At 38.3% G+C, this 72,089-nt stretch overlaps 2 protein-coding genes across 3 annotated transcripts in view; both read left to right on the top strand.

Annotated features, from left to right (window-relative positions):
- Nucleotides 1–5,343, top strand: part of LOC120532722 (protein JTB-like) — an 18,608-nt gene extending 13,265 nt beyond the window's left edge. The window contains exon 6 of one of the 2 annotated variants that reach the window (XR_005634351.1): nucleotides 2,373–5,343. Coding sequence is in view for 1 of the 2 variants with exons in the window: in XM_039759034.1 (XP_039614968.1) it covers nucleotides 2,392–2,548 (157 nt within the window). In the remaining variant the exon portion in view is untranslated. The remainder of the gene's footprint in view (nucleotides 1–2,372) is intronic. The other variant, XM_039759034.1, reaches the window with a different exon arrangement.
- A 14,770-nt stretch (nucleotides 5,344–20,113) lies between these two features.
- Nucleotides 20,114–60,329, top strand: lmnb1 (lamin B1). The gene is made up of 11 exons (XM_039759033.1): nucleotides 20,114–20,808; nucleotides 36,026–36,182; nucleotides 43,499–43,624; nucleotides 43,731–43,901; nucleotides 45,800–45,925; nucleotides 46,280–46,500; nucleotides 47,016–47,244; nucleotides 52,015–52,119; nucleotides 53,564–53,683; nucleotides 56,190–56,315; nucleotides 59,737–60,329. The coding sequence occupies exons 1-11, from the start codon at nucleotides 20,444–20,446 to the stop codon at nucleotides 59,776–59,778; spliced, it is 1,788 nt and encodes a 595-aa protein (XP_039614967.1). The 5' UTR covers nucleotides 20,114–20,443; the 3' UTR covers nucleotides 59,779–60,329.
- Nucleotides 60,330–72,089: the final 11,760 nt, after the last annotated feature.

Genomic DNA, 72,089 nt, shown 5'->3' with positions numbered 1-72,089 from the left:
ATAAACAAAAATGGCTACATTCGAAATAAAGATAAAATGTATTACATGCAAAAGTAAGTAGTGAGGCTTTCAGCAATTGTCTGTTCTATAATTTGTCTGATAAATGTGTGTTGCATCACAACTGCATTTTTAGGAATATAAAATATATTTGTCTGAAACATTAAGTTGATTCCGAATTCAAGCTGAGTCCTGTAATGTTTTCCAGCATAAAATATCTAAAACATATCCACTATCACTAAGGTAAGTTTCAGTTACAAAATGACAAGGAATAGACTTGGTTTTCAGTGACGTATATACTGATATTAAAGAACAGATGCAACAAAATGGAAATGGTGTAGATAAAAAGGACCATGTCATTCATTGTGCACTCCGTTCAATCTGTTGCATGGAATTTTTGTGATTAACATTCATAGGTGACAGATGAATAGTGCAATATAATAGTCTAGCATTGAAAACAAACTTTTTAGACTAAAATCCCTAACCTGTTATGTTTATTAGAGTTGAAAAACTATTTATAGAGAATCTGTTTAATACAGAACAAAGAATAGATCCAGTGTGAATGATCTGAAGGTGAAGAATAAGAAAACCATTGTTGAGAGACACTGTTAATTGTCAGGGATATTTTTAAACTTTCAGGACAAAGTCAAAAAAGAGAAATTCAACTCGGAGTTTATCTGTGTGATAAAAAGACAAGTATTTAGAAAAAATGCCATTAAAGTTTGGGGTTGGGTGATAACAGAGAAAGGGGAAAGTATGTTTTTTAATTATCCAGTATATTTTTATGTTCCTAAACACTAGACTAATGGTTTAGATTTTAAGGGATAACACATAATCTCTTTGATTTGGGATGCGTTTAAAAAAACAAATAAAACTGCAGTACAACCTTAGCTTATCTTAGATCTAGAAGGAAGACATAAAAAATAAGAACAAAAATGGTGAAGCAGTGTGTAGATGCCCACTTTTTACGCTTAGATGGCACAAAAAGGGACGCCTTTACTCTTGAACAGATACCCCCCACTGTGGCATGTGGTGGCACAAGAAAGTAGAAAGTGATAGACAGTGACGGGGGCATCTGTTCAAGAGTGAAGGTGTCCCTTTTTGTGCCATCTAAGCGTAAAAAGTGGGCATCTACACACTGCTTCACCATCTTTGATGTTGTGTTGATATATTTATTACTAATTTCTAGTTTATTTATTGTAATTGAATCCTTAATATAATGAAGCAGACATATGCTTTTTTTATTCTGTCATGCTCAACGTTGTACAGATTTCTCCTGTGCTGTTCCTTTCTCAAAGGAACAGCATAGCATGGCCACCAAGAGAAGAATAACATGTGATGTGTGTATTTGGCTCCATTCTGAAAATGCTTATTCTTCCCAATCAGGGAGAATGGAGCAAATTTTGCTTTCAGTGTTTTATGACTTGAGTTGTAGTTCATGAAAATATTTTTAAATGGAGAGTGGTGAAATGCCACTGCAAGTTCAGATAGTCAAGGGAAATATATACAGCTCAGCTGCATCAGTTTTTATTTTTTTTCTATATGATAGGTATGTTTGTGAAATTCATTTTATTATAATGGTTAGACTGTTCTCTGAGCAAGGAAAATATTTTTGTTACTATATCATTCGGTGATTCACCAGCTGTTTATATCATAATTTTAAAAAATATATAGAGAGGATTTAAAATTGTGATTCATTTACAGCCAGCTGAAATTAAAGTATTTAAATTAAAAGATTCTAGAATGTTTAAAAAGTTTTGTGTTGTGTATAAGATCATACTGAGTAGAATCAGTTCTTCATGCATTGTGTAATAGGAAATGCATTCTTGTCCTCTACAAAGCAATAGTTTAGAGTTGCAGGAAACTATTATTATTCATTCCTTAAACGTTTCTTTTTTTTTTTTTGCTGATTACCTTAAAGAGAATAATAAAGTTGTTAACATTTATATTATTATATCTCCAGTACATCTCATGTAATTTTTTGGCCTTCGTCAATTTGCCTTAAAGCTTCTACTTACAATTTCTGTGTTTCAGTATCAGCAGATGGCTTTAAACATGTCTGGATGGGTTTGAATGCAGTGTATGTATGCCTCTTAGATAGACAGAACTTTACTTGCCCCCTTTATTGTCCAAATGTCATGACGAACCACTAGCATCATTCTGTACAAAGTGATACTGTATACCGCTGTTTTACTTGTGGTTTAGTGCACTGCTACCTTCTGTATCTCATGTGATACCTGCCTGTTACATGACATATTATAATGTTTATTGTAACAAAAATAAATCTATTACACAGAAAATTTACAGTATAATTTAGAAAATTCAGGTCTGTGTATATTACTATGGAACTTGGCATGCTTATTTGAAGTATAAAGTATTTGTTTTCTTTTGTAGTTGCCGTTCTGTGTCAGCAGAGGAGCTCAAATTTTGGAAATTTGAAGGCTGTGTACTTTCTTTGGGTATGATCTTTGCTTTTATTGTCCTCATCCGACAGCGGGCTTTGGACAGACGAGCAGAAAACAAAGTCAGGCGTCAAATTGAAGGAATCTGAGAATGTCTACTGGTTTGTAGTTTTGCTGTTTTTACTTTCAAATATGGTTTTGTCCTCATATATGTTGATTTAATTGCCATATAACTATGGTATATGAAGAACTTAATATACAGTGTCTATGGAAAACATTTCAGTTCCTGACTACTATTTCAGTTTAGCCCACTAAACAGAAATGTTATTTCATGTGTGCTTTAAAGTTTTATCTGTTATAATATTTTTGTTAATAAAAATATAAATAGTGTAGTTCTTTGCTATTTTTATAATGTAAATGGATACATGGTATGCAGTTTTCCACATATACAGAATATAATTTCAGGGTTAGTTTGGGCACTGTTTGCTTGGCTAAAATGCCTGATGGCTAGAGAAACTAAAGAAACTAAATCAAAAATGTAACTTATTTAGAACTGTTTTTCTTGCTTCTAAAATAATTGTACTGTGACAATGGATAATGGTGAAAGTTTTCATCAAAAATGTAAACCTGATATAATCAGCTCAATCAGTATATTAACACTTTTGTGCTTTACTCCTACATATTCAGGAACAAAATTAGATTTATGAGGAATAAACACCATAAAGAAAATACTTTAAATAATAGATTATTTAAATTCTTTTTTTCTACAATCATGTAGTGTAAGCAAGATAAAGAGAACAATGGAGCTCAGACACCTTTTGCATCCAGTTACAACCATGTCAGTTACTGCTTGTGAAGCAATGTGGTATGCTAATGTCCCTTGGCTTTAGAATGTTACTATGCTATTTGTTAGCTTAATTACTGGGGAAAAAAAGTAACTAATACACATTACAAGTTCATGTAGTAACAAAGACAGAATAAAGAACATTCTAAAAAAGTGACTTGAATGTATGACCCTTATTGTCACTGTGAGAAATACTACAAGGGAAAATTACTGCATTTTTCTTTTTAGACTAAGGAATTCTGCCTGAGGGAGAGGGAAAAAAAAGAAAAATTTCACTAGTTGTATGCATTAGTCAAATTTATTTTATTTTAGCACTTAACTGGAAAATTACATTCAAATTAGCTTTGATTTTGTGGAAGATGAACTGTAGTGTTTCCAATCATTGAAACTGTACATCGTATTTCTTGCTGTGAGGTATCTTTGCTTGCCTGTTTTTTTTTTATATTTTTGAGAGGTTTTTTTTGTTGGATCTAAAATGTTGTAAGCATAAACAATAATGCAAATAAGACAGTTAAGATTATTTAACATGTGAATGTCAATAAGGTATTTAGATAATCATTTCCTTGCCTTAACTCCCATTTGTTTTTTTCAGAATAAACACTGTATTGTCTGATCCTAAATATGGAAAGAAAAAGAAAAATAGTAAAGAGAACTTTACAGTGATTGGCTTTATTTATTTGAAATATATATATTTTTGCAAATAATCAAATTACTTTTGAGCAGTAATCTGACTTTGTATATAACACTAACTAAACAGATAACAGAGATCATTTAAAATAGTTTATGGTGTGATAGCACTAATTCAGGAAAGGATTTTCCTACAAGCAACTTTTGTTTTACCTTAGAAAATATTTATGTTACTATTGCCTTTAATATTTTAATTAAGGATACCCTAACATTTTGAATGTGTTTTCTGGTATGCACAATGTGTTTAAAACTGTGTTTTAATATCCTACAATGTGAAATGAGAGAATTGCTTCATAATGTTTCATTTGATGCTGTGTAGTTGGCTACACACACTTGGCAGATTAATGTTTATATCACCACCCCATTTTGTTAATTTCCTTCTTGACAACATTAAAAATGTGATTTTTTTTTTAACATTAAAAAGCTTTTTTTGGTCACTGATAGCTTTAATGGACTGCTGAACATGTGATATTTATACTGTTGGGCCTCTCAGGATGCTAAGCTTTGGTCTTTTGAGGGTCACAGAACCTATTGTTTGTTTCTCGGCTAATTTCTCCATTAGCACTAAAACTGTAGCATAATTAGACTTAATATTCCTATTTCAATTGGCTTTCAAATTTCTGTTTTTATCATTTTAATGTATCAAAAGCCTGTATTATTTTAAACAACTTTGTCAGAGAATTATAGATGGACAAGGCAATTTATAATGCACTGACTGACATTGATGTTTTTTCATTTGCATTTAGTCTTCTTTACTGGTCACAAAGTTATCCTACTGTAGTAGATTAAAAGGTATTGTCATGCAAGCCAGTGTGTGCACGTGCCTGCATGGTTATGTACGTGTACCTTACAATGGAGTGGAGTCTCATCCCATATTGACTGTAGAATTTCAGCTCTGTATACAGTTTGGTATTGCTTATATTAAAGTTTAGATGTTAGTGTGCATATTGTTAACAGTAGGCCTTAGCTCAGGTGAAATTATATTACCTAGTCAGTAATTTTTTGCACAACAACTTCTGTTGTAGACTCATTATGAAGGAAACTTGCAGGATCATACAGTGAGGCCATAATAAAATATCATCCAGTGACCCTGTGGTTACAAGCAGGAAAGCAAAACTTGCTACACTCTAACCCGTAAGAAAACAAAGCTGCTGATTTCTGCTGTTAAATTGCATGGGTGTTACAGATGATGTTGTAGGCAGTAGGGAAAACCATATAAATGTCTGTGGAATACTGCAGCCTAAATTCTGCATTTAACTTTTATTAAGTTGCTATAATGGGCTCTTCTTCTCAACCAATACCAGTGACTGAAATCTTTTTTCTTTAGTTTCATTCTAATCAGTATCAGATGATTCTATAATATATTATTGTAAATAATTCAGTTAAATATTTGAAAATGTATGTATTATTTGTATAAATAAATCATTCCATCTTTACAGTCTGTTTTTATTGTTCCTTTGAACAGTTATTGCATTTTAAATAATATGAATTTCTAAAATACAGTGTTGGTAGTCTACAGTGTGGTTACATTCCAATGTTAAACATCTAAACAAAGCATTCTGGGATAATTTATTCAGAACTATGCAAACATTTGTTTCTGCATTGTGGGTAAGTTAATTTAGATACATTTTGCAAGATGTTTATTAGAGGATTTTCAGTTGTTGGAGGGACATTAGCGAGTAGGATAAGTCATAACTTTCATCAGCTAACCGCAAGTTGTTTATGCTAGGCAATGATAAATGATTCCACTGCTAATGGATGAAGCTAATTTGGTTAGGTGTAGGTGTCACGAAACGTATTGTGTTCTCAGTAGCTAGTAAAGTTTAGTGTTATCCTTTAAGTACAGTATGTTTTGTGTTTTGCTTTATTTAGATTTTTTATGCCAATTTCAGTTTGTTGCTCTGACCCATTTTTTGCCTTATATTTGTGATAAGGGTAACCACTAGTATTTTAACAATTTTTAAGTGAATTAGTAAGATCTTCTTTATGAAAACTGTCAAATTTCAGACAATGAAACGCTTTGGACAGGCAAGGTAAGGATGTATTCCCCTTTCTAAATGAAAGGCTTATGTAAAATCAAATGATCTGGTAAAAAGAGCTTTGAACAAATGGTCAGCTTAGGTTATTTGATATCTGGGATATACTTTGTGTGCAATATATATTTAATAAGCTTAACCTACTCCCTCCCCCATGGAAGTTGATGCACCATCAAATACTCCTCTTACAAAACGTGCGTCATGTCATGCATTCCATTGGCCACACTAGTCCTTCTAAACTGATTTTTTTGAACTACTTATATTTAAAAATTTTGTGAAAAAGTATTTGCCCCTTTCTGATATCCTTTAATTTTATATTTGTCACAATGAATGGCTCAAAATCTTTAGACAAAATGTAATATTAGATAAGGTAGAAGCAGAGTAAACATATAACACCAGGTCTAAATTGCTACTTAATATATTTTAGTAATAGAGTTGTCAATCACCCATATTGCCAGTCTAAAAAGGTAATTGTCCCCTTAGTTACTCACTCAGACAGCTGACCAAAGTTAATTGATAATTGGACTCTGCTAACTGAACACAGCCAGAGCTGATTGCAGCTACCCCTGTTGGATCTAAACTTCACCCTTATGATATTGACCCTTGCCATAAAAGTGAAGCGATTATCATGAGGGTTGTAGAAAAATGCTGTTCCTTTATTAAGTAAATTTCAGAAGAGATCAGCAAAAAAATTGTTGAAACTCACCAATAAGGAAAGGGCTTCAAGGCCATTTCTCAGGCTTTTGGGATTGCATTGTATCAACGGGAGAGCCATTATCTCCAAATGCAGAACTGCTAGAGCAGTGATAAATCGTCCTAGGAAATGGCTGAATACCAAGATTTCTACCAAAATGACTTACTAGAGTCACAGATTCAAGAAGATCATTCAGACAATTACAGGCATTTCAAGCCTTGGTTTAAGGGTCGGTGTTCATTTCTCTATGGTAATTAAGAGACTGAATAAAAATGGATTTCATGGAAGAGCAGCACAGCAGTAACCTTAGCTGTCCAAGAATAACATCATTGTTTGCCCTAATTTGCAAAGAAATAATCCTCCAACCATTTTGAGTAACATTCTTACAGACAATTCAAAAGTAGAACTCTTTGGATGATGCAAGTTCCACTATGTCTGGTGTTAATACAGAATTTAAAAGTAAGAACATAATTACATTACGGGGGTGCTAGGTTGATGGGTAGGAATGCTTTGCTGTAGGACATAGAAGACTTACCATTATTGAAGGAACCCTGCATTCTGCACCTTACCAGAATATTCTTAGAGCTGAAGTGTAATTTGGTTATGCAACAAAAAAGAGATGCCCAAAACATAAGTTAGTCTACAACTGGTTGTTTTCAAAGAAACAACATTAAAGCTTTGAAGTGTCCTAATCAAAGTCCTGACATGATGTAAGTTCAAATGCTGTGGCAAGATTTGAAACAAGCTCTTTATGCTTGAAAATCTGCCAATCTGTCCAAATTAAAGAAGAGTGAGCCTAATTTCCTCAACAGCAATGTGAAAGAGTGATATTAAAGTGTAGAGAGTGTCATGCTGTGATTATTGCTGCTGGAAGGTTTGCAATCGGGTATTAAAACTATAGGTGCTATTACTTTTTCATGTAGGTGATGTGGTGTTGGATAGCTTTGTTCTATGAACAAAGAAAGTAATGATTTAAAAACTGCTATGTGTTCACTTGGGTTCCCTTTCTCTAATAATGCATCTTCTGCAAAAACAGAAGATATCAAGAAGGGGGTCAAATACTTTTTCACAGCAGTGTGCAATTCTGCCTGGGGCTATCCTGGCAGTAATGTGTGCATGAGAGGAAACAATCCTCGATGGGGTCCTACTCCATTGCAGAGCTCACTAAGTACATATCCATAAGGCTGATCTGTATAGTCCACAATTAATCTAAACTACATGTGTTTGGTAATGTCGAAGAAAACAAATTTGAACCCGGGGAGTGTAACCTGTGAGACAGCAGAAGTAATTGCTCTGCCACACAGCTGCCTACTAGTTAAATAAATTGGGGGGGAAAAGCTGTCATTTTTTTCTATGGTTATATGGAGTGTGCTCAGCCTCTGTTCTGTGTCTATGACCTTAAATTACCCAGTATTAGTAAATATAGGTGTGTGCAGGAGGGGCTCTTTAATAGACTTGATACCTTATCCTAGGTTGATTTATATTTTACAATTGGCACTTTCAGGATAGGCTTCAACTTTAACCCTGTAAATGAATTAGGCAGTTTCACTAATAGAAATGAAGAAATAACAGATCACATCTGACAGTATGAAAGTTTACAGACCTCCCAGACTGAATACAACTAATTTGCTTTTACATCTCCTGTACACCTTTTTCTTTTAACTTGTTGATTTAAAAAAAAAAAAAAAAAGATTTTTAAACTTATGCACTCTGATCCATACAATTTTAAAAGTACAATAAATTATATCATATAAAACAACACAAACACTGATGAATATCATTATATTAGATCCCTTTTTCTTCAGGGTTTCAGAAACTAAAAATTAACGTCTGAATATCACTGAACACTAAAATCCCAGTACATAAATCATTCATATATAAATAGCATACATTCTCAAACCCAGTTCATTCAATGTTGCAGGAGCCTATCCTGACAGCAGTGGATAAATGATTTATAGCTCTGAAACAACCATGGACTGGGCATACCTTCTTAAACTGATAGACAAAATGTACATTGTATCTTATATGTGAATTTATTTTTTCTTATTTTGTAATCTTGGTACTTTTTACCAATGAATTCAAATTTTGTTTTTGTTGTTTGTATAAATATTTCCAAATCATTCATTAGTACTTAATCATTTTCGCCTCAGTGAATAATAACACCCTTGTCAACATCCTTTTATTTATTCAATGAAAGTGTACTGAACCATGTCATGTCAATTTCTAACTTGCTTAACCTAGACCAGGGTCACCTTCTGGGACTTATCCCAGCTAGCATAGAGTGCAGGGTAAGAACAAACCCTAGAGAGAGCCTGCCAGTTGTTCACAGGGCTTTTATATATACAGGGAGTGCAGAATTATTAGGCAAGTTGTATTTTTGAGGATTAATTTTAATATGGAACAAACACAGTGCTATCAGTCAATCCAAAATGTTAATAAACCTGAAACCTGAATGTTTCACAACGGAAATGTGAGTGTGAACATCATCAGGGGAATACATATGTGCGCACAATTATTAGGCAACTATTAGTGTGCAGATTTATTATGCAACTAAAGGAAAAATGAAAATTTTCCCATCTCACTTGTTTATTTTCATCTGTTATAGTGAGAATAATAAACAAACACCTCAAAATTTACAAATAAACATCTCTGACATTTCAAAAAAAATAAATCAATCAATCAATGACCAATATAGCCACCCTTCTTTCCAATAACAGTCATAAGCCTTTCCATTCATGGAGTCTGTCAGTTTCTTGATCTGTTGACGATCAGCTTTTTGTGGAGCAGTGACTACAGCCTCCCAGACACTCTTCAGAGAGGTGTATTGTTTTTCTGCCCCGTAAATCTAGCGTTTAAGAAGTGCCCACAAGTTCTCGATAGGGTTTAGGTCAGATGAGGAAGGGGGGCCATGTCATTATTCCTTCATCTTTAAGGCCTTTACTGGCTGGCCACGCAGTGGAGAACTTCGATGCAAGTGATGGAGCATTGGCCTGCATAAAAATCATGGTCTTTTCCTGTATCACTGTTTGAAGAAAGTGTCTTCGAAAAACTGGCAGTAGGTTTGGGAGTTGATTTTGAGTTCATCTTCAATGCAAAAGGTCCAACTAGCTCATCTTTAAAAATACCAGCTCATACCAGTACCCCACCTCCACGTTGGAGTGGAGCTCTGTGCCCATTACTGATCCACAGGTCCATCCATCTGGTCCATCAAGAGTCACTCTCATCTCATCGGTCCATAAAACCTTTGAAAAAAATCTGTCTTCAGATATTTCTTTGCCCAGTTTTGACGTTTCAACTTATGTTTCTTGTTCAGAGATGGTTGGGTTTCAGCCCTCCTTACCTTGGCCATGTCTTTGAGCACTGAACACCTTGTACTTCTGGGCACTCCAGGTAGGTTGCAGCTCTGGAATATGAAAGTACTGGAGGATAATGGGTTCCTGGTAGCTTCACGTTTGATTCTTCTCAAATCTTTGGCAGCTAATTTGCGTCTTTTGTTCTCAACACGTTTCTTGCGACCCTGTTGACTATTTGCAACAAAATGTTTGATGGTTCTGTGATCACACACCAATATCTTAGCAATTCCAAAAGTGCTGCATCCCTCTGAAAGACTTTTACAATTTTTGACTTTTCAGAGTCAGTTAAATCTCTTTTTTGGCCCATTTTGCCTGAGGAAAACTAGCTGCCTAATAATTCTGCACACCTTGATATAGGGTGTTGATCTCCTTAGGCCACACCCTCCCTCATTACACAAATACACATCACCTGACGTGCTTAAATCCAATAAGCATTCAAGTTAATAAAGCTTGGAGTTGGAATATACGCATTAAAAATGATGATATGGTCAAAATACTCACTTGCCTAATAATTGTGCACACAGTGTATATATATATAAATCCTAAGCCTAAAAGTGCAATGATTTTATGTGGCGTTTTATGTCACGCTTTAAATTGGGCTTATTTAAAAACCTAAATATATTTGTGTTTGGTATCATTCTTTTCAGAATTTATCGAACTTTAATGTGATGTTGTTACGGTTTTCAGATTCTTATTCCGTTTTCAAATTATAAACTAAAATATCAAGAAAGTGGTTTTTATTTTTGATTGAGTAAACTTTTATTATCTATTCATAACACCAATGTTTGTATTTAGGTGTTTTAGTTAGCTGAAGGTCGAGGCGCCTTGCCCCCCTAGTTGAACCATAAAGATGGTAGATTTCAGTCAGTCATTTTCAAACCCACTTAGTCCTGAACAGCGTTGCAGGGTTTGCTGTAACCTATCCCAGCTAGTACAGGGCATAAGGCCAGAACAAACCCTGGACGGGGTGCTGGTACATTGTATATGGACACATACAATACACAGAATTCTGTCCACACACTTGAACCAGTTTAGCATTGCCAGTGTCTTTGGACTGTGGGAGAAAACCAGAGCACCCAGAGGAAACCCATGCAGACATGGGGAGAACATGCAAACTCCCTACAGGGAGGGCTCAGAATGGATGCAAAACCTGGTCTCCTTACTGCTAGGCAGCAGCACTACCACTGCACCACTGTGCCGATGTGATGTGTGTTACTTAATTAGATTACTCTGCTATGCAAGTATAGTAAATTCTAAATCCAGTAGGCAATTTCAGTTTTTTTCCTCATTAACAAAAAGCAAACTGTTCTCTGAATTCTTTAGCATTCTACATTTGCTTCAAGGTGGAATTTAATAATGTTACCATTGACATAATAAGCTGCTTGAAAACAAGTTAAAAATATCCCCTGGTCAATTGCCTTTAGCTTGTATCTCACATACCAGTAAGAATACCATTTCTGCCGAGGATGAACTGACAGTTAAGAATGTGCCAAACATTGTAAGGACATAAAACATGAGTTGCTTTTGGCTTACCTTTTGACCTGTTCATTCAAAAGCGTAAGCACAAATGGCTAGTTTGAGATACCCAGTCATTTTTGATAACCACAATGACCCCTTTTGCTGTGTATAACTCTGCTGTGAACGAAGCCCTCTGGTTACAAAACCTGGTGAGAGACCTGTGGCTCCATCTGCATGGAAATTTAACAACAATAAAATTCATGCATGAGATTCCAAAAATGTATTCTGTATCAAGATACTTCACTCATTCTCAAACCCACTTAATTCCAAATCAAAGCAAAAGGCCAAAGTATATTCTAGGAACACTGATCAAGTTGCCAGTCTGTCTCACACACACACAGGGAAATTTGGTATCACCCAGTATGCATACCTTCTTATGTTGTGATTTTTGGAAGTAAGCACATGCAGGGACAAGGACATTGCTGTCACTGCGTAGTTCATGCAGTGTCTGGAAATGGGATTTGAACCGAAGATGCTAGACTCGGGTACCAACAATACAACCTGCTGCTTCACCATGCCACACATCCAGAAACTTACTTTAATATCAATTTCATACAATTAACAGTCTAACATTTTTAAGCAATACATATTTCAAAATATGTAAAAGCTTGTTTTTCTTCAGATCTTTTGTATTTCTTTATCAGCTATATTTAGAATTCATATTCTTGCTGAATCCATTGTTGTTTTGGGCAGTCTGGTAAGTCACAGCTGTATATTCTTTGAAACACTAATTAAAAAAAAACTTGGAGGATGTACAAACTTGAGTTTACATTAATCACACGGAAATTAATTTTCCAGTGCTAAACATTATGAACGGAAAAAACCCATAAATAATAGGATTAATCGAATTTCCTAGTGAAGTGTAAATATTTTCCAAAAATCAAAATGCAAGTAGATCAACAAGATGCGAACCCCTCCTCCTCCTCATTTTCCTCTCGCTACTACTCTGAACCCTTTCAAAAAATATGAGATCTTAAGAACGTGGAGATGTATTGTGCTGCGATCAAATCTAGTCAAACAAATGGACAGTTTCATTAAGTTCGATAAACTGTGCATCAGATAATTATTGCTCATTAGAAAGATTCTTTATATCTCGCTTATAGATAGGGACGTAAGGAATGGGAATAATGCGAGCAAGGGCACTGTACAAACACATATTGGAATCATCTTAAATCGTAAGCCTTCGTGTTAAGATGTAGTAGTTGTGAAGTCCGTCGTTCTATCCAGTAAAACAAAAATGTTTTGTATTATCGGGCTGTTTCCATGAAATACGCCAATTTTCCCGACTCAGCAGTTGAGTTAATGTGAGGCACTGTGTGATAAATTAGGTTAAAAATACCATCGCTTTACATGTATGTAAAAAAGAGAGCATCAGTGCATTCCTTTAACTTTGCTGATGTCTGCATAGACCCATTTTAATCGTATCTCTTTTGTTTTCCCTACTGGGCAAATCCACCAAGACAAAGGAACATGGGTTTTACGGCTACGCATGCGCTGACCCATGTTTTGCGTCCATATAGGTGGGAATTTCCTTCGCCACTAAACAGCTTTCCGATAAGGAGATAATGTGTATGCATACTTGTTAGCTATTATTCGTCAGTGTTTCAAAAATCCGCTGACCCCATTGCCGGCAGGTTTCCGAATGTTATTATTGGAGCGTTTCTACTGTTGTGCATAGATAGATGTGCATTGCGTATAAACCCGTGGATTATTTAACGTAACCAAAGTGTTAGCTACTGTGGATACCTGTATTTACGAGATCATGTCGTTTGACAGAATTTAGCGGGGATTTATAGAAGCTAAACTGATAATTTCACGTTTTGAGATCATCATCAGAGAATAATTGCAGTACAAGGCTAAACGGAATAGGTATGAGAAGGGGTGGATGAAACTACCTAACCGATCACTGTGTTGCCCAAGCACAGGATACATGCAAGAAATATAATCTGAGGATCAGTAGAGAAGGTATAGAAGAGTCATTTATAAAATAAATACTTGTAAAACACTTGTCTTTAGCCATAATATGAACATTTTGGGTAATCTACAAGTAGCTTCGCAAGGAGACTTGAGAAGTCTGCAGGGATAAGCAATGATAAAGTTGTATGGACATCCATTCATTTTTTAACGTGCTTATCCGGTTACGAGTACAATATTCCGGCCAGCATTAGAAAATGCCATCTTTCAGCTGACATGAATCAAAGTCACGTTTCTATACGCATACAATACAGCAGACAATTTTGGCTTGTTTCTACAGTTTTGACTGAGTGCAATTTTAAAATGTATGTAACCTGCTATATCCAAATTGATCTTGTCAACTTCGCTTGAAAGTCGATCATGCTTGGAAATAAAAAAAGAATAGGGGATTGGAATACAACAGCGAGGTGACGCAGTGTGTAGCCGGGCTGCTTATGGGCGCATGAAATCGAATCGCTTACCAGTATTTCTTTTAAGCATCACGAGTCCTTCATGATAGGTTAACCGACATGCCTAGAGGAACACAAGATCGGAACATTGGATGAAACATAGAAGGTAACTGAATTTAAAACGAGTCTAGGACAAGAGCGAAACGATAGTACCAAGCTACTTTCCAAAAACGTGTATGCGTATTGCGTCCTATTGACGCGAGGGACGTGCGCGCTCCCATCAAACTTACAAGGTGCAAGGGTATTTAATGTAACCAAACGCTCTTAGCTCGTCTGTCAAATGTAATGCCATGGTTGTTATCAATGGTACCGAATTCTACTGTAAGTTGTGACGTCCATAAAACGTCAGTAATTGAATCTTTCTTATCGCTTTAGAAGAGTGGCTGCATTTTAAATTAATATCTTGTGTCATTATTTGCAGCTAACACTTCAAGAAGATTGGTTTCAAAAATTCAGCACAAATACACTATCATTTGATTTAATTTTCATTCAAGACACCCTATGAACTTTTTAGCGACATGAAAGTGCAAATTAGTTGAATTCATTAGCATTATTAGTTACATTTCTTTGAATACATTTTGGGTTGTTCTCTGTTATGACTGCAACTTATTAGTGTGAAAAGAGAACGGCTTCTCGTGGCATATCCAGAAAGCGCGAACCTCTCGCGAATAATGGTCCCTTTCACTCATCCATGTCATCATCTGTAAATAGCCTTCGGGTTGTACTTCTTGTTAACATGAATTCTGAATCGAACATTATCACTGCGGTTTTCCACCCCCCTAAATTTACGAGTTCACATACGAAAACTGGTAATATCTTATTCATCCCACGTTTCTTTAAAAAAATACTGTATTATTAATGATTTACCCTAATTTTTAGTTGTTTAATGATTTACTGAAATGTTGGCTAACTATAATGAGAAATTGCCTTGAAAATATAATAAAACACCTATTTATTCAAGCTGAACTGGTGGTGGCAACTTTTAAAGAGGCAAATTTTAAGCCATTTTACTGTGTTTTGTAGTTATGACTCTCTGCTCTTTAAAACATGCCATTAGTTGATTACACCCTTAATCGATTTTAAGGTCATAGGTGGCCACAGCTGATAAATTAACACCTGGGTACAAGACAGAAACCAGTTATTTGCAAGGCAAAATCACGGACACATACCACACTTACATGGGCAATCTGCATCTGTGATTCGTTTTCATCTACACTACAGTTATACTGAATGGAGCCAATCCGGGCAGCGCCAAGCGCATGTCAGATGCCATCTGTGGACATGGCTTCATAGTAGTGTACACTTTATACACCTCTCAAATTTTTCCTACGGGACAATTTTTATTCTAAGAAAAGAAAGGGACATATGGGCCTTACTGCTAAGACTGTTGATCCCACAACCCGGTGGAAAATGAAGGAATATTCAATTATACACACAGTACTGTACAATATTTAGTGAAATAGTTAATTGCAAATTTCCAAGAGTGCAGCTGAATAATTAAAGACAACAAACAAAATCAACATGTACAATGACGGCATAAACAATAACTTGATTATATGAGAATTAGCAATAGGGCATCGCGTAGCTCTAGGCACTGTCCTCATTTAAAATTCGGATTGACTGGGGGGAAAAAAGCGTTTCCTTGACTGTAGCACGGAGAGGATGCCATTATTGAAATTGTTGGTGACAGTAACATTAATAATTTTGTTTTCCCTGGTCTGTCATCGGGTAACATTCCCCAGTTAATCTAAAATGAACGTCTGCAGAATGTGGATATTGAGGGGAACCCAAATAAAAATGGGAGAAACTGTACAAACCCACACAAACAATGAAAAAGAGATGCAATCTCTAATCCTGGAAATGATGCCTTCGCAGTGCAGGGTACTCAAACATTAGCACTTAAATCAATCATACCAAGAGTCAACCAGCAATCCTAACCAAATATTCAAATATCTGGTTTATGGGAGATAAAATATGATCCATTGACACATATTATTAACATTTTTATTTAATGTTCTGATAATGGAAATTGAAAGGAAAGGATACTATCAAACTACACATCCTGTTATATTAAATCCCCAGCATGGTATCACATCGCTGGCACTGTTATACAAAGTTTGCAGAGGATTATTTTCTGCGAGTACAATGAATGCCTATGGTGCAGTTAGCTCCCCTAGTCCCTCTACACATGAGCCAACAGTCTCCACCAAAGTTGAATGAAATCAAAACTAACATCTAAACATGTGGTAAGCCATATGAGCAACATTTGAGTTTTCTTTCTGGAGATACAGTATGTCTGTTTTGAGACTTAAGATTTGTAAAGGGCAAATATGTAAAAGATAACTGACAGTGCCCGGCTGCAGCTGAGAATTTTCAAAATACGAGTATGACCGGAATTTCAACCTCACTACCTTACATTTACGTCTTCTCTATGGTGCAGCATGAGGTGATTCTAGGGACTCTGGGGGGCCCAGGCACAAAAGTTCATGAGGCCCTGTAACTTTCCCTCCCCCCAAACCCCGAGACGGAAAATGTAATAATACATTTTATTTATATAGCACCTTTCCCATGCTCAAGGCACTTTACAGAGTTTAAGAAAGAACGACAGGGTATAAAGTATATTATTTTAGTGCCAAGTCTAATTTAACAGGATCAACAGGTAGAATTGCATAAACTCACATCCTTTATTTTAATTCTCTAAACCCAATTAGGGGTGGGTTCCCTCATTGTTGATGTACTGTGTCAATGCTATGCTTCAAATTTGGGGTTCTTGCAGATTTGTCCTTGCAAACAGTACCTAAGTAAACGGGTGCTCAGATGGGGCCCAGAACCCCCTTGCCTGTCCCCTGTCGCTACGCTTCTGCTGTGAAGTCGATGTTTTCTCCAAGGTAAGAGTTTCTAAAGATTGGAAAATATGCTAAGAATGATCTGTGGTGCAAAGTGCGATATGTGATATCTTATTATAGTGGCAAAGTTAGCACGAAGCATTGCTCGTCACACTTTGGATTCATTATTTTAAAGGAAAATACAGTTTGCACTTAAATGCAATTACTCGTCTTCCACTGGTCTGGAAGTAGTAAATAATAATTCATATAAAACATTCAGCTATCAATTTTCAGAACGCATTTTCTTTTAAGTTGGCGACGCGATTAGCGCTGATGCCTTTACAGACGGCCAGTGGGTCCCTGAGCTGATCAACGTCTTCTCCAAATTGCCGAGTGTTCTGTGATGGATCGACTGCGTCACAGGAGCCCAAACTATTCCATCTGCCAATTTGGTAACTGGGTGATCAAATTTAAGTACCCTAAACAACTTGTCTCTCTCCGTTTGTAATGTAATTTCTAACAACGTTGTCGGTGGTTTAGTGAAGGAAAACGCTTGTTTAACATCATTAACCCTTCAGTCGCAATGGGTCAAAAATTAGTCTAATCGCTTGCCTCATAAGTACTGGTACAGCGCGTTGCCGCACCCACCACACGACGAAACCGCTCGGGGTCCTTTAGTGGACGTCCCCATGGCCTGGTCCAGCCGCTCGGGTCCTCAACAATGAGGATCATGCGAGCTGGATCACCTTCAGGGAATCGCGCCACATGGCCGTAAGTGCTGTAACTCACGCTCCCTCACAATGCGGGAAATATGCCTCATTCGGGACTCCATTAGCAGCCGCTCATTCGACATAAAGTCAATGCAGCGGTACCCAAAGACAATACCGAAGGAGTCCAGTCTTCATCTATGGTCACTGGATAGTGTCCATATCTTGCAACCATACAGTCCCTGACAAAAGTCTTGTCGCTTCTCTATTTTGTAGAAACTCCTGCCATTAACCTGACTTTAAATTAATCAACTGGTGTTAGAAATAGCTCATATGAAAAGCTAAAGCCCTCCCAAATGATGTTTAATGCACTGAAATAAATTAAGTTTCACTGAAAAAAGATTTATCATTTAATCAAGACAGAAAGGTCAAATCTGGGCAAGACAAACGTTTTGTCGCCTATACAGAATATGAACAACTTTACTGCAAATCCAAAAATATGTCAGCAAATTAAGTAGTGGTGCTGTGAGATCCAAATTTAACATCTTATATGACTTCCATGAGCTTGAAGGACAGCATCCATGCGGTTTGGCAAGGATTCATACAATTTATTGATGAAGTCATAAGGAATAGCAAAGAAAACAGTCTTGCATGCCTCCCAGAGTTCATCAATATTCTTTGGTTTCGTCTTCCATGCTTCCTCCTTCATCCTACCCCACATATGCTCAATGATGTTCATGTCTGGTGACTGGGCTGGCCAATCCTGGAGCATCTTGATCTTCTTCGCTTTAAGGAACTTTGATGTGGAGATGGAAGTATGCAATGGAGCACCATCCTGCTGCAGAATTTGGCCTTTTTGATGGTTGGGAATATAAGAGGTAGCTAAGATTTCTTGGTATTTTAGACTATTGATGTTGCCTTCCACCCTGCAGATCCCTCGCATATCCCCATACTGGATGTAATCCCAGACCATGATTTTGCCTCCACCAAACTTCACTGTTTTCTGGGTAAATCTCGGCTCCATGCGGGTTCCAGTAGGTCTCCTGCAATATTTGCAGTGACTGTGGTGTAATTCAACAGAAGATTCATCTGAAAAATCCACCTTCTGCCACTTTTCCAGCGTCCATCCTTTTAGCAGGCTGTGGGCCTTGGCAAATGCCACACGGTTTTTCAATTGTCTTTTGTTTAGTGCTGGCTTATGGGCACTGATTCGACCATGGAGGCCATTTCGAGACAGAATCCGATAAACTGTTCTGGTTAACACAGGGACTTTAGGTGACCAGGTCTCGTGGAGCTCTGCTGCAGTGGAAAATGGGCTGGCCTTGGATTTTCGAGCCAACAAACGGTCCTCTCGAGCAGTTGTCTTGCAGGGTCTTCCTGACCTGGGCTTGTCAAAAACGTCTCCAGTCTCTTGAAATCTTTTTTTTAATCCTCTGAACTTGACGCTGAGACACATTGAAGGTGTTTGCCACATCAGCAGTGGATTTGGTCTTCAGCCTCTTGATAATCAACACTTTAGTCTCAGGGTGAATCTTAGGCATGTTTGCAGAGGTCTAGTTGCAGTTGATGTGAAGGTCTAGTGTACTGGGGTTCTTTTTATACACACCTGAGACCTAATTGATCTATTATTAGTCACAGGTGAAGCTCATATGACAAGGCGACAACACTTATGTCTTGCCAAAAATTGACTCAATGGGCTTTACCAAGCTGTGAATATTAGAATACTTTTTGTCAGTTTCGTTTTGCACTGAAACATTATTACAAAAGCTGATGGGATTAAAATGACCCATTTCTTGTAACAAAATCTTGATTAGAAATATATTTTAGCGGCACTTAAGGTCAATTTGTGCACAAGCGATAAGACGTTTGTCAGGGACTGTATAGCAAAACTGAAAGCACCGGGACTCTATAAAGACTTTGACCTTCGTCCTTTTGCAAAGATATCGGAAGCGCCACGTACCCCTTTCCAGCCCTAACCCATTTCCCCCTTACTGACTTAACATGAAGTATCTCCAGAGACACTAATGTCGCTGCCGAGTCCTGGATCTTGGGTTTTGTCCAGGACACTCGCACGCCCAGACGCCTCGCTTTCTCTCTCTCTCGACCTATCAGAGAGTTCCATTGACTCCGCAAACATCACAGCATCGTCGGCAAAGATCAGTGAATCTCTATTCACCAACAGACGCTCCACCTTTAAGGATAAGGATTATAAAATTATAAATGTTACGTGACCCAGAAGCATTCGTGTGAAATCACTCGTTCACTAAACACCATATTTGCATCTTCATCGTAGCCTCTCTTGGGGCTTTGCCTTAAAAATAAATAATAAACTTCTTACTAAACTGAATTTATCCACAAGCCAGAACGCTTAATAAAGGACATTAAAATTGACATGTCAGCATGACGCGCTATTGATAACAAGAAACCAAAGAAATAATTTGTAGTGACCACGTCAAAACTGAACCCAACCAGCACGTGCAGTGTGCCTCCGAGCAAAGCAGTCTGTGTTTTGAATTTTGTTTCACAGGCAGGAGTCGTGGAGTTGCTGTTAGGCAAGCTGCTCAATTGGTCGCCGATGCACCACGTGATACCGACGGGTCTACGATCGGCCATATTAGCCGAAACCCTTTCTTTCATTCGGTTGGAAGACAAAGTAGAGGGAGGCGGTGGCCGCGTGGTGTTTACAGCTTTCCGATCTTGCTTTGCTTTTTTGTAGCGTTTATTTCCACCACTTTTGTTCATTTATTTTATTTTAATTGGTACAGTCCTAGCTTTTGCTCTTTTTATTTTCCATTCTCCTGTGCGCAGGTTAAGGTTAAAAAGGCGGTCTTGGTCACAACAGTTGAACGGGACGATAGGAATTCATTCATTAAGCGCCATATCCCGCCGTTTTAATTAAACCGGTATAAATTCATTTCCCGCCTTTGTCACTAGTACGCCTCATATTTGTTTTAATAATGGCAACGGCGACATCCACTCCGCTCGGCCAGAGAACAAGCACCCGTTCCAGTGGCAGTACCACTCCTCTGAGTCCTACTAGGATTACGCGGCTGCAGGAGAAAGAAGAGCTTAGGAACCTGAACGACCGACTGGCGATCTATATAGACAAGGTGCGCAGCCTTGAATCGGAGAACAGCGTCCTGCAGCTGAAGATCTCGGAGAAAGAAGAAGTTAGCAGCCGAGAGCTGACGGGCTTGAAGAGTCTTTACGAAACCGAGCTCGCGGACACCAGGAGGTCACTTGATGACACCGCCAAAGAGCGAGCCCATTTGCAGATAGAGCTGAGCACGATTCGCACCGAGCACGATAAGCTTCAGCAAGAGTAAGTGGCCGACTCGTCTGTTTGGTGTTTCTGCTGTGGGGTATGGAGCGAACTGTTAAGTCCGTCTCGATCACCTTTTGTGACAGGTACTGCTGTGCTGTGTCAGTCGTTTGCACAGTTGAACTACAGTACAATGCGTTATTGTACTCGTAGTTGTCACAGAAACCATTAAATATGTTTGGTTGCATGGTTTAGGACTTATCGAATCGAAGCATCGGAAAGTTAACTTTTTTCCCCATCTCCCACCCTGCTTCAACGTCTTTGCACCAGTGGCTGTTGGAGGGATGGTATATGCCATTTACTGTTCCTTAATAGCACCGGTCTTGTATATCCTTTTAGCGTTTGGTTTTGTACACTTTTGCCGTAGATATATTGAATGAGAAATTGTACATAATGTCAAGTGATTTTTGCCATGTTTATTTACGTGCTATATATGTCAAGCACTCGGTCGGCCTAGGTGCTGTCCTTTGCAAGTGGGCGTGTTCTGTTTGGCAGATGGGCGTGTATTTCAGGGGTAGAATGGGGATCAGCTCTTATTTGGAAGCAGTAGGGGTTGGGATGTTTTAAACAGAATTCTTGGAAACATATGTTTTAAGATTATTTTGTAAATTACGGAATTGATTCATAGTTAAATACACCTTGAATTTTTCCAGATGTAATTGGTTTGGTGTTCAGTCAATTGGCCTTTCTGGTTTTGCTGGGTAGTCTTTAGAGTACTGTACAATTTTTTTTAAATGGACGGGGCGGGGGTTTAGGTTGCTCGTGCTCAGACAAAGAGCGTCTCTCTTGCTGGTTTTAGGGTTTTCCTTTGTGCAAATTCGAGGGATTAGACACACCGGAAGAGATGTGTTTGAGTGCGCTGACTAACCTCTTAAATGTTGGCCACTCAAAACGTTATGAGTGCATTGGAAATTTAATCATACTCTTGTATGAATTAATGGAAAGCTATAGACTCGCAGAGGAGTTAATATGTGAATGTTTAAAGGAATGCAGATTGCATTATAAAAATAGTGCAGCTGAGCTTCTGAGGGCAACTATGTAACCTTACTTACGTATGTTGGAATTGTGAATGTAAAGCTACCAATGTGTTTGACAGATGTCAAGTAAAGTAACAGCTACCCATGTTTTGCTAATAAAAATACTTGTTTTATTTTTACCGGCTTATCATGTATTCCAATGGGGCCTATTGGTACATTAAAAAGGTGCTCTATGTACAAGTCTTAAAGACAAACTATAATACATTTCAGAATACTCCGGGCACCTAATCAGATGAAGTTTTTACATAAACATTTCCGTAGATGTATGGTGGCTTTTAGTGCTGAGAGGTGTGACATTTCATACTTGCAAGCTGTTAGTGTAATTATGTGTTAGTTAACCGTGAGAAAAAAAATTCCTCAAACGCTGGGGAGTTTTATTTTATATTCGTTCAAATGTGTGTATATATACAGTGCATAGTATCCCCCTGCTCATCTGTTATATGTTGTTGTTTTTATGGTTTATCTTGTAATGATGCACAACATCCCAAAAGAGTTGACCGATCTTTCAGTTTCAGAAGTAAAGGAATCATGGTATATTTGTGCAGCATGAATGCTGATAAGAGTAAGAGCTTCCTTGCTAATTAAATGCCCTTCACCTCAGCTCTTTAATGCCATATTAATGTTGTCATAGGTACAGGAGAAATGCAGCCAATTCCAGTTTTAATGTATGACAGCATATCATATTTTGCCATTGTCTCTTTTGAATTAGTTTTGAGCAGTTTAATTTTAACAGCCTAATTTGTACGAATTGCACTCTTGCCTAACATTTGTTGTTGGTATTGCAGTAGTAATTGTATTGTCACCACTTGCATACAGAGTGTAGTGAATTCTTGTATGTCAAAGGAACAGGCAGCCTACCACCACTTCCCAGAGCTTTAAATTATCGGTACTAGTGAGAGGGAGGCATGCAAGTTAGAAATGCATTGTTTCATTGTACCGAAACCCCTGAAGTGAAGGGGTGTCTGTTATAACACTTCCTTAATGGTTGCACCAGTTACTACATTTTACTCTATTCATTGGTATTCTTTCTGTTGCAGTTTGAAGTGTTGTAAAATTTCATACATTTAGTCAGTGCTTTGTAATTTATTTTGTTTTCAAGGTTAATAAAAAAATTCTGATACTTTTTGTAATCTAGTACCTAGTCCACATTTAACTGTACAGTCTGCAGGTGGGTATATTGCTACAGATGCAAAGAGCAATGGGGTGTGTGTTTGATTATAAAGCTTTAAAAGTACAAGGAGAGAGCCATGTAAAGTTCTTTGCCAGCCTGAAAAGTACACCTTTCCTGCTTTAGGCAATTGTGATTTTTAAGATCGGGGGTAGTGTATATGTGGAACACTGAAAGTCATTGTTCACTCTGTTATCTTAGTTGAAATGCATAAAAGTGTAGAGGATAGACTGAGTAGTCAGTCCTAGGTGATCTGTTTCTTGTATACCACGAATGGTATATTGTATGAGGCATATCTGTACACTTTCTTATTGTGGATGGTTAATAGAACTTGCATTTGCCCGGGGATGCAAGTTAACAAGTCATGAAAGTTTGGAAGAAAGCTCCTGCAGAAAGATTTAAAAAAAAAAACCTTGTAAATGCTACAGAGTGACCAAGCTGAAGACTAAACACAGATCCATGGAATTCTGAAGCTGCAATACTAGTCATTGAGAAGAGTCTTATATAGTGTTCAGAGAGTTTTATGATTAGATGCATTTCAACTGGGTGTGCGTGTCTCTGTGTCTGTATATTTTAATTACTTGGCCTGTACTGGAGTTACAAAGCACACACTTAGTCTCGCTTTTAAATATATATCCTCTAGGTCACACCTACTTGCAACATGTCATAACAAAGTCTAATTTCCAAATAAAAGTATGTGTGAATGAATTTTTAAGCCACATATGGCTAAACTGAATGTACTGTACTTCTCTGTGTTCCACCTACAAATAACACACCATTTTAAAACTTAGGTATCAGCTAGGGTAATGCTTCTTTCATAGTTTGTCTTTACACTCGAAGGGTTTGTATGGGGAGATTTTATTTGCCTCTTGGAGTAATATAGACTGGAAACCTGTTAATTTGGTGTTCATTACTAATAATCTGATCGTGCTTTTTTTTTTTTTTTTTTTTTTTTTAATTTGTTTGATTAGAAAATAAATAGCTATTTACTATGGTGCATACTTTGAAGCTGCATTTCTCCAAATTTGAAATTGGGCACCTAGAGGGTGCATTGAACAATCTAATGCATACAGCTTCGCAGTTCTTAAATACACAAGTTGTTTTTAAGTATTTCACTTGTGCTGGTCAGTCCGATTTGCTCCTCTGCATTGTTTTCATATAGTGTGTTCCCTGTTAGCTGCACTTGTAAGTTTCCTTTGCTAAACCTAGTAGCAACTTGGCAGTTTTTATTCATTTATTTTTTTAAAGAAAACAATGGAATGTCCTTGAATAAAAGTGTTATTTGTTTTTGTCTGCTCAGGAAATATTGTTCCTGCAAGTTGACTTTTATAGTGTGCCAAATTGAATAGCAGCAAATCCACAATTGTTGAAGTTAAGGGAAAGCCTTGATGCAATTTTATAAAGGCAAAAGATAGATGTGCATTTGTTTTGGGCCTAGAGAATAAGCCCATCTGCTAGTTTACACTGTCAGTTGTAGAAAGGGATTTTGCAATTTCCAAATCCTTAGAATGCTGTACTTGCTGTGATGTAATTCAGTGTTTTTTGGGTTTATTTCTGCTTGTAAAAGTAATGCTTTTTATACAACAGAAAAGGATAGTTTGATGTCAAGCAGGTGATACAGAAATTTACTGTAGTGACACCTATTTACACTCCTTTGGGTTTTTTAATTTTTTTTTTTTTTTAAATAACATGTTCATGAGTATTGACATCTGTCCAATGCCTTGTTCCCTCCACCCTCCCCAAAACCCCTAAAAGAGAAATCCTTCTAACCTCTGCTGTGTTCAACTCAAAGTCCCCCATCTAAAAAGTGTAGATCTTGCTATAGAGCTAGCTTGTCTTTGAAAACACCTGTTGAGGTACAACAGCTGCTACAATATATGAACAGCTGCACAAAGAAATCTATGTCCAAGTGATGTTTTCAGTCAGATGTACTCTGCTCTCTTGTTTCTTGTGTAAAGACCAGTTCTGTTGCACTGCTCTAATCCTGAACAGAAAGACTGTATTTTGTAAGACAAGTGGTGTGTTGGTCATGGTTATAGCAAATTATGGTCTCGCTGTTTTTACGTGTTACACTGTATCTTGTATAAAACATCTGTTTTACCAAAATAAAAACGCATTTTATATTGGTATAAAGATGATCCTTAATCTGCCACAAGTGTGTGTTGCAACTTGTGGTGAATAGAATCTAAACCATTTTAGATCATTTATTATTGTGTTAGTGCTTCTCCTGCCTTGACAAGCTTGTGCTAGTCTAGTTTTCTTGGAAAGGCACAACTTTTACAATTGTTTATTAAATCTGATTTCAGCCTCATGATTTGTGAACTGAAAAGTGTTTTATATGATTAAACCTGTATGATTATTACCATCTGGTGACAGGAGAATTTAATACTGGGCAGTACCTGGGGGAATATATCCCTGCAACACAGCTTTTTATCTGATTGCAATGAACATTCTTTGAATTCCAGCTTTTGTTTTTTCAGATGTATAACAGTTCCCTAAGTTGCATTTATTTATTGTACATTATTTCAGTGCATGCAGCTTTTTATCTCCTCCCCACTATCTGTATGGTATCTATATTTTAACATTTTCAGACAATTATAAAAATAGTTGCAATAAATAATTCATATATCTTGTGTAGATCACAGACCAAATGGTTAAATTAATACTGAAACTTTAATCTTATTTTTTGATTGTGATTTGCATTTTTTGATGAGAAGAGAGCCTGTTCTTAGGAAATTTAATGTACAAAATATTTGCTTAATTTTGAAAGATTGTAGGAAAGATGAAGCAAGTGTCATACTTGTATTTTGTAAAAGATTTAAGACTGCTGCACGCTGTTTTGTGCTCATTTTGTCTTAGATTTTGTGGAGCATTACATAATAGGGTAGAGGTTTGCGAATATACTTGATTAGGTTTGGTAGCAGCTGTCTGAGTAATGGTTTATTTTGCATTCTTTATCACTAACTTTTGAGCCTACATTACAACTTAAAGTATGGTGGCACTCCTAAATTTACCACCTTACATTCAACTAGGATTGCCAGCACGATTTGTCTGATCAATCCTCAAAATAACGGATGATGTGAAGAATCAATTGTGCATTGCAAATTTTGTAGGTAAATGGAGGGAAAAAAACACATTGGCTTGAACTTCAGTGGACACTTTTTTATTTACGTAGTTTTCATAGATTGAACTGTAGAAATGCTGTAAGAGATTGAACAGGCTATATTAACAGTATAAAATCTTGATTTCTCTGAAGTATTGAATGTAGTTTTTGTTGTTTTTCAATGCTGTTGCACATAGTTACAATGTAAGTTTCACACCTGAAGCATTTTGAATGGTCCATATTTAGAAATGCTTAACCCCACCACATTCTGAATGAGTTTGCCACTTCCAAATTTGTTCTTTACAAGGATTGCCGCAAATTCACATCTTAGATCCACAATGGCAGTATTTCAGTGTCTTTTTTTTTTTTGTTACAGAATTCCATCATTGCACTTGTGAAATATGTGGGAGAATTCCCCCACCCCCATTAAAGGAATACTCCACCCAGAATTTGCATGTAATTTACCCCATGTGGTTTGTAGTGATAGCTAAGAGAAATGTTTCATCAAGAATGGAGATGATAAAGTTTCTGATAGAATAGGTGTTTGTTGATCAGTTTTTGGCAAGTACAAACTAGATCAAAACATGCCTAAAAAATCTTGCATTACTTGTGTTGAATAATTCACATATATGTCAGTTATACAGTCGTATTCGCACAACATCCAAAATGCATGCATTTTTTTAGGGGGTGTGGGAATTATTGTCTAATACTTCTACCAAAAATTGGTGCCTGAACATTAGGCACACTCAACTGGGATTTAGCTTTTGAATTAAGAAGGGTGTCTTGGACAGTGAGTAGGGAGGGCAGAGCTTCAGTTTGTTGCTTAACCAACATGTAGATTATGAATAACTCTCTTTTTAAATATTGTTTGCTGCTGTTTAGTACTGGCTTATTATATGTCCTCATTGATGCTAGTTGTGATCTCTGTTCTCTATGAAAATAAGATTTAAAATGTTTCTCCTCTGCTACAAACATTAGAAGTAATATAAATATATTTATCATTACTGGATGAAGTATGCCTTTAAAGGCAAAATTGGCAATAGCCAGGACACTTAACATTATCCATTAACTGTTGTGAGAGTAAGGGCCCAGATGTAAATTGTTTCACTATGTCACACTTGTTAGTTAGCTTTAGAGTTGTATAATGGAAATGTCTTCATTTACATTTTCATTTAGCTTGTACTAGGAAAAAAAGCATGAGAATGGTGAATATTCTGCTGCATAACCTGACTGTACTTTTTCAACAGATCTATAGCAAATAGCTGAATGAAAACTAAACTGACACTTTATTGATAATGTTTGTTACTGGATTTCACATACCACACTATGTTCTGCTTGGCTGTGTGAACAAGTCCTGCAGTAAACCCAATAGTGTGCTTCTGACCCTACACCCAGTGCTTCTTGGATAATAACGCGGGTATTTTTACTTCAATAAAACAAGTATCGTGTTGGGTTACAAGTTGCAGGTCAAATCCCCTTATAGCGAATACCAAAGTAATGACATTTTCAGAATAATGAATACTTTGTTGGCCTGGACAAACAGATTTTGGTTTAATGAAATTTAAATTTCAGTATAACTTAACATTTCTTTGACGAAAAATGGGCACTGAAAATGATAGTGCTATGCAAAAAAATACTTAATGCTGCACCTATACTTTCACAGAGTCTCTGGAACCCTGCAACAGGCTGTCTCTTTCTTGTTACACCAAAAGAATGTGACAGTCTGTTGCAAAATCTGATTCAGGCAGTAGCGGCGAGCATCAGTATGGGTAGTTTGTGTGGATACTGTACAGTTTGAATTTCGTAGTGCTTCTGAAAAGTTTTCCATGCAATGAGTAAAAAAAAAGTAAAAAGCAGTGTCAGTTTATGCTGACTTGCATCTAACATATACAACTAACTATATAGATAGATAGATATAGATTGATTGGAATACTGCCCTGCGGCCCAGTTTGCAAAGGGAGGGGATCATGCTCTACCTCAGTATGTCACATTACATGTTGGCATTCATGGTTCCCTCAATGAACTGTAGCTCCCCAGTGCCAGTAGCACTCATGCAGCCCCAAACCATGACACTCCCACCACCATGCTTGACTGTAGGCAAGACACACTTGTCTTTTGTACTCCTCACCTGGTTGCTGCCACACATGCTTGAGACCATCTGAACCAAATAAGTTTATCTTGGTCTCATCAGACCGCAGGACATGGTTCCAGTAATCCATGTCTCTAGTCTGCTTGTCTTCAGCAAACTGTTTGCGGGCTTTCTTGTGCATCATCTTTAGAAGAGGCTTTCTTCTGGGGAGACAGCCATGCAGACCAATTTGATGCAGTGTTCGGCGTATGGTCTGAGCAGGCTGACTCCCACCACTTCAACCTCTGCAGCAATGCTGGCAGCACTCGTACACCTATTTTCAAAAGACAACCTCTGGATATGACACTGAGCACGTACACTCAACTTCTTTGGTCGACCATGGTGAGGCCTGTTCTGAGTGGATCCTGTCCTGTTAAACTGCTGTATGGTCTTGGCCACCGTGCTGCAGCTCAGTTTCAGGGTGTTGGCAATCGTATGGCCTAGGCCATCTTTATGTATAGTAACAATTCTTTTTTTCAGATCTTCAGAGTTCTTTGCCATGAAGTTCCATGTTGAACTTCCAGTGACCAGTGTGAGAGCGATAACACCAAATTTAACACACCTGCTCCCCATTCACACCTGAGACCTTGTATCACTAACGAGTCACATGACGCCGGGGAGGGAAAATGGCTAATTGGGCACAATGTGGACATTTTTCACTTGGGGGTGTACTCAGTTTTGTTGCCAGCGGTTTAGACATTAATGGCTGTGTGAGTTATTTTGAGGGGACAGCAAATTTTTCTCTGTTATACAAGCTGTACACTGACTACATTGTATCAAAGTGTCATATCTTCAGTGTTGTCCCATGAAAAGGTATAATAAAATATTTACAAAAATGTGAGGGGTGTACTCACTTTTGTGAGATACTGTAAATAAATATTTAATCAAAACTGGATACCCCTTGTAGAAGTGTAAAACTTTTAATATGCACGTTTTAAGGAATGTATGCCATTAATATCCAGTATTTAAATAGTGGTAATGAGTTTATAATCTTAGAAAAGTAGCAGATTTTAGAGTAAACAATTTTTTTAAGCAGTGTATAGTTAATGAAAATCTTTGAAATGTTGCAAAAGATTTACATTTCTTTGAGATTAAACTTTTAGGTTGCCACATTTTAATACTACAACACCTCCCCTCCCTCACCCTATTGAAATATTTTTAGTTTAACAAATTATTTGTAAAGATCTTGGTACATTTTCCTTCTAGTTGCATTACTAATCTGACTTATTACTTTCCTTGTAGGCTACTCACAAAATGTTTAAAATTGTTTATTTTAGTCTCTAATATTTCGGTACTGACGAGTGAAACCAGGAATGTGAACATTATGCAGCTGGCTGAAAAATCAGGAATTATCTTGACTGCTATGATAATAGAATTACTGCTTAGATTTCAGATTACATAACTGTATTGAAACCTTTGTATTTTCAATAATTTTCCAAGTCCTTTTGTTTGTACACAGGATTATGAAGTGTTAAAATCGATCATTTCAGCAGTAGACACCAAGTGGCATCCAAGAAGTGATGGGGTGCTGGTGTAGTGTAGGATCTAAACTGTTGTCTTGTACCAGCCTAGTTTATAGCATCCAGTCATCCTCACCTGCTTGAATCTTAGCTTTGCCATTTGGTTGTTTGGAGTTTGCATATTCTCACTTTGTAGGGAGTGGGGGGGGGAAGAGTTTACCTTTGCAGACTTGTTTAAGGGTGCAAGGGTGCATTCCCTTATTGGAATGATTTTTTCCTTTCTAGGAGTAAAACGCAGGAAATCTGCATGTGTCTTGTTCTGCTGAAGCAGACTGTAGTGTTTAACAGTCGTCTTTCATGCTTGAAATGACTTGTGCTAACTATGTATTTGATAATAAATGTCCTTGGCTAACACCCCAACCAGCAATTTCGGGGAGCACTGCAATTTTGATGTTTTTAGACTCCATGCCATTCATTGCTTCTTCTTGTGTAGCCTGCACTCTCTCTCTCTGTGTGTGTGTTTCAGAGTAGCACACAAATTTTTCAGGTAGCTGCCTGCTGGGTGACTTTTCTCTCCTTTTTATTTTTGTTGTTCATTTTAACACAATACTGCATTGGCTCTAGCCTATCTAAACTGCTGCAGGGTAACCTGAATCCTGATTTTCCAGATTTTCTTCAGAGTGTACTGTAATAGCTTGTCAAATCACAGAATTGTTGGCCTGCTGAGGCAGGTATGATGGGGTGTGTAAGTGTGGCACCTTTTTTTTAAATTGTATCTGGTTTTAACCTGAATTTAGATACAATTCTTTCCAGTAGTCTGCTATGACCCTAACAAAAAGTGAATCTTTATCTCTAAAATAGACACCAGTCCATTACAAGTAAATTACACAGTTAATCCCTTTGATAGCTTAATCTTTAGTAGTTTGCTGGGCTTGGTTGAATGTAATTGCATTTTGTCACTTTTGCTCAGAATGATGTGTCATTTTTCTAACCTGTTTGATCCTGACCGGGGTCACTTGAGGCTGAAGCCTACTGCATATAAAATAGGGCACACAGCAGGTACAAACCCTAGACTGGGTGGCAGTCCATCACAGGATGAAGACTCGCATACACTAGGGCTTATCTAATGTCATCAATTTATCTGACTTGCATATCTTTGGACAGTGGTAGGACGTTGGAGCACCCAGAGGAAACCAATGCAGACATAAGGCGAATGTGCAAAGTCCATGCAGGAAGGACCCGAAATGCAAACCCTGGTCTATTTACTTCAAGGCAGCAACACTACCACTGTGCTGCTGTTCAAAAATTATTTCCTGCAGAAAAAAGTGTTAGAAATGAAAATTACCACCATGCCACTCCTGTCAAGAAAATTCATGAGTAGTTGTAGTTACTGCTTGACAGATTAAGCAACCTTGCATTGAATAGGGTTCACCTGGTGTTCAAGCGCATTTGATTTAATGATGGATGTTGGCTGTTGAATGACATTTTTATCAGATTTGAACACTTTTTTTAAGAAGTGTTATTTAAACAAGTGAGAACTTTTGAAATAGTAAAATATAGTAATTACATTTTTATGGACAGGCTGGTTGGTGTGGGTAATGAAGCATTAGGTCAGTTCAGTTACTGCTTCTGACTTTTGTGACCTTTTTCCTCTTGAAAATTGTGGGGTCAGATTTATAAAACTGGCATACACAAAAAGGAAGCGGTGTACAAACATTTCAAGCCTTCCACTCAAATGTCAGGATGTATAAAAAAAAAACTTGTCAGGAGAACTTGTGTATATTTACAATATTTCTGACCCATCCATATGTAGCATTTTGGAGAAACTGGGAAATAACACCCTCAAAGCAGGGAAATGCAGCCAGTTCACCTAACTGATAACTCCTGTATGATAAATTATATCACTGGGCCTTTATTAGAATGTGCAATGATGTGACAAAAATGTTACACTTAGAAAGTGATAATCATGATGTACAGATTCTATTTTTTTCCTGTTTTTGAAAGGGTCAGTTATGCGTATTTGCATTGAAGACGTTTTTGTTCGTTAATATAGCCTACCTGTTGTCCCCGAAGAAGTAATGGGTCCGGACTATTTAGGCCAGACTTCCCTACATTATATTGGGAGACATTTAACTGATTGACAAGGTGCTATGTTTATAGTTTTTTTTTTTTTTTTTTTATATACAAGAGTGGGTGTATATTCTTAAAACATAACAGGATTTGGCAGCAGAAAAAGACAATTTGCAGTAGTGTCTTGTTTTCCCAGTATAATCAAAGCACTTTACTGGAGTCGTATTGGAATACAAGAAGTGTACCTTGAGAGAATGAAACTGCTTTTGTTAACCAAAAGCATCTTACATTCCTTTAACACACAAGTATTCTGTGTTGCCAAGATGAAACTGACAAATGTCCTCTTCTGGTGGCCTGGGGGTTTGAGGTGCGTCCATATGCACACATTTACAGTATGGTTGTGATTTATAAACTGTAAAATGTGTAGAAATGAGCATGTGGTTTTTTTTGTTTTGGTTACTTTTTTTTTTTTTTTGCATATTTTATGCATATTTTCGTGCTCTATTTCATTGCAAAGTTTCATAAATGAGTCTCTCCAGGTGATGGATAGTGTGTATGTGTGAACACCTAAATCTTGGATATTTCTTGCTTGAAGCGATTACTCCCATTGCTTTTAATTTTAGTGTGTATAATGTGTGTTTTTTTAAAACTTTTTGGTGTTTTTATGAAGCCCCTAGCCTAATTTGCCATTTTCATTAGGTATAGTTGCAAACTTCACTGAAGATGCCATGATTGTTTAAGAAACTAAAGGTAACGCATTAATTCACAGGATCAATCTTCCATTCTAGTTCTGCGTATTATCTCCTATTATCCCAGTTCCACTTTGTGCCAGACAGATAGTACTGTTGGGAGAGTGGATATAGATATCTTTGTAAAAGTCTCTTAAAAAATTGAATTAAATTGTTTAAAAATTTATCTGGCCAGTATGAATTTGTTTATTTATGAAACCAACATTGGAATAAAGTGTTTTTTTTGGGCGTATGAGAGTAAATGGTTTGTTTATTGAAAAGAACCAGCTAACATAATAAGCACAGAACTTCTTTTTTTTTTTTTTTTCCCCAAACAAAAAGTATAGATTTTAATAGAATTCTTTTAGTAGGTAGTAATCACTCGATACCGGGAACACTTATAAGAGCTGCCTTTATGGAGATGCTCTGATCTAGTTGTCTAGCTGCCAAAATTTTATGTGTGTTTGTGCATGTACATGCATACCAATCTAAATCTGTGTGTATTGCGTACAAGTAGTTCTTGCTTTCTGAGCTTATTTACGAGTTTATATCTTTGCAAGAATTTTTTTTTGTGCCAAAAATTAAACATTTTATTTTTCCTTTTTTTAAATTTACATGCAATTTAAAGCGCATGGCCTAAAAACCCCATCCGAGCAAGTGGATACATGTCTCAAATGAGCTAAAGGCTAAATTACATTGGCAAGAGATGCCAACTCCCACTGCTCCTTCACCCCACAACCTCTTGTGATACACAATGGTCGCACTTGCTTCAGTTCACAGTACTGTACACAATTTCATTATCATAAAAGGGAACATTAAAAGCTATTTTTAGTGCTTTCCTTTGCTGTTCGTTTGTCTTTACTTTTGAATTTTTGACACCTTTTTTTCCCCCAACATGACCAAAAAATGCAAAGATACACTGACTGAGACTTCAAACAAGAAACAAAGAAGAGCCATAACTTTGGAGCAAAAGTATGAAATTTAGGCAACACTAAACCAGAAATCCCATTTTAAAACATCTGTGATACGTATTATTTGAGCTCTTCAACAGTCTGTACAGTTCTGAAAGACAAATACAATATTTGACTATAGTAAAGAATGTGCACTTCAGACAATCTATGTGCCGACGAACACAAGAGGATAGCCACAATTTTGGCAAAAGCATTGTCCATTTTTGCAAGGTACAAAGACTACAAATAAACTTTTGCTGCAAGCTGTGGAAGATTTGAGCACTATAAGAAGAGAATAGGTGATATGTTACAAGTTGAAGCAGCAAAATCTTTTCCACAAGAATTAATCAAAGAAGGATAATTACATGCTCTCAATGTTTAGTGTGGATGAGAAATGATTATTTTTTTTGGGGAGAAAATGAGATCAAGGAGCTGTATTGCAAGAGAAGAATCAATGTATGGATTGAAAGCTTCAAAAGATCACTAAACTTTAATGCTTTGTGGCTATGCAAGCAGAGACTACAGACTCAAGCCACTGCTCATTTATAGGTAAGAAAACTCAAGAGCACAAAAAAAACTTTCAGAAACCTAATCTTCCAGTCATGGAAATCTAATAAAAAGGCTTGGGTCACTGCCTCACATTTTGTAGATTGGTTTTCTCATCATATCATCCCCAAGGTAAAACAACATTGTGAGAGCTAAAAAATTGCCATCTGTGTCGTTGTAATTTTGGATAATGCACTCGGGCACCCACTTGCTCTGCTAAACCACCATCCAAATGTTTATTTTTTTTACCCCCCCAGTACAACCTCACTCCTTCAGTCTATGGACCAAGGCGTACTAGCAACTTCCATCCATACATCCATTTTCCAACCTGCTGAATTCGAACACAGGGTCACAGGGGATCTGCTGGAGCCAATCCCAGCCAACACAGGGCACAAGGCAGGAACCAATCCTGGGCAGGGTGCCAACCCACCGCAGGAGACACACACAAACACACCCACACACCAAGCACACACTAGGGTCAATTTAGAATCGCCAATCCACCTAACCTGCATGTCTTTGGACTGTGGGAGGAAACCGGAGCGCCCGGAGGAAACCCACGCAGACACGGGGAGAACATGCAAACTCCACGCAGGGAGGACCTGGGAAGCGAACCCAGGTCTCCTAACTGTGAGGCAGCAGCGCTGCCACCGTGCCGCCCTACTTGCAACTTTTAAGGCATATTATTTGAAACTCTCTTTAAAGTAATGGATACAGAAGGATGTCATACTCTTAGTTTTTCCAGAATTTAAAAAAAAAAGTTTTCGATGCAGTCAACATAATGAAGCATGCTTGGAACAGAATTTCGGAGAAAACTATGACCAGCTTTTGGCATAAACGTCTCCGCTTAATTGCCAATTTTGAAGGATTTGGAAAAACTGGAGGATCTCATTCAGCATGAAACTGAAGAAATTGCCCAGATTGCTGAAGAGTTAAATGTTAAGGATTCTTTCTATACATGACATAACGGATCTGCTTGAAGCACGCAATGAGCAGCTTACTAATGAAGAGTAACTCCAAATGGTAGCTTGTGAAAACCTATAAAAGCAAGAGTAAGAAGAAGAAATTCCCAGATCCGACTTTACACTCAAAGGACTTGAAGCTTTTGAACACATTGAAAAAGCTATTAAAATTTGTGCCTCCCAAGATCCAAATGTTGAGGGGAAATAGAAAAGTAATGGTAGTTCTTTTGCTTTTCGGCAAACTTATGAAGAAAAGAAAAAGTATTGTTGTAAATGGACAACTTTGGAAGCATTCCTGAAGAAGATAAAAACCAAACACCCTATCTGCTGAAAATCAAAAGTGACTAAAATTGAATGTTACAATTTTAGCAAAGACGTTTTTGCTTTTCATCTGGATTTTTTTGTTTAAATGTGCATTTGGTTTTGATGAAGTGTTAATTCTAATGTTTGTTTCCTTTGTTGGTTTGGCAAAAAGTTATGATAACATTTTTTTGCCTGGAACTAAAGTCATTTTTGTAAAATTTCTATGGGGGGAAAAACCTCCTACCTTTATGAGTTCTCAATTAACAAGTGATAATTTGGAAGTAATTAGCTTGTATAGTCTAACTACCTGCACTGAATTAATTTTACAACAACACTATACCAACATTGTTAATTTCAGTACTGGAAGTTGTTGCGGTTACATATGGACACCTTGTATTCTGATCACTAATACACCTCTGCCCACCCCCCTGTGCCCAAAACCAAGCTACTTGAGGCAGTTTTTATAAAATCCAAGGGGGACTACCCACTTTCCCACTAGTGGGGGAATGACTTGTGAGCTAAATGGATTTTGTGTGCAACAAACTTAGTGGATTTAAAATGTACATTGTGTATAGCAATCACAAATTTGAAGCACATTTGAGGTTCTTCTGGGGTCTTCTACTGTGTGTTAGGAAGTTCATTTAGCTTTCTGTTGGTTTGTACTAGCCATTGGAATATACCAAGTGGTATGCAGTGCGTTTTTTTTTTCTTTTTTTGTTAACCTGCAATGTTTGAATTATATTTTGTGTTTTTTTATCTTTTTAGCTTTGTAAGAAAAGAAGCAGAACTTAGTGGAGCCCAGGCCAAAATTAAAGAGTTAGAGGCTTCTCTTCATGCTAAAGAGTCCATTCTAGCAGCAGCACTTTCTGAAACGAAATGGGCTGAAGCCAATGCAGCAGAGAAGGAAGAACAGAATGCACAAGTAAGTAATTTTGTTTGCATCTCTTTGTGCTCCCTCCCTCAATTTAAATCCCTTGTATTACTAAGCCAATCGAGATAAATGTACTGTATAAAAGTTATACATCTACTGATTGTACTGTTTGTCTTTTGAGTTTGTATCTTTGGTTTTTTGCTGCTGTATGCTTGTAAATTTCTCCTAAGTTTATCTTATCCAATCTAAGGAAAATGTAATATTTAGTTGTATGCATTACTTGGTTATGTCTAATGAAGCAATGGTCAAATTAAATTTTGATCATTTGACCAAGTTTTAACTTAACCCTTTCACATCTGTTCATGCAGTGATTTATTTTTTAATCCACCACAGTATTGGGACCCTGCGACACGTGTAGCATGTATCTTAATGTATTTTCTGCTTTTCATGAAGCCTTTGAGAAACATTTTCTTATTTTTCTAATAGTAAAGGGAGATTGAGGGTTTTTTGGTACGTTCACATTTAATGAGTAAAGCACCCATTGTAAAAACTTGTCTTGTCACAAACTACCTAGCCCCCTGTGGACCAGCTTTGTTGATGTGGCACACTCCAAAGAAATTTGTCGAGACCATTCAATTTTTGTTTAGATATCTCTAACAGATTGCACTGTACAAAGTTTTGAAATTTTCTAAATCTTCTTTAGAAAAGCATTGGCAAACTTAGACTTGACCATTATAAAATCGAGAAACATTCAAGTACAAATTTGCTTACTGTATCAATTATACTTTGAGAGTGGTTGCTTGAATTTCTTTATTTTGTATACTTTTCTTGGGGATTTTTTTTTTATATATATAATTTTGTGACGGCCAGTTGGATGGCCAATGGAAGGGAGTCTGATGCTGGGCAGAGCACACATGCATGCACAAACCACTCGCGATCACAAAGAGGCTAAAACCTGAGCCCTGAAAATCCTTCAGATGCCCATCGAAATGGAACTGCAGCTGATGTGTGGGCAGAATATCTGACCATGCTCACCACTAATATAGTAACAATGGCCAATAATTAGTTTGGTCATAGTGGATCACATAATATGAAGAGATAATTTTGCTTCCATGTATCTTCACAATGGGATTAAAATCTTTGATTACTGTCACCCTTCCTATTCCCATTGTACAATAAATCCGCCCCTTTCCATGTTCTTACTTTTTTATATAATTTTGATGAGTTACTGTGTTTTAAGTAATAGCTAGATGAGGAACTTATTTCATTTCCTTTTATCCATTCCTAGGTTAATACTGGTACTGATTTTATAGCAGTTGCTTATTTTGTATTGTATTTTTCAATTTCTAATTATTGGATGCTGCTCTATGGGTATAATTTCAAAAATGTTATGTTTTAAGAAAATTGATCAAATATTTACAGACCCTTCATCCCTAATGCCTCTCGCTTGAATTGCAATCTGCTCTGTATGAAAGATGCAGAGCCACTGCAAGCCTATTTGTGCTCATTTTTTAACTCCTTAGGGAAGTGGTGTTAAAAAGCACATATTAGATGTAGTCTAATACATGTAATTGCATTCTACTACCGCTATTACTTTTGAATATGACTAATTGTTACAAAAACGTTTAGCAAACGAAAATATAACAGCTGTGTCTTGGATGAAGTAAATATATTAGGGAAAAAAAAAATGTGAAATGGTCCAACTTTCTTGTCCGCTTAACTTGGGCTCTGAACGCACCGCACCTGAAAGTTATGCCTTGCATACATTGTCTGACTTATTTGCTTATGGTGTGTTTGTGACAGGCTAGTGCTGAGAAGTGGATAGAATGGATGGGTTAGTTAGATACAGATGCATCTAACTGTATGTTGACTAGGCTTTAGGCATAATATGATCGGTGGCGTAAGCACTTGATGATCACAACATGCAAGATTTCATAGTTGACAACTTTGAACGTGTTTGCCAAGGCAAGAGGCTTACTAAAAATGCAAACTCATTGCAGTATTTTTAACTGACTTTATAAGCTCTAGATTTGCTTATGTACCAGCTACATGACTTGGCCCAGCCATTTAACGTACTGTAAACTTGCTTATACCATTTACTGTAACTGTCGACTTCAAATTGCACCCATTATTTGGGGAAATATGGAGTTTCAGTAACAATCAAGTCTTAAGTTTCAATACATTCGGACATGGACTGCATTATGTACTTGCCAAATATAGGTTCAGATTAAGGCATGAGAATCCTAAGGTTTGCTCCAAGATTTACAGTTCATTCACCAACTCACGTCCAGGCTGTTTATTATTTAGGTTACTAAAACTGTTTTGCTCTAAAAGATTGTTCAATCACCATACGTTACTAAAGACTCCTTCTGATTTTTCAAATGTGTACATTTTGCTGCATTAACATGCTTTTAGTCTAGAGAGTATAAATCGGAACTGTACAAGAAAACTCGGATTCAAGTTTTTTTTTGTGTGTGTGTGCGCGCGCATTTGTCCCCATTCAGTTAGTATTTTGCATAGCTTACCTTAGTGTCATTAATACCCATTTCACCATCTTTGCACCACTGTTGCATTAGCACATATTTTATTAAAGGTATGCTATAAGCCACATAAATATGTTGCCCTCCTTTAAAATATTTAAAATGTATATGTAACAGTTTATTTGCACTTGGACTACTTGGAAGACTGGGGAATGTGTATTTGTGATAGTTTGTAATCCATAGTGCCCATGCCAGTGCAGAGATGAAAAAAGTGATGCACAACCTCCAAAAATTGTTCAGTTTTCTGTTAAGTTGCTTCTTATGTATCTATTCTATGTTTTGCATGTACAGTATATAAAACACGTTAAAGTATTTATGCCCAGTTTAAAAAGACATAACTGGTGATATTAATATACTGAATTTTTTGCATTTGAGTACTATTTTAAATGTACATGTAGAGGGTATAAGCTATCATGTTCATTGTAGAATACAGTTTTTGTGCAAAGTTCACAATAACTGTACTGCATTCACTTGGAGGCAAAGTTAATAGCATATTTCCATGCTCTAATGAATGTCACAATGCATCAAGGAAGATACTTGCCTAATTTCTTTTTGAAAGGTCTTATTGTGATCACCTCCAACCTCATTCGCTCCCCCAATTTACTCATTTTTCAGATTTTGCTCAAAATCTCAGTCATGACTTTAACTTTTGAAACACTGTAGTGCAGACAGTGGGCCCACAATAGTCTGTGCACTTTGGAGCACACAGTAAATTTTCAGTTTAATAGTTTCACATTTTTTCAGATAGGATTACCCTTTTGGGCACTTTTATTTGTCACATACTAAAGTAATCCGTACCTTTTTTTTTTTTTTTGTATAAATCGGTGTGAAGTCCGCCTTCTGCAGAAGGATAAGTTGTACTGGCTGAAGCATTTTGCTTAGTAAAATCTGCTTTCCACATAGAAATCTCAGTAATTCAGAACTAATCCAGAAGGGTTTAACAGTAGTAAAGCAGTCTACGTTAAGGGTAAATGGAGTAACATGCTAGTGTAGTTAAACATGTGCTAGGACTATATCTATCTGGTGTGGTGTTCAGCCCAAGGACATTAGTGGTGAAAACGCCACCACTTTTAACACTAGAATTACCAGAGTCTACGAAAAAACTTGTAGATCCGTCCCACCTTAAATCGCTTCTTAAAACCGTTCTCACCTCTCCACCAGCCTCCTTTGTCCTGTAAATGTGCTGATAAAAATAAACTGCAAGCAGCCGGCTATTCCATCCCCCCCACCGACTTAGAATGTGCACGAACTTCTCCGAGCTCATGCCTCGATTATCTGGGAGTAAAGTGGAGTTTTAGAGTGGAAATAATAGATTGTTATTTGGAACTCACGCATTTCATGTGTGTTCCGTTTCTACAGTAATCTGTGTAAACACAATGTTAAAACAAACTTTTTCATATTTTAGTAATAAATGTTACAAAATGTAGGCATAAACTATACAATGTGTGAAGCCTGAAGGCCAAAGATCAAATAAACACTTTCATAAAAGGTTCAAGAATTTAACAACTGCTTCTGTGGCGTAGTGGTAAGGTTTCGTCACTTAGAGTGCAGCAGACTTGCTGTACCTCAAGAGATTGGAGTTTGATTCCCCGCTAGGGAGAAAATGTATTTATTTTTAACCTTCGCCGTTCTGCCTGCTTGAACTCCCTGTCTATCTATATAGTAATAACAGTAATTTTATTATATAGGAGATTCCCTGTCTGCCTATCATATAGTGCCTTTCCTTCCTATCTATCTATATATCTATTCCCTTAGCTGTTTTTTATATATCTATTATACAGTGCCTTCCCTGTTTGTTAATATATCTAGCGCCTTCTCTGCCTGTCTGTCTGTCTGATTGCACATAGCGCTGAACTTACTGCTCTGTACTATTCTCTCCTCTGTGTGTCCTGGAGTACAAAAGAAACACCACCATACAGCAACATGTGCGAACTGGCAAGATCGGGGGAAAAAACACGCGGTCACTGATAACAAACCGCAAGATAAATGAAAGAGACAATATATGTAAAAACATCATCGCACGAATGCAATATTATTTGAAAACGAACCGCGTCAGATCGGGTTTGAATATGCGCCCGATCTGACGCTGTTAGTTTTCAAATAATATTGCATGTACTTAACTATTTTAGAATAAAAACATACATTTGATTTCAGTCAGTCTGTAAGAGCGGTTTTTTTTATTTTTTTTAATTCAGTTCAATTCTCTCAGTCGCATTCGTCTGACCCTGCTGTTTTCACATAGACGCGCAATAGCTCAAATGTGATTTATTTGGAGATGCGTTATAGCTCGAATGTTATTTATATAGGGAAGAAAGTACAGTGTCAGGTGCTCAATCATTGTAATAGGAACCATATAGCACAGAGAGGTGTGTACACTGCAATAAGTACACATGTCATAAATGTAGGAAGGGTGTGTGGGAATTGTTTATTTGAATGTGATGATTTTATATAGCACGGATCGGAAATCAGCAGTTCTTAGCATTGCACCATGCAAGCTGTCGTATCAACCGCCTACTGTAACTTGCTTTATTTTTTCTTCACTTATAGTCTAGAATAAAAGTGCACTTGTTTTGTTATACTTGTACACCAACATATGTTCCTCTGTTTGAGCGACACGGGCATGTCCAAAAAATAGACATGTAATGCCACGAAAAGTGCACACAGGCACTTCAGTTCGCAAGCATTGGTACGAGAATGCAGTCACAAGTACGCTGCATAGTTACAGCAAATCTTTATGTGAAAAGAGCAGTGTCAGATGGGGGGATGGGGTAGGTAAAGGATCCTGAACACGACTGAGAGAATGAAAAGTGAATAAAAAAAAAAAAAAACTAAGCTAACCTTTACAAGTATCCTAAATTACACTGGCTGTTACACACTGAAATCAAATGTATGTTTTTATTCTAAAATATTAAGAACAAGGGCAGTTTACTTCTCAAAATTGAATCGTGCGGGATCTAACTCATGACCTTTTGATTACCAGTCAGCAGCTGATACCATTACCCTACTGTGGTAGATGTAGCGGCTGTGTGTCAATGTGGCATGCTAAGGCAGCTTTTTTTCTGCAGTTATATTTTTGAATAAAAGCATACTTGTTCTGTTATATTTGTACCTTTTTGTGAAAGTGTTTCTTTGATATTTGGACTTCAGGTTTGATACATTATATAGTTTATGCCTACATTTTGTCATTTACTACTACAATATGAAAAACGTTTGTTTTAAAAATGTGTTTACACGGATTACTGTGAAAATGGAACACACCTGAAATGCGTGTATTCCAAATCTATTATTTCCTCTCTAAAACTCCACTTCATTCCCAGATAATCAAGGCATGAGCTGGGAGAAGTTTGTGCACATTCTAAGTCGGTGGGGGATGGAATAGCCGGCTACTTGCAGTTTTCTTTATCGGCACATTTAGATTTCAAAAGACACTGTCGGGGAGGTGAGAACGGTTTTAAGAAGCAATTTAAGGTGGGATAGATCTATGACTTTTTTCGTAGGCTCTGGTAATTCTAGTGTTAAGGCCTTTTCAGTATTCTAAAGAAAATTACATTTCTGTGTGTTGCTTAGTGTTATGGGCTATAAACCAGTCTTTTTTAAAGAAAAGGCAGAATTTCTGGACAATTTACAGGTTATTGTTGATGGCTATCTACAGGACATAAATATTTACCTGTCTTGCTAAAGAGTCACCTGCTTTGAATAGTCAGACTGCTTTGATTTAGTATTTCATCTACACACAATGTGGGGATACAGAACTGTCTGCTTCCTTTGAAAATTAGCGAGTTCTGGGGACATTGGTTTCCAATCAAGTAGTTTTTAATAGCTGGCCACAATGCTATTGTTGAACCAAAGTAAATGTGTTTACACTCTTTGTTATGCAAAGGAAATTGGCTTGCGCCATTGTTTCACTGACTGTCATGTTGATCTATGCAGAGATTGAAGCATTCATATTTCTGGCTAAAGGAGAATAAAGGACAGAATGTATGGTCTGGGACTTGTGACTGCTGCCTGTTGTGTTTTTTTTTTTTCCCTTTGTAGTTTAAGAACTGATCTACTGACATCTAGTGACAGTTTTGGAAATGCATTAGTGCATTATACATAAAATGTGAAAATAAGATGTTAAAAAAATAAATGCTGTGTATATTCTTAAATCTAACCCCATTTAAACAATTTTGCCAGGCACTGCATGCATTAAACATGCTTAAAATTTAAATGGAATTTCCCTTTTGAACTATTGTTGATGTTTGAGAACAGCATTCACAGTAGAAAATATCTTGTCAGGGCAGGTATCATTTTGTGACACAATAAAAACCCTGTGGCCTTGCTGCAATTGTGAAAAACCTATAGAAAAAGATTGCATATATGGTATATCCAAGTGGCAATTGGTACAGACATTTTCTGCTTGATTTGAATGGAGGTTGAAAACCTCCCAGCCTCAACAATTAATACTCTTTAGACCCCATTATAAATGGCTAGCCATAAACCTCTGCTCACTCAAGTCTCTTAGCAGTGGTTCATTCTTTGCTTACACATACTTATGCCCAGTAGTTTCATGGAAATTATAATGGGTCTCAACTGAGGAAATTATTGAGGGGACTTTACTGGAATAGTATATGAAATTTATGCTGCTTCAGAGTCTCGAATTTTTTTGGAAGTTGTGGTATCATTTCTATTATTGTAATGCAACAGTTCATCAGGTATATTGTAGCATTTTCTTTTTTAAAGGGAGAAGACTTTGAATGAGATATATAGTTCTTAAATGTCTTCTGCTAATTCATTTTGACTATCATTTATTTTACTGTATTCCAAATTTTGTTTTCTTCTCCACAGCTAGAGGCACTCTTGGCTGCAGCAAGAAAGCAGCTAGGGGAAGAGACGCTTCGAAGAGTAGACTTTGAGAATCGATGTCAGAGCTTGGCTGAGGAATTGGAGTTTCGCAAAAATATGTTTGAAGAGGCAAGTCTAATGGATAGGCACAAATGGCATTATTTGTTTAGCACTGAAAGGTTACTGTTTAACGTTTTTATACATTTGTAACTTTGATCTTGTTTTCTTATGATAGGAGATTAAAGACACACGGCGCCGGCATGAAACCCGTCTGGTAGAAGTTGATTCTGGGAGACAGATGGAGTACGAGTTCAAACTGGCACAGGCATTGGCTGACCTGAGAACCCAGCATGATGAGCAAGTGAAGCTGTATAAGGAGGAAATGGAGCAGACCTACATGTCCAAAGTGAGTTTCAACTTACTGTAGCTACAAATGTCTAACTATACTTGTTTGATAAATTATGGTGCAATGGTTCACTGTTCTACCCAAAGACAGTGTCCAACAATTCAGCCCGAAGGACATTTAAGTATTCCATAGTTAATATAACATATTAATTACCGTTGGATTACTGCTAGATTAAACTGCATGTTGGACAGCACCCAGTTTGATCATGTTCTTACCACAGTGGAGGTGTGCAGTGCAGTGTGGTATGTCTTCCTTTTTTTTTTTTTGTAAAGTAATATCTATATGTAATCTATGTGGCGAGTTGATTTTTATTATATGATATCCACAAAAGACAAATCCTAAATTTGGAGGATGGGCTGTGATGCCCGGATTGCCAACTGCTGACATCACCCCTTCTTTTATGTGGACATTGATGGTCATGTACTGAGAACTTAGTGCAGTGAGGATATATAACGGAGGTTGGTGCAAACCAAAGTGCATTGTACTTTTCATTTAAAAAAAAAAAAACAAAACAAATATCCAACAGAGTACAGTAATCATCATCTTTAAATCTCAATTTATCTGGTCTGCTCAGCAACCCTTTAAAACTGGCTTGCCCCAGCCAACATAGCCAATGTCTGATCTCTTTGGTCGCTCCTGCTCCCTTGCTGTTCAGAGAGTGATCATACTCCATAAGCGCAGTACTTCTTGTGCACCATGGGGCCAACTCCTGTCTGTCGCACTGGCTTGCTTGCCTTATCGTTTCTCTCTCGTCAACAAAACTTTTTAATCTTTGACAACACCAAAGTGTGTTGGCCTTCCCAATCTTTTTTTTTTTTCTAGTCTTGCTTTCTTTTTGATATCCCCGTGTCTCCTGCTTGGGCTCCTTTTATACTTTGTTGAGTTCAAATGCCTTGATTATGACTCAAGGAGTGTCAATGAGGAAACAAGCTAAACTAGTTGCGCATTCAAGTACAAACGCAAACTGTTTCCTCATTAACCACTCTAAAGCCGCATAGCTACACTACCACATGCACACACAGAGCCTAAGCCTTACTGCTTTTACTTTTAAATGTCTAAATTGCCATGGACCCCTACACACTTCACCACTTTGTATGTGTTTACAATCCAGGGGGAATTTGGAGTATGTGAAAAAAGAACTGTGCAACAACAACAATGATGGTTACTGTGCTGCACTGCACTTGCATGCTTTATATGTGAAAATTCTATTACGGTGCCTCAGCACAGTACAGACTGTTTAGGAAACTGCCAACTACATGGACCAAGGCTGTTTGCTCATACTTTTAATAAACATGACCCTTATTGAAAGCTGTGCATAACAACTTGCATTTTTGACATTCATTGTTGGTTTGAACAAGACCTTTTTTTAAACGCGGACTGTGAAGTAATTCATCTCATAGTTACAGCATGTGCCCCCCTACCTTGTTTTTGAAACTGTGTAATACTGTACAATGGCTGCATTTAGCTGTTTCAAAATATGTTAAATTATTTTTTTTTTTTTGTTTTATTTGATATTGTACTAGTGCTAATTTTCATACTCTGGTGAGTTGTTCTTGCATTGCTCCTTGCTGTCACTTCATGTTATATTTAAATTTACTTTTACATTGCATTTTTTAAGTTATTAGAATTTTGTTATTCAAAGCAGACCTAAAAAACAATCTCAACATTAAATTAGTTTTGTATATAGTGAAAGTATTTTAATGTTCTGTTTTCTTTGCTTTCTCACCCTGCTGATTGAGCCACTGGTACGTCAGGGTTATTAAAATGTTAGTGGACATTACAAAGCGAGTGGATTTCCTGTTCAGCTAGTCAGGAAGCCAACAGTGAACCATCTAGGTGACTCAGTGTTCCTTTTTTTAATTCTCACTGTTTAAGCCTTGCTGTTTTTTGTACCCCAGCTTGAAAACACAAGACTAGCTTCTGAGATGAACAGCAGCTCTGTCAGCCTGGCCCGTGAAGAGCTGAAAGAGGCATATCTAAGAGTGGAAAGCTTGTCTGGTCAACTAGCCAATCTTCAGAAAGAAGTGAGTTTGTATCATTTCTGCTTCTGTTTTAAAGATTGTTTTCCCAAAGTACTTTACAGGGAGACTACATTAATACATTTTTATTATAATGCACATTTTGAATTAGGATGCCTAAAACCCAAATCTGTAATTAATACTGGCTCTTAATTTGACTATATGAATTTTGAAAAATTAATGTTTGCAAAATTTTATTTAACTTGCACTTGATCATTATGCTATGGGAATGAACAGTCTTCAACATGTCTCTTGGTTTTTAGCTGCATTTTTTCCCCTTGTTTTATTTTAATCCTACTTCTTGTATGGTTTTTGTAAACCAAATATTCACAATGTTATTTTTATACTACCTTTGTATAGTCACGTGGATGGCAAGATAGGATCAGTGAGCTTGAAGATGCTTTGTCCAGAGAGAAGGACACAAGTAGACAGCTTTTGGCTGAAAAGGAACGGGAGATAGCCGAGATTAGACAGAAAATGCAGCGGCAGTTGGAAGAGTATGAACAGCTCCTGGATGTGAAACTCGCTCTGGACATGGAGATCAATGCATATAGGAAACTACTAGAAGGAGAGGAGGAGAGGTAAAGTAGTCCAAACCTCCCTTTTGCCTTTATATCGTGCACTGTGAAGCAGCCTGTGATGACCGAATGAAAGTGGAAACCCCAGCTTTTCCATGAGACCCACTGTGTTGAAACCTAAAAAGCAATAAGGAACTTTTTTTTTTTTTTTTTCTCCTCTCTATTTTATATGAAGGTGTTTTATCCTTTTGTTTATTCCTGTGCTCCCTTGCCATTTGACCTCATCAGACTTATCTTTAGAGACTTAAAGATAGAAAAATTGCAGTGTGCTTTATATATAGGGACGGTTAATTATATCTATTTTATGCAAGTGTGTGTTTTTTTTATTCAACATTACTTAATTTCTTTAATTGTAATTTGTTTTGCTTGTAACTTTCACATATTGTAAAGCAATTTTGGACTACATCTTGTATATGGGAAAAGTATAGAAACAAAAATGATAATTATTTTTTTAGCTTTTATAATCTTGTATTGATGACCCATCACAAACATCTGTTTTATTATGTTTCTTTTAACAGGCTTAAGCTGTCTCCTAGCCCTTCTTCTCGTGTGACTGTCTCAAGAGCATCTTCCAGCCGTAGCGTTCGGACCACCCGTGGCAAGAGAAAGCGTGTTGATGTAGAAGAGTCAGAAGCCAGTAGTAGCAGTGTTCGCATTTCTCATTCGGCATCTGCTACTGGGAATATATGTATTGAGGAGATAGATATAGATGGGAAATATATCTCGTTGCAGAACACTTCAGAGCAGGTGGGTCAAAGTACTGTATCCTGACAAAAATATAAAGTACAAATTGGCATACTTACAGAAATAATTGGGCTTTAGTGAGAATTTCATTCCTATTTATTTTTAATCACATTCAGAGTATTTGCCCCAGTGGTCGGTTTCCAGCTTCCTCATAGCAGGTTTTGCTGAATCTAAATGTGAAAAAAGTGAAACATTGCCTTTTTTTTTTGGGTTATATTTTTCACCTCCGTATATTATAGGTGAAACGGGTATTCGAAGGAAATGTTAGTTATAATCTAAAGAGTAGTGTAATCTTCAATTCAAAGCAGTTTGTTTGTTGGCTTCTTCTACTGGTCAGAAATGTTTGGGTAAACAGCTTATTTTCACAAAACTTCTTTTGGTAATCATCATCCATTTATATGCTTGCATTTCTAATGAAAACATGCTGAACCAATTTTGCCTTTCCTTCAGTTTTTAATATTTTGTTTAGTCTTAACTCACTTAACACTAGTTTCCCTTAAAGCCTGTGAAAATTTTCATCCTCCAAGATTGCCCTACTTTCCCTAACTTATGCAAGGAAAGTCGTATGTCCTTATCACCTCACCAAAAGCCCACCGATAACCACTTTTTGTTTTGCAAATGTGTCAATTATTTGCACACAGCCTGCATTTGTCCTCCCTGACACTAACCCCCTATCATTCACCAGCCTGGCAACTCGATCATTAACATCCTTTTCCCAATATACCCATCAGCTCTCCTCTGCACGTGTCCACACCGACGCAATCTCGCCTCTCTGACTTTGTCTCCCAACCATACAACCTGAGCTGACCCTCTAATAACCTCTAGGCTAATGACGTCTCTGCAAATTGGAGGTGGGTGCTCCAGTTGTTGAGTTTGGAGGTGGCCTGTTTTACTAGATAATTACACATAGTTTGATTACTGACTGAGCCTGCTCTTTGGAAGAAAAGAGTGTTCCCTGTGCCCTGGTAAAAAGAAATGTCGGAGGATTGTAAAGGTTTGCAAAAGAGCATACAACTGGAAAAGTTTTCACAACCATTATCTTAAAAACTGGAGTGTTCACGGTAAAACAAATTGTTTACAAATGGAGAAAATTGGGTATTGATGCTGGCACTAACTAGGAATTGGGGATCATTTAGAGATGTAGGAGGGCAGTGTATAGTGCTGATGGATGTGCAAAAATAGCCACAGGGTAACTAAAGTACCTTTTAGAAATTTCTTAAACAAGTCATAGTTTTTGTTCATATGTCATCTGTAAAGAGCACTGTGAACAAGAATCGTGTTTATAGGATGCCACAGAGAACACCTTGCTAAATGTTCCACGATGCTTCTGAAACCACTCTGTGGATATGCGAGAGAAACTTTCATCTGTTTGCCTGAAACTCTTTGGTGGGGGTTGGAGAGCACATTGCACACACAGACCTCATTCAACCATTAAACATGGTGGAGGGAACATCATGGTTTGGAGATGCTTTGTTGTCCTGGGGCCAGCACAGCTTGTTGCAGAGGAAACTAAATTTAAAAATGACATGAACCAAAGTACTTATTTTTTTGATAAAACATTAACATGACACAAGACTGGATTAAATTGATTGTGTTCGAGAATAGCAAGTCAGAGTACATATATTGGCCTAGTTGAGGTGCTATGGCTTGATCTGAAGAGTGATTCATGCATGGAATGTCAAATATCAACAAACTAAATTTTTAACATATAAGGCTCTAATGCAAGTCTGATTGTCAGCTACAGGAAATGACTGAAGGATATTGCAACTGAGAGAGATTTTAGCAGTTACTGAATACTAAATGGAACATAAGATTTCCATCTTGGAATGTGAACGTTTGAACAGTGCATACAGTATTAACTGTGCAATTGTTTTATCAGTTTAAGCAGATTGTATGTGTCTCTTGAGATTTAGTGAAAACATCGTAAATATATAAATAAATAAAAAAACGGGAACTTCTGAAAAAACCCAACAAAAAATTTTATTAACAGCAATTGAACCACTGCAACTTGCCTTTTAAGAGACAGTAATCCAAATTCTCAATGTCTGAAAATTACGTCCTGCAGCTGGCGTTGTCCTGTACGTATGTATTCTTCTAATCTGCTGTTGAAGTTCCCCATTGATTGCTGCAACATCTCAGCTGGGATACCACGAATTTCATCTTGAATTCTTTGTTTCAATTTATTCAGTGTCCTTGGCCGAGTCATGTAGACCCGACTCTTAAGGTAGCCCCACAAGAAAAAATCACAAATGGACAAATCCATTGATCTTGAGGGCCAGGGAATGTCACCAAATCTTGAGATGACAGTTACTGAACAATTCTCGCCCAGCTGCCATTGATTGCCTTGCAATTGATTACTAAAGTACTAAATGGCGAGATTGTTTATAGCTCAAGGTCCCTGTTCTGCAGTGCTGCCAACTGTACATGGCTGCCACTATGCATTTCAAAAGTATGTATGTTACGTTACATTACATTACATTTATGGTCACTACAGTATTTGGATTTGATAATCATCATGTGGGAAAAGGCTGACTCACATAAATAAGTAGAGCTGCATAATGTAGTCAAGGAGCTTTTGAATTCAGCCGAGTGAAAAATGATGGCTGTCCGATTTTAACTATGATTTTAGTTCCCTATACTTTTTTCTTTCTCGGATCGCTTTTTGGAAGGAAGTCAGTTTCGTAGTTTTTATGAACAGTTCGAAAGTGCCTTTCCACATTTTCCTTCTTTGGAAAAGCAATGATTGATTGATAGATCAGACTAACGCACTTTGATTGTGACATTGTGAGAGAAAAATCCTCTTCCAATTCCACATTCAGCCCATACCCTCCCCAAACAATTGTTTTTAAATCCCTTCTTTAGTCGATATAAACTGGAAGGTTAACTAGATCACTGAGATAGCCAGAGTTTTGCAGTAGCTCATGCATTTAATCATGCGTGCAGGATGACAGAAGAAAAGAGATCTCAGATTGGCTGCCCTGTATGTCAATCAAGTGGCAAATGCCATAGGGAGGATGTATGATAGACTAACGTTTAAAAAAAATAAAATTTTTTTTTTGAATGCAACGTGTTCTACCAGTCAATCACGATCATCGCATTGGGCACCCCTGGCTTAAAAGATAATTTAACTGAAACTGTACGTGTTAAATAAAGCTTGTCAGTTTTATACTGCACCCAGCTGCCAAACTAAGGATTCCCACCAGACGCTCCACTGTTTTCACATTCAACTAAGCACAAGTCCCCACAGTAGCTAAGCATCAATGACACTAAACGTTTCTGGTTTCGCTGGAAAGAAAACAAAGCAGAACTGAAGTACATTTGCTGTTCTGAGAAATGAACAAACTACAGCAGGCTGTATGTTGTGTCCAGTGGGTTGCTAAGATAAGTTTAAACTTTCAGATATTCATGATGAAGACTCATGTCTGAAACTATAAGCATCTGGAATTACCTAACCAGCTTAAAGCTGAGAAATGAAAAATCCCTGAATGTAAAATGTTAGTTCTTATTACATTGGACACTAAAAAAAGGCTTGTGAAGAGAGCTCTAGATTAGGACATCCACATCCATCTTCAAATCTTGAAGGGCCTCTTCTATAAACGCTGATCTTCAGTTCTTTCTGCAGATTTTCAATTGGATTCAAGTTGGGTGATTGACTGGGCCATTCTAGCAGCTTTATTTTTTTCCTCTGAAACCAACTGAAAGTTTATTTGGCTATGTGTTTGGGATCATTGTCTTGCTGAAATGTCCACCCTCGTTTCATCTTCAGCATCCTGGTAGCTGGCAACAGATTCTTCTCAAGAATCTCCCGGTACATTTCTCTCTTCATCCTTCCTTCAAATATATGAAGTCTGCCAGTACCATATGCTGAAAAACTGCCCCACACCATGATGTTCTCATATTCCAAACATGGTGTGTGCAATGACATTCAAAGAGTTCAGTTTTGGTCTCATCTGACCAGACTATATGCTCCCATTATTTCATTGGCTTGTCCAAATGTTGTGCATCAAACTTTTAAACGAGCCTCAACATACTTCTTCTTCAGCAGTGGAGTCTTGCATGGGGAGTGTGTATAGAGGACATGGTGGTTGAGTACATTACTTATTGTTTTCCTTGAAACAACTGTACCTGCTAATTCCAGGTCTTTTTGAAGCTCTTTGTGAGTGGTCCTTGGCTCTTGGACAACTCTTCTGATTATTATTTTGACTTCTCTGTCAGAAATCTTGCAAGGAGCACCTTGGTTGTGGCTGGTTTATAGTGAAATGTTATTTCCACTTCCGGATTATAGCCCCAAAAACATTTGAGGGAACTTTCAGAAGTTTAGAAATATGTCTAACTAATGCAATCAGTATGTTTTGCAACAGTAATGTTGCGAAGGTCTTGAGAGAGCGGTTTGCTTTTAACCATCATGAGATGCTTCTTGTGTGACACCTTGGTAATGAGAAACTTTTTTATAGGCCATCATTTAGGACTAAACCAGCTGATATTAATTTGCACTGGTAGGGGGCAGGATTGCTTTCTAAATACTGCAAGATTTCAGCTGGTTTCTTGGCTTTCCATACCTTTTTTGCACCTACTTTGTGTTCAATACTTTTTCCCTGTGTAATCCACTTTATTAGATACTTTAGATACTTTATTAATCCCAAGGGGAAATTCACATAATCCAGCAGCAGTATACTGATACAATATTAAATTAAATAGTACACAATTCATGTTCAATACCTATTTTCTCTGCTGTATAATCAAGTTAATTTTTTTTTTTTTTTTTTTTTGCAGGATCAGCCAATGGGTGGTATGGAAATGATACGAACAATTGGGGACATATCTGCAGTTTACAAATTTACACCAAAATATGTCTTGAAAGCTGGCCAGAAAGTTACTGTAAGTATGTTTTTATGTTTTCATGTTATGTCTTTTTTTTTTTTTTTTTACCCCCCACACCGCCTATCCCAACAGAAAATACAATTTGTTTTTTAAACTTAGCCTGGCATTATGTTAATAAATATGAGCTACTATTCTGCACCGGGTGGTGTTCCTGCTCTGGCTTAAAAAAAAGGGTCGGAAGGCATCCTGTCTCCCATAATTTTAACATTTCTGATAACTTGGTTGGTTAGCCTTACCTTTTACTCTAAGGCTCTTGCTTTAAAGCAGTGGTCCTCATACTCGGTCCTGGGGAGGCCATGTAGCTGCAGGGTTTGTGCCAACCCACATTTTTATTTTTAAATGGATTCCTAACCTTAAATAAGCTATTATTTCCTAACTTCCATTTTCTGAGGTCAATGTATGAATAGCAAAACTAAGTTTGACACATTTTTTTATTAGAATTCGCCAATCATTTATGCACTGCATATATTAAGCATAATTTAGTGTTTTCATCCCCCTTTTAAACTTGATTTTTAAGACTTTCATCTTGATTTTCATTCTGTTCTTCCAGGTGTTCTGGTTTTTTAATACATTCTTTACCAATGAGTGCATTAGCTTGTCTGACGCTGCAGTAGTTGCAGCCTTTCAGCATTCAGTTTTTACCAGGGTGTCCACTGTGTGTGCCAATTTGTCATTATTTAGCTAGTGCCTGTCACTGGAATTTTGGGCTCATTCTGAACTTTTTTTGAAGCAAGACAAGTGAACATTAAAATCTTTCAATGAAAGTTCACGAATTGTCTCCTGGAATCCACAGTTACCATCCATTTCCATGGATGAATCTTAGGCATAGTATTTGTCAGTAATACATCAAGTTCTTCACTGACGGGCATGCCAGGTTAGATAACCAGCAGCCAGACTAGTTGTAGAAGGTTGTGAAAAGTTTTTAACTGAACAACCGGACATAACGCCTCATAAAAACGGCCACTCTGTTTCACATACGCTGCACAAATGAAAAAGCTACCACTCGCATTGGATAGCTGTGATCTGGTGTTTCACATCTCCTGTTTTTTCTATGACTTTTAGCCCTTCGTACATTAGTTCATTTATATGGCGTATGTTTGAGTAACAGTTTTTTTCTTTTCTCTTTGTCAGTACAGTGCCACTTTTGAGCTTTTTGTGTTAAGTGGCCAAGCAGCTTTTCAATTCTGTAGCAGAATTCTCATTTGCTTTATTTGTTGCTGATGAGATGAATCTGTTTACCAAAACTGTTTATATGCTGTAGTCTGTGGTATGACACTTCATATAGTCTTCAAAATTCTATCAAGTCTCCTTCCCAGACCTGCTGTTGAATGAGTATCCTTTTTCATTATGAAATTTCATTGGAAATGCATGTATTAAAATAAATGAGTTTATTTTAAATCTGAACCCTGATTTCAGTCTAACAGAACTGTGTACATTTCAGATCTGGGCCTCAAATGCTGGCGTTGCTACAAATCCACCTACTGATCTTGTATGGAAAAATCAAACCTCCTGGGGTACTGGAGAAAATGTGAAAGTAACACTAAAAAATTCTCAGGGAGAGGTAAGAGACCTTTCTAAATTCTGGTAGCTGAACTTGCCAGTTATGCCTAAAGAACAATATATAACTTGTTTTCTTGACTGGCCATTCATAGCCCACTATTCAGTGAAGAAGTGCTTGATTAGTTCAAACTCATGAAATTAGTTTTCTCTCAACTTCTATCTAGATGTGAGCCTGGATTCATATCCTGGCTATCTGTCTCTTTCCCAGGCTAAGAGGTGAGAGATACAGAGGTAATGATGGCCTTCGGGTCCTTTAAGATTCCCCCTGCAGTTCCAGACATCTGGTCCTAGCACCTGGTGTTGAGACTTTTAACAGATTTGGTTACCTGTTGGGGGTCAATGTCTCACAGACCTGACCTGTATTTAACATCCCTAACCCTGCTTAGTGAAAGCCCAAAGTTGACTCGAATCCCCCAAACGTCTGAGATCAGAAAAAGGTACGAATCTAGACCAAATTAAAGAGTTTGGATTATTTGTTAAAGCACAGAAATAACATACAAAGGATTAAAAACAAAATATATTAAATATTCTTACACTAGTTCAACAGCAATGACACAGATTCAAGCCTTCATCTCTATATTCAAGATGACCTCTGTTATACAAATCTCATTGTGAATATTTTTGCTCAGGTGTCCAGGTCCTCCAGTGTAACTTTTGTCCTACCCTGTGACGATGTGGGTTCTGGCTCCACAATCCCTTTGCTATTGGAAGCACTCGAACCCAACACCGTCGATAATGTTGCCGAGTGAGCTAGTCAATGGAGGCAAATTAAGCATCTGAGCAAGGGGAAGGTAAAAAGTGCAAAAGTGCTTTTATTAAAAGCAGTCAACAAAACAAAAACAGTGTTCCAATAAATAGTGCAGATCTTCAATAAAATAAATAATCCATTAAAAGAACACGTGGGGGTTAAAACTCAATAGAAAAAACAATCCTTAAAATCGGAGGTTAAATCTTATGGAATCAATCTTAAAACACTAACACAATCCGGTGCCTATTTTCTGTATGCGTCTCACCTGCTTATCCCGTACGGGCTTAGCAGCAGGCAAGACGCTCTCTGCAGCTGCCCTCCTACATCACACGCTGGAGACTGGAGACCTCCCGATCCCTGGCTTCGGTCTGGCACTCATCCCAGTCCCCGAGACTTGATTACCCTCAACGGCCAGGTCACCCACGTTGGGGATTCCATCACCAAGTCTCCCGACTTCCGCTGCCTTTTCCATGGCCTCTCTGCGGCCCGTCGCTTTCACCTTGTCACTCCCGCTACCAGATCGCTCAGCGGGAGCGACATCTGCACAAACACCTGGGTGTCGGCCTAACACCCAGCTTCCTCGCAGCTGCCCACGAGCGCTCGATCGCGCGCTCACCAGACGCACACACCGCCTGTCCGTCTCTCTCTTGCACCGCTTGCTTCCACGCTCCCTGTAACCTCCGTCCTCTCCTTTCCTTTCTCTCCGATCGATTCTCTCTCTCTCCCCCCAACCGATTTGCGCTTCTTTTAAAAACGTGAGGGGCCATCACAGCTGCAGCATTAGCCACGGGAGCAATCACGAATGTGGGCAGTTCCTCACCTGTGCACACGGTGAGAAACGCCCACATCGACGACTGCCCCGCTCGCTAACAACCCCCCTCACGAAGCCGCCTCGGTGCGGTGATTATTTATTTAAAATCAATGGCCTTTTCTCCACGAGCTGTGGACCCATAACACCACATACCCCAGACATCCCCTTCTGATGTGTGTAATACTCCTTTTGAAATTAAATTTCTTTTCATATTCATAACACAATTTAAAATGTATTTTTCTTTGTATAGGTGATGATTTGTTATTTCTAATTGCATGTATCCTAAGCTATATACCCTTGCTACTCACTAAACAATCACTACTGTGATATTTTTTTTTTAAATCTAGTAATATTTCAAAGCATCAGATTAGAACAAAGAATTACAAAATTGTTTAGTTCAGGTCTTAATAGAGGAACTTCAGAAACCACTGTAGATCAGAGGCTAAGATTTTGGCTGAATTGGATCAAAATTGTGATATTGTCATTCTCATGTTTAGTTCATTACTTAATCTTCAATTTTTCTAAACTGTCAGCCATATTTTTACAAGCCAGTTTCAAAATGTTTCATTATCTGAGTTTCTCCAGTCCAATTCTGGCTTAATTTGACATTTGTGCCGAGCTTTCACTGATGGGCCAGGTTTATAAATGTTTCATGACACTTAGTTCTCTTTGTCCCTTTTAAAAATTATTTCTTTTAACTCAAAAAGGTCTGTCAGCAGTTTCAAATTTAACTAAAGCAGTCAAACTATGTGTAAAATCTTCCCAACTTGCTGATTTGAGGTGGTCTTCACAGCCCCTATGTAACCTGCTCAAAGAGGAAATAAAAAGCAAGCTCCTCAAAATCGATGAAATGGGTCGTTTTCTGACTATTGTGCATATGCATTTCAGTTAAGGTCCTAGATCCTTCCTCTGCCTGGCTAATGTGCTTTGTCAAACTAATTATTGTAGGAGATGGCCCAAAGGACCACTATTTTTAAAACGTCTCTACCAGAAGAGGAGGAGGAGGAGGAGGAGGAAGATGATGATGACCATGAACAAGTTCATATAAGAGAGGCTCATGTCTTCCACCAGAAGGTATTAGTTTTATGTGCTTATAACTTTTTTAGCTGTAATAAATGATCAGGTATTTGTATCATTTTTATGTACTAATCTAAAACTAGCTGCACATAAATTTCATACAATGCTGACTCTCATACCATTTGCACTTTCTTGTGGTTGGATGTATGTGTGGTAGCATGTTGTCTTTCCATGGTTTAGCCCAAAGACTACCCTGCCCTGGTGGGTGCTGTAATAGTTTTGAATTTAGTGGGAATAAAAAAAGACAGTGTCAGATTTGAATTTCTGTGCCCTGGTATTTCTAGACATTGTTCATAAAGTAGCCCGAGTAGATTTGGCAAAGGTGGATGAGTTTAAATACTTGGGGTCAACAGTACAGAGTAATGGGGATTGTAGAAGAGAGGTGAAAAAGAGTGCAGGCAGGGTGGATTGGGTGGAGAAGAGTGTCAGGAGTAATTTGTGACAGACCGTTACAAGCAAGAGTGAAAGAGAAGGTCTACATGACGGTAGTGAGACCAGTTGTGTTATACAGTGCATCTGGAAAGTATTCACAGCGCATCACTTTTTCCACATTTTATGGTACAGCCTTATTCCAAAATGGATTAAATTCATTTTTTCCTCAGAATTCTACACACAACACCCCATAATGACAACGTCAAAAAAGTTTACTTGAGGTTTTTGCAAATTTATTAAAAATAAAAAAACTGAGAAATCACATGTACATAAGTATTCACAGCCTTTGCCATGAAGCTCAAAACTGAGCTCAGGTGCATCGTGTTTCCCCTGATCATCCTTGAGATGTTTCTGCAGCTTAATTGGAGTCCACCTGTGGTAAATTCAGTTGATTGGACATGATTTGGAAAGGCACACACCTGTCTATATAAGGTCCCACAGCTGGCAGTTCATGTCAGAGCACAAACCAAGCATGAAGTCAAAGGAATTGTCTATAGACTTCCAAGACAGGATTGTCTCAAGGCACAAATCTGGGGAAGGTTACAGAAAAATTTCTGCTGCTTTGAAGGTCCCAATGAGCACAGTGGCCTCCATCATCCGTAAGTGGAAGAAGTTCGAAACCACCAGGACTCTTTCTAGAGCTGGCCAGCCATCTAAACTGAGCAATCGGGAGAGAAGGGCCTTAGTCAGGGAGGTGACCAAGAACCAGATGGTCACTCTGTCAGAGCTCCAGAGGTCCTCTGTGGAGGGAGGAGAACCTTCCAGAAGGACAACCATCTCTGCAGCAATCCACCAATCAGGCCTGTATGGTAGAGTGGCCAGACGGAAGCCACTCCTTAGTAAAAGGCACATGGCAGCCTGCCTGGAGTTTGCCAAAAGGCACCTGAAGGACTCTGACAATGAGAAATAAAATTCTCTGGTCTGATGAGACAAAGATTGAACTCTTTGGTGTGAATACCAGGCATCACATTTGGAGGAAACCAGGCACCGCTCATCACCAGGCCAATACCATCCCTATGTGAAGCATGGTGGTGGCAGCATCATGCTGTGGGGATGTTTTTCAGCGACAGGAACTGGGGAACTAGTCAGGATAAAGGGAAAGATGACTGCAGCAATGTACAGAGACATCCTGGATGAAAACCTGCTACAGAGTGCTCTTGACCTCAGACTGGGGCGACCGTTCATCTTTCAGCAGGACAACTACCCTAAGCACACAGCCAAGATATCAAAGGAGTGGCTTCAGGACAACTCTGTGAATGTCCTTGAGTGGCTCAGACTTGAATCCGATTGAACATCTCTGGAGAGATCTTAAAATGGCTGTGCACCGACGCTTCCTATCCAACCTGATGGAGCTTGAGAGGTGCTGCAAAGAGGAATGGGTGAAACTAAGCCAAGGATAGGTGTGCCAAGCTTGTGGCATCATATTGAAAAAGACTTGAGGCTGTAATTGCTGCCAAAGGTGCATTGACAAAGTATTGAGCAAAGGTTGTGAATACTTATGTACATGTGATTTCTCAGTTTTTTATTCTAAAAAATTTGCAAAAACCTCAAGTAAACTTTATTCATGTCATAATGGGGTGTTGTGTGTAGAATTCTGTGGAAAAAAAATGAATTTAATCCATTTTGGAATAAGGCTGTAACATAACAAAATGTGGAAAAAGTGATGCGCTGTGAATACTTTCAGGATGCACCGTATGTGGGTTGGAGACGGTGGCACTGACCAGAAAGCAGGAGACAGAGCTGGAGGTGGCAGAGTTAAAGATGCTAAGATTTGCATTGAGTGTGATGAGGGTGGACAGGATTAGAAATAAGTACATTAGAGGGTCAGCTCCGATTGGATGATTGAGAAACAAAGTCAGAAAGGCGAGATTGCGTTGGTTTGGACATGTGCAGAGGAGAGATGCTGGGTATATTGGCAGAAGAGGAAGGCCGAAGAGAAGATTTATGGATGTGGTGAGCGAGGACATGCAGGTGATGGGTGTGACAGAGCAAGATACAGAAGATGGGAAGATATGGGAAAAAGATGATCCGCTGTGGCAACTCTTAATGGGAGCAGCCGAAAGTAGTAGTAGTAGTAGCAGCAGCAGTTGTTGAGAAAGTAGCTTGAGTATCCATTTGTGTGCTGATGCATAGAAGGCCAATTTTTGGAAATGGCTACTGCATTCTACTTGCATACAGTCTGCATACGCCCCAGCTTGCTCCATCATCCCTGCTTCAGGGTATGTGAGAAAGAATGATAAAAAAAAACACACTCCCCAATACTTCATTATATTGGGGGTGAAAATTGAGGATTCTGGAATGGCTGCTACATCACTGCCTAAAGTTTCAAAAAGGAGGCATTCAGAAATACCAGTTTATACATTTCAGCGAGACAATTGTGTGTTGTGCATTTCAAGCAAAGAAAAAAAATTCTGTGCTTCCTCAGTTTTATCTGCTGGCAGTTAACTGGTTGTGTGGTCAGTTACTGCTGCTAACTTCTGAATGCATACGTGGAAAATGAGTTATGTCATTGACCAAGAACACAGGATAACATGCAAATTGTAGAAAGCCTGTTCTAATGTCTTGTAAAGGGTGGGTGGATTGGACAACTGGTTTAGCTTCAAGGGGACAAGCAGATTATTATCATCTTGATGACTGCATTAGAGATTTATTATGCAGGAAATATTTTCCCTGTAAATCAATTAAGTAGGCTTGCCTTTAACATCACGGAACAAGCACTCATTCTCAGACTGTTCAAAATGTGCCGTGTGTGTGGCTGCTCTGTGTCTTTGTCTACGCTGATGAACATTATTGTCTGTCACATAAACACTGATGTGCTGGTGAATAAATGTGCTCCCCTTGTTTTCATCCTGGATTGAATTAGAAATAAGCTTTTTTTTTTTTTTTTTAATTCATTGTAATATGTTTAAAGGATATAAGCTCTTAAAGCAGAATGCATGCGTACAATGTAGAAATTCTAGCTAATGTTTTATGTGTGCATTTTTAGGGTGAGCCAAAAGAATCTAGAAGAGGTTGTTCGATTATGTGAAGACATTAAGAAAGACTGTCTTTCCCCTGTTGAACCAATGTGCTGCCAACTTTATAATTTCCTCATTTTTTTGTATCATTTTAATATTTTATTTTTAATTTGTAAAATATAAATTCTTTCTTTTGCAGTTGAACTTGTATTTCGTAAACACTTTTCTGCACATTATTTCAATGAACTTTGAATTCTGAGAACACTTAATACATTATATTAATTATGTACTATTATTTTATTTTTTATTTTTTTTTTAAAGTGTGATTTGAAACTTTTATTTCTCTGGCAGCTTGCAGTTTAAAATGTATTCAGGTTTACTCCCTACTTAGGTGCTGGAAAACACTTTTACTATTTTCTTATGATAAAACAAAATTAGCATTTTTTTTAAAGAAATAGTTTTTAAAAATGTTAAATGAACATGCTGAGAATTTGAAGGACATTCAGTTAGTTTTTACTGTGTACTGTTAGTTTGGGGGTGGGGATGTAGCTAGGTATTGGTTACAAGGGATTAGTCATTTACAAATAAATAATATGAAAAAATAAACATTATTTAAAGCTTCCTTTTGTATTGTCTCTTATTCCTGTTCTGCATGTAAACTTGCAGTAGGCGCACCGTAACGGTGGGATTGGGGAGAAGACTTAACAGCAGCCGAGTATTAAAACGTCAGTCTTTCGATTCAGAACTGTTTTGATAATGACAGCACTTGTCACTTGGACTGGAAACTACAAATATTTGACTGAAGAAGTCCGAATAAGCGTACATTTAGAGGCTTCTGCTGGTGCAAAATAACCTAAACCAATGGGGCAAATAAAATATCTTGCCATTAACAAAATCCTAGGAAACTCTTTCCCTTTTTCTAAGTCACCCAGGTGCAATCCATCTCTCATATCGAGATCAATGTAGCCACATGTTAAAGCACATAAAGTTTTAACTGGATACCAGAATTTTGAAAGGTGTGAAGGAGAGCCTGGAAGTGACATGCTTATGGCATTAGTCTTGTACTCGGGCTGTCGGTACGTCCTGTCCTGATAGTCTCCAATGAAGGATGCAGTTATCATGGTGTTGAGGTTCTGATTCACTCATTTGGTGCAATTAGCTTGAAGAAGGTAACACCAATTGACTCTGTAAACTGCAGACACCAGTCTATGATGATGCTCCTCCTGCACCCCACAAGGAGACGAGATCTTCAAAGCTTTGACTTTTATAAGCATAAATGTCTCCACTCGACTAAATTATATTGGGTGTAAAGTTCCAATAAGATTCACATCAACGTACCACTCCCCTGACGCAAAGGAACGAGAGCCTAGATTTTCCTGAAGCCAGCCATCTGGTCTCCTCTAGGATTTTGAATAGGGTTTTAGTTCTGCCAAGATGGAGTTGGAGCAGACCTACACCCTGGAAATTACCAACTGATAGTAGTCTTGTTCCTTTGTTGGCACACATTGATGTAATGCCCTGATGTTCCTTAGAAGCGGTCAGACCTTTGCTTAGAGCAAGTTCCCTTCGTGCCCTGCAGAAAGCACTGAAGAAATGAACTTGTAGAATGTTCTGAGTTTTAAGGGGGAGTTTCAATAAAGGCCTAAGTTACTACCTCCACACCACTGATGCTTGTTTGCACAGCTCTTACTGCATTGAAAGTGGATCTCTTACTGCTACAGACATACCGTCCAATTGCTCAACTCCTGTTCCAAACTCTGTCATCTTTGTACATTCCAAACTTGGGTCTCACCAGTGAATAGTGGCATTTCTGTACAGCTGACATGGTAGCCATGAAATTCTTAATGGTGAATGTGCGAAGCATTTATTTTACTCTGTCCATCCTCTGTCGCTGACAGAATGGTGCCAAGTCCATGGTTATTTGTGTCCATATGGATTGGAAGCTTCATCAGGATTAGGCTGTGACAGGAGTGGTGCAGATTTTAATGACTTTGTCAAAGACAGCAAGGTGTCATTCCACACTGGTAACCATATCCAGGTGCATGACTTCCTCAGCAACTGGAATAGAGGAGGTGGAATGAACTTGTGCTGGAGACTTCTCTCGTGGTTTTCATATAGTCCACAATTGCCTTGCTCTTGTATGTGTACACACACATGCCATCTACTGATAACACACGGCTGAGGTAGGTGATTTTGATTTTGTAGAAATCTACTCAAAGGGTTAGACACATGCTGAAGGGTCGGTCTGTATGGTAGCATACCACCAAAGTAGGGGCAGACAATATTTTGGTTGAAGGTGTCGGCAGTAGCAGGGGATAAGTGTTTCCAGAAGATGCAGTAAGGCATCTATATCTTCTTTGCTCCGGACTGGTCAGTGGAGAGATACAGAAATAGTTAAACCATGGTGGTTTCATCAATACCACAATGGACTGAAACCCTCACATGGCATCATAAAATGATTGGTTGGCTATCTACATGGGGCATACTAAGAAGATCCTCACCCTGTACTAAACCTCACTCGAATAAACATATCCACTTTTACTTTTATGAATTTTATGATAAAAAGCCAGAAGAATGGTGTGGTCCATTTTGTAGACCCTTCCCACAGAGCCATGAAACAACTGCTGCTACCAATCAGAAAAGACATATTGAAAGAAAAAGAACAAACAAGCATAGCATTGAGATCTTTAGAGACGTGCATATCAATGTTATACGGGTGCTGTTTTGAACCACTTCACCTCATGTATACTTCCTTTAGATGCTCAGACTCTTGACTAAAAGAAGCATTGGTCACTTTCCTTGACTTCACTTTAACTATCAGAGAAGTATGAACTAACAAATAGGCAAAAGTTTACCATATGGATAGACTTCTTCAAACCTGCCTGTTCCTCTCTTTCATTGGTCAAGAGTCCTGTCTTCAATAGCACAAGTCTGTGTGAAAGTGTTTCCTGTTTGTGGACTACTTTAATTTTTTTGGAGTTATTTATGTAGCAGTATTTTTGCAAAAAAAGTGTGTTGTGAGCATGTACTCTGGAGGACATGAACTGCGGAATATGTGGTACAAGTAATGCGAGATTTTGATATTCTTTGTTGTTTCCTGCATTAGAAACCACACTGGCTTATAAAAAAAAAATTTATAAGCCATCACTATAGCCTACATGAGGTAAGTAACATATATAAAAAAATATTTTTGGTTGGAGTGTTCCTTTTAAATTTTATGAACAGACGCTGTGCACAAGCACTGACAACCAATGTGCACTCCGCCGGAAATACAGTGCAGAAGTGATGAATAAGGAATGCAGGATTGTTGAACCTTGCAAACAGAAGCAACTCGTTTGTTGGGTTGTGGTAAAGTGAGGTCTGTAGCACCTTTTAAATCACTGCAGTGCGTCTTTGTGTCTCTGAACATGGTTGCGTTACAGGAGCAATTCCCGTAGGTGCAGGATTGCCCGCCCACGACCCTAATTGACGCTGGGAGCTGCTGATTGCCGCAGCTGTGTCAGATACCCATTTTAAAAGGGAAGCACGAAACTTGGTCATCTCGGTTATGGTACTGATGGTGTCCAGTTCAAGTGGTTCAAGGAGCCGCCCCACACTGTCACAGTGATAAGTACTATGACAGAATGGAAAAACAAAAACGGCAGAGATTGTGGCTGGACTTGCCTTTCCTGGAAACTCTTTCCATCAGGCAGCACATTATTGGCTATCGGAGAAAGGGGCAGCTTGCACCTTGAGACGATGTTGGATTTTTAGATTTGTCCTTTTTGAGGTGTACAGGTGGTGGTGTGGCAGTGAACTCTGTTGCCTCACAACTCCCAAATCTGGGGTAAGTAACTCGGCTTGTATCTGTCAAAGGTTTTCTTCCCACATCCCAAAATATATTCCAGTTAACTGACTTGGTAAGTGTGTGAATGGTATGACAGTTACATTTGCAATATCTATACAGCAGATATTGCAAATGTAACTATGTGTCTTGCACCACAAAAACAAGGCAGAGTCTCAAAACTTCAGCAAAACCAGCTTTATTCAACTCGAAACAGGAACAGCAGGGTAATTTACCCGGTGGTGACTGTCACTTATAGCGCAACCGCAATTTTTTCGTATTTGTTTCCACAGCACTATTTTTGTGAACCTGCAGTAGCCACAGTAACAGACAAGCAGCCCTCCACAGATGGGGCAATCGTGCTTCGCCGTGTCATCCCATTGTGGGGAGGGTCCCAAAAGAGTTCAGAAACCTATGTGTATGTATATATTATATACTGTATATACAGTATCTCACAGATGTAAGTACACCCCTCACATTTTTGTAAAATTTTATTATATTTTCATGGGACAACACTGAAGATATGACACTTTGATACAATGTAGTCAGTGTACAGCTTGTATAACAGAGTAAAATTTGCTGTCCCCACAAAATAACTCGACACACACCCCATTAATATCTAAACTGCTGGGAACAAAAGTGAGTACTCCCCTAAGTGAAAAATGTCCAAATTGTGCCCATTTAGCCATTTTTCCTCCCCGGTGTCTCAGGCTGAGGATCTGAAAAAAAGAATTGTTGTTCTACATAAAGATGGCCTAGGCTATAAGAAGATTGCCAACACCCTGAAACTGAGCTGCTGCACGGTGGCCAAGACCATACAGCGGTTTAACAGGACAGGTTCCACTCAGAACAGGCCTCACCATGGTCAACCAAAGAAGTTGAGCGCACGTGCTTAGTGTCATATCCAGAGGTTGTCATTTGAAAATAGGTGTATGAGTGCTGCCAGCATTGCTGCAGAGGTAGAAGGGGTGGGAGTCAGCCTACTCAGACCATACGCCGAACACTGCATCAAATTGGTCTGCATGGCTGTCGCCCCAGAAGAAAGCCTTTTCTAAAGATGATGCACAAGAAAGCCCGCAAACAGTTTGCTGAAGACAAGCAGACTAGAGACATGGATTACTGGAACCATGTCCTGTGGTCTGATGAGACCAAGATAAACTTATTTGGTTCAGATGGTCTCAAGCATGTGTGGCAGCAACCAGGTGAGGAGTACAAAAGACAAGTGTGTCTTGCCTACAGTCAAGCATGGTGGTGGGAGTGTCATGGTTTGGGGCTGCATGAGTGCCAACATGTACTGTGACATACTGAAGCAGAGCATGATTCCCCCCCCCTTTGCAAACTGGGCCACAGGGCAGTATTCCAACATGATAACGACCCCAAACACCTCTCCAAGACAACCACTGCCTTTCTAAAGAAACCGAGGGTAAAGGTGCTGGACTGGCCAAGCATACCCCCAGACCTAAACCCACTTGAGCATCTGTGGGGCATCCTCAAATGGAAAGTGAAGGAGCGCAAGGTCTCTAACATCCACCAGCTCCGGGATGTCATCATGCAGGAGTGGAAGAGGATTCTAGTGGCAACCTGTGAAGCTCTATCTATCTAGATAGATGGACACTTACTCCAGCAGCCAGCAGCAGCATACTGATAAAAACAATATTAAATTCAAGAGTGATAAAAATTCAGGTAAAACGCAATAATTTTGTATAATGTTGACGTTTATCCTTCCTCACCCCACCTCTGGGTGGATTTGAGGAGTCGCATAATGTAGGGGAGGAACGATCTCCTCAGTCTGTCAGTGGAGCAGGATAGTGACAGCAGTCTGTCGCTGAAGCTACTCCTCTGCCTGGAGATGATACTGTTCAGTGGATGCCGTGGATTCTCCATGAATGACAGGAGCCTGCTCAGCGCCCGTCGCTCCGCCACAGATGTCGAACTGTAACAGCTCCGTGCCTACAATAGAGCCTGCCTTCCTCACCAGTTTGTCCAGGCGTGAGGTGTCCGTCTTCTTTATGCTGCCTCCCCAGCACACCACCGTGTAGAAGAGGGTGCAACCGTCTGATAGAATATCTCCAGCATCTTATTGCATTAGTTGAAAGATGCCAGTCTTCTAAGGAAGTATAGTCGGCTCCGTCGTCTCTTGCACAGAGCATTAGTATTGGCAGTCCAGTCCAATTTATCATCCAGCTGCACTCCCAGGTATTTAAAGGTCTGTACCCTCTGCACACAGTCGCCTCTGATAATCACGGAGTCAAGAAGGGGCCTGGGTCTCCTAAAATCCACCACCAGCTTCTTGGTTTTGCTGGTGTTCAGGTGTAAGTGGTTTGAGTCGCACCATTTAACAAAGTCCTTGATTAGTTTCCTATAGTACTCCTCCTGCCCACTCCTGATGCAGCCCATGATAGCAGTGTCATCAGCGAACTTTTGCACGTGGCAGGACTCCGAGTTGTACTGGAAGTCCGATGTATAGGCTGAACAGGACTGGAGAAAGTACAGTGCCCTGCGGCACTCCTGTGTTGCTGCCCAGAATGTCACAGACGCACATACTGAGGTCTGTCTGTAAGATAGTTCACGATCCATGCCACCAGGTCTGAATCTACTCCCATCTCTGTCAGCTTGTCCCCAAGGAGCAGAGGTTGGATGGTGCTTAAGGCGCTAGATAAGTCCAGAAATATAATTCTTACTGTACCACTGCCTCTGTCCAAATGGGAGAGGGATCGGTGTAGCATATAGATGATGGCATCCTCCGCTCCCACTTGCTCCTGGTATGCGAACTGCAGAGGGTCGAGGGCGTGGCAGACCTGTGGCTTCAGGTGGTGAAGCAGCAGCCGTTCCATGGTCTTCATCACATCTAGTGAACTCCATGCCCAAGAGAGTTAAGGCAGTGCTGGAAAATAATGGTGGCCACACAAAATATTGACAGTTTGGGCACAATCTGGACATTTTTCACTTAGGGGTGTACTCACTTTTGTTGCCAGCGGTTTAAATATTAATGGCTGTGTGTTGAGTTATTTTGACGGGACTGCAAATTTTTATACATGCTGTACACTGACTAGATTGTATCAAAGTGTCATATCTTCTTTGTTGTCCCATGAAAATATAATAAAATATTTACAAAAATGTAAATATATATATATAGTACAGTGGGTATAGAAAAGAATCACCCCCTTCGAAATATTCCCATTTTTTTCTTTACAGTCTTAAATGAAGACACAAACCAATATGTTTCCAGCTTTACTTACTCACAGCACATCACGTTTTCCACATTTTGTTATGTCACAGCCTTATTTCAAAATGGATTCAATTAATTTTTCTTCCTCAGAATTCTACACACAACACCCCATAATGACAACGTGAAAAAAGTTTACAAAAAAAAAAAACTGACAAATCACATTTACATAAGTATTCACAGCTTTGCCATGAAGCTCCAAATTGAGCTCAGGTGCATCCTGTTTCCCCTGATCATCCTTGAGATGTTTCTGCAGCTTAATTGGAGTCCACCTGTGGTAAATTCAGTTGATTGGACATGATTTGGAAAGGCACACACCTGTCTATATAAGGTCCCACAGTTGACAGTTCATGTCAGAGCACAAACCAAGCATGAAGTCAAAGGAATTTTCTGTAGACCTCCGAGACAAGATTGTCTTGAGGCACAAATCTGGGGAAGGTTACAGAAAAATTTCTGCTGCTTTGAAGATCCCAATGAGCACAGTGGCTTGCATCATCCGTAAGTGGAAGAAGTTCGAAACCACCAGGGGCCTCATGTATAACGCCGTGCGTAGAACTCGCACTATAACATGGCGTAAGCACAAAAGCCGAAATGTGCTTACGCACAGAAAAATCCAGATGCAGGAATCTGTGCGTACTCCAACTTCCACGTTCTTCCGCTACATAAATCCCGATCAGCGTGAAAACTATGTGCACGCGCATTTTGTAACGCCCAAAAACCTCCCAGAATTACGCCTATTTGAATATGCAAATCAATATAAATCGCCCTTAAGCGCAGCCTTCTGTGAAAAGACAATGGGAAAAGCACGGGGAAAATATAAAAATTTCAGCGAATACCAAGTGGAGGCAAAGGAAAAACATACTATTTGTTCAAATAAACCGTGGTATAATCAACAAAATGAAGTTGATCGAGTGACATAGCGTGTTGGAGAAACTTGAAAGCTCACATTCACAAAATCGCACAGTGCCGGAAATAAAAAGAAGTCACATATCAAAGTTGCCGTGAAAAGAAGAGTTGTAAGCCCACTGTCTGAGTGTCATATGAAAGCTTATTAGGGTACAGAGAAAAAAGGCACACGGTGGGGAAAAAGCACGAAATGTCAACTTCAATCTCGAATTTTCCACTTTAATCACGTAGTTTATTTTGTCATTTAGTAGAACATTATAAACTTCATCTTAAAATCGTTTAATTAACCAGTTTCTCAAAATTACATCGTAATTAAAGTAGCACGTTAAATGCTTTGTTTTGTATTTGATCTTCTACTCGTATGTGCTCTATGTGTGTGAATCACTACTTGCTTCTTAAACTGGCTCTCTTCCTCCAACTGGACACAGAGTCCATTACATTTGTGATATTACAGCTCTCTGAATAACTAAAATACTGAGATGTATACGTGATGTCATTTTCATGATGATAGGAGCTAAAGCACATTATTAAACATGTGTTTCATGAGCCTCGTGCTCATGACAAGCATTTATCTTTTGTCGAAATTTGTCGCTGCGTTTTTAGCTGTGTTGTTATTTTCTCTTTCTGTTTTATATTCAATATATATTGGCGTAGCCATCACTGCAGTCAGTGCTTTCCTTTCCCCAAGTAACCGATCGCCACACAATCAGCTCTGTAATAGACGTTAAGCCATCTGTAAGCTTAGCCGATTCTTCAAAACGTTTAAAGAACATTGAAATATCTTCGTAGTACATGTTTAATTATTCTATCCTTCACGACACTCCCAGTGAAGAATATAGATTATTTAAATGAAGTTAAAGTTTTATGTGTATAATTTAACAAACATATTTTGCTGCATTTCACCTTAAAAATGATATCGTCATCATATGTAAATACGTGCTTTATAAAGTGGCTCAGGTTGTGAGATATTATAACTGTAGTGCAAGTTTACAGTGGGGTGATTGTACTTATAAGTACAAACCGTTCTACAAGGAGCAATTGATTGAGTGCATTTAAAGTTCTTGGGATTAAACTGTTTCTGAACCGCGAGGTCTGTACAGGAAAGGCTTTAAAACGTTTTGCAGTGGCTGAGACAGCGTGTCCTTAAAGCTGTATACCGATAATTCTCTTTCCGATCAGCTGCTGCTGTGATTCACACTCAGATACAGTGATATAAATACTCCGAGTCGTGCAGTGAGAGTAATATGGAAAAAGATGATCCGCTGTGGCAACTCCTAATGGGAGGAGCTGAAAGAAGAAGAAGAAGAAGGAGGAGGAGAAGTGAGAGTAACAACGCTAAAGCAGTTATGGTATTTGGAATACTATGGCTGTTCCCTGGACCATTATATTGTTACAAGTTAATTACAATCAGATGCATTACACTAATAAACAATATGCGGTTAGTTTCTGTGTATTTATAAAGCCGCGTCATGAAAATAATGAGTAATCACACAAGAACAGTACCATTGCTTTGACGCTGGGTGCCGCCAGTTTGCAAAACCGAGCAGAGAACTTGCGTACGACAAGGCATGAGGTACCGTGGAAAAGTGCGTGGCTTTACGCCAAGTGTAGGTTTTATATATCGCGATTTGAACGTGGAAAAGTTCTTATGCAACATTTCTGTGCGTACGCACCGTTTATACATGAGGCCCCTGGACTCTTCCTAGAACTGGCCGGCCATCTAAACCGAGTAATCGGGGGAGAAGGGCCTTAGTCAGGGAGGTGACCAAGAACCCAATGAGGACCTCTGTGAAGAGATGAGAACCTTCCAGAAGGACAACCATCTCTGCAGCAATCCACCAATCAGGCCTGTATGGTAGAGTGGCCTGGAGGAAACCAGGCACCGCTCATCACCAGGCCAATACTATCCCTACAGTGAAGCATGGTGGTGGCAGCATCATGGTGTGGGGACGTTTTCAGCAGCAGGAACTGGGAGACTAGTCAGGATAAAGGGAAAGATGACTGCAGCAATGTACAGAGACATCCTGGATGAAAACCTTCTCCAGAGCGCTCTTGACCTCAGACTGGGGTGACCGTTCATCTTTCAGCAGGTCAACAACCCTACTTGAATCTGATTGAACATCTCTGAAGAGATCTTAAAATGGCTGTTCACCGGCACTTCCCATCCAACCTGATGGAGCTTGAGAGGTGCTGCAAAGAGAAATGGGTGAAACTGGCCAAGGATAGGTGTGCCAAGCTTGTGGCATCATATTCAAAAAGACTTGAGGCTGTAATTGCTGCCAAAGGTGCATCGACAAAGTATTGAGCAAAGGCTGTGAATACTTACAGCATGTACATGTGATTTCTCAGTTTTTTTATTTTTAAAAACCTCAAATAAACTTTTTTCACGTTGTCATTATGGGGTGTTGTGTGTAGAATTCAAAAACAAGAAATCCTAAGATGAATAAAGGATCACTCCCCTCCTAAACTCAATCAGGTGTAAGTAAGCACCATTGCCATTGCAGACCATAGTTACTGGCTTCCACCTGTGATCAATTGTAATCAGTGTGATTAGTGAAGCATACAAACAGCTGTTCCTGGAGCATTCATTCCCTTGCTTGGTAGTGCAACTGACAGCAAACAACTGATTATGGGTGGCAAGCCACTTTCAAAAGATCTCTCAAAAGATCTCAGGGATCGAGCTGTGGCCAGACATAAGATGGATACAAGACAATCTCAAAGGCTTTATCAATCCCAAGGAGCATAGTAAAGACCATAATAAAGAAGTGGCAAGTGTTTGGTACTACTAGGACCCTACCAGGATTTGGCCATCCCTCCAAACTGGGTGGAAAAGCAAGGAGGAAACTGGTAAGAGAGGCTACCAAGAGGCCAATGGCCACTTTGAAGAAGTTACAGGATTTTATGGCAAAGAGTAGTCAGTGTGTGCATGTGACAACAATTTCACAAGTGCTCCACAATTGTGGCTTGTTCAGGAGGGTTGCAAAGAAAAAGCCACTTCTCAAGAAAGACCACATTAAGGCTCGTTTGAGCTTTGCCCGAAAGCACCTTGAAGATTCTGATGCCAAGTGGGAAAAGGTCTTATGGTCAGATGAGACCAAATCTAACTATTTGGTGACCATACCAAACGGTATACCTGGTGGAAATCCAATGCAGCTCACCATGCACAACACACCATACTTACAGTAAAGCATTGAGGTGGCAGCATACTGTTCTGGGGGTGTTTCTCTGCTGCAGGCCCTGGGGCTCTCGTTAGGGTAGAAGGAAAAATGGATGGAGCAAAATACCGTGAAATTCTTGAGGAAAACCCACTGCCAGAAAGTTGAAGATGGGCAGAATGTTCACCTTTCAACATAACGACCCAAAGCACACAGCAAAATTGACCACACAGTGGCTGAAGGAGAAAAAAATTGAATGTGGAAAGATTTGAAAATAGCAGTCCACCAATGCTCATCATCCAATTTGACCGAATTTAATCAGTTCTGTAAAGAAGAGTGGGCAAATATTGCTCAATCTAGATGTGTAAAGCTGATAGAGAAGTATCCCAGCTGACTCAAGGCTGCCATTAAAGCAAATGGTGGCTCAACAAAATGTAGATCCTTTATTAATCTTAGTATGTCTTCATTTTTTATAATTTTTCTGAACTGTAGCTGTGATATCTTTCACTTGGATGTTAAAGGTTGCATTGAGTAAGTAAAGCTGGGAAGAAATATTTTATCTGTGTGTTTTTCATTTAATTTTGAAGGGGGTGATTCTTTTCTATACCCACTGTATATAATGTATGTGTGTATATTTGTATACATGGTGAGTCAAAATTATGTTAACATTTGAATGGCGGAAACAATTTATTCACAAAACATATTTCATATGTGCAAGATGATTTACAGGAATGTCTCAACCTGTTCGCCATCATGTTCAACACACAAAAACCAACAAGCAACAGTACCATTTAAAGCCCAGATAGACATTTTGCAGGGAATAGATGATACAACAGTTCGTATTCTGTCCTTCAGGTCATTGATATCACAACCTTTCCTGATATACACATACTCCTTCACCATACCCTATAACCAGAAATCACAGGGGAGTGTGAAGGCCATAGCAATGGTTCACCATGACCTATCCATCGCCCTGGAAAGGTGTAGTCGAGATAAAAATAATCCATTACTGTTAACTTACAAGGTGAGTCAAAAGTATATACTGTATATATATATATAATATAATATATATAATATATATATAATATAATATATATATAAAATATATATATATATATATAATATAATGGTAAAAATGGTAAATGGCCTGTATTTGATATAGCCTAACTAGAGTTCAAGAACCCCCTAGGCTTTACAACACAACAGTCATTCACCCATTCACACACACATTCATACGCTGGTGATGATAAGCTACTATGTAGTCACAGCTGC

This window comes from Polypterus senegalus, chromosome 7 (genome assembly GCF_016835505.1).
Source record: "Polypterus senegalus isolate Bchr_013 chromosome 7, ASM1683550v1, whole genome shotgun sequence".
Lineage (NCBI taxonomy): Eukaryota > Metazoa > Chordata > Cladistia > Polypteriformes > Polypteridae > Polypterus > Polypterus senegalus.
The sequence above is the reverse complement of the archived record's forward strand: the minus strand, read 5'-3'. Positions and strand labels throughout refer to the sequence as shown.

Coding starts and splice junctions, on each gene's coding strand:
- lmnb1 (XM_039759033.1), top strand. CDS start 20,444: ATGGCAACGGCGACATCCACTCCGCTCGGCCAGAGAACAAGCACCCGT. Junction 43,902..45,799: donor AGCAGACCTACATGTCCAAA/GTGAGTTTCAAC, acceptor TTTGTACCCCAG/CTTGAAAACACAAGACTAGC. Junction 52,120..53,563: donor AAGCTGGCCAGAAAGTTACT/GTAAGTATGTTT, acceptor TGTACATTTCAG/ATCTGGGCCTCAAATGCTGG.